Source organism: Peromyscus leucopus, unplaced genomic scaffold (assembly GCF_004664715.2).
Source record: "Peromyscus leucopus breed LL Stock unplaced genomic scaffold, UCI_PerLeu_2.1 scaffold_1008, whole genome shotgun sequence".
In the NCBI taxonomy this organism is placed as follows: Eukaryota; Metazoa; Chordata; class Mammalia; order Rodentia; family Cricetidae; genus Peromyscus; species Peromyscus leucopus.
The window spans coordinates 14,819-75,821 of record NW_023504125.1 but is presented as its reverse complement, the minus strand read 5'-3'; the positions used below and the strand labels follow the sequence as shown (position 1 = coordinate 75,821).

General features: G+C 39.3%; 1 protein-coding gene and 4 pseudogenes across 1 annotated transcript; 1 reads left to right on the top strand and 4 right to left on the bottom strand.

Moving 5' to 3' along the window:
- Nucleotides 1–3,855: 3,855 nt before the first annotated feature.
- LOC114683824 lies at nucleotides 3,856–4,802 on the bottom strand (annotated as a pseudogene).
- Nucleotides 4,803–14,203: 9,401 nt separating this feature from the next.
- On the top strand, nucleotides 14,204–26,774 carry LOC114683819 (annotated as a pseudogene).
- Nucleotides 26,775–34,354: 7,580 nt separating this feature from the next.
- Nucleotides 34,355–35,300, bottom strand: LOC114683846 (annotated as a pseudogene).
- A 14,153-nt stretch (nucleotides 35,301–49,453) lies between these two features.
- LOC114683835 (olfactory receptor 52E5) lies at nucleotides 49,454–50,401 on the bottom strand. Its single transcript, XM_028858190.1, has one exon. The coding sequence runs from the start codon at nucleotides 50,393–50,395 to the stop codon at nucleotides 49,454–49,456; it is 942 nt and encodes a 313-aa protein (XP_028714023.1). The 5' UTR covers nucleotides 50,396–50,401.
- Nucleotides 50,402–59,015: 8,614 nt separating this feature from the next.
- On the bottom strand, nucleotides 59,016–59,962 carry LOC114683818 (annotated as a pseudogene).
- Nucleotides 59,963–61,003: the final 1,041 nt, after the last annotated feature.

Genomic DNA, 61,003 nt, shown 5'->3' with positions numbered 1-61,003 from the left:
ATATATATATATATATATATATATATATATATATTATACACAAATAACATTAATGAAAAATAGGTTATGAATTTGAAGAAGAGCATGCAAAGGTATAGGAGTATTTGGAGGGAAGAGAGGAAGAATCTCAAAAAGAAAAAGAAAAAGGTGATTAATGCCTAGTGTGTTGGAATTGCTAATTTCTCTGAGTTGATTATTGCTTAATATATACATTAAGTAAAACATCACATTGTTCTTCACAAATGTGTACAAATATTGTGTGTCAATTAAAATATAAAATTGGTTAATTAAAATATGTGTAAATACTGGAGAAGAGTAGAGAATAAAACCTTTGTTTTCTAATTTAAGATGATTTGACTTAGGATATCTTGACTTTGTGAGAGTGTGATGGTATATATATGTTGTAGAAACTGTATTTCAGATTTTGAATAATGATATTTTCTGGTAAGTTGTGGCATGATACTCTCTTATGATATTAGGTGGTGGCAGTATTTAGACACAACACTGGCTACCTGATGACCCAGCTGTGGCGATATTTTAATTGTGCTGAAATGTGATTTTATTTGTATGTTAATAAATAAAGTTTGCCTGGAGATTAGAGGTCATAGCGAACCAGGGACAGCAGTCAGGTGGTGGTAGTCTACACCCTTAATCTGATCACATGGCAAGCAGAGTCTCTGTGTGGTCAAGGACACAGTCAAGCATGGTAACAGGAATCTTTATTCCCAGTACCAACCAAAGAGACCAGGAGATCTGTATAGACAGGCAGTGATGAGGAAGTCATGTGGCTGGGTTTAGAGCCAATGAGAAAGCAGAACAGGAAAACAATAAAAACACAAGTCAGACATTAGAAGGTCTCTCTAGGGGGAAGCGACTGCTGGTGGTAAGGTAAAGCTAGGTGGCTCTTGCTCTCTTTGGCTTTAACTCTGTATTTGCTCTGTGTTTCTTATTTAATAAGACTGTTTAGAAATTTGTCTACACCAGCAAACAATGGACACTACAGGATATTGAGTGACTAAGTAGTGCTGTTCAATAGTTTAGTTGCATGACATATATAAGTGTGTGTGTGTGTGTGTGTATGTGTGTGTGTGTGTGTGTGTGTGTGTGTGTGTGGTGTATGTGTGTTTGTGTGTTTATGGTTGAGGGGAGGTGCACAGGTTTCATTGCATCTGGAAAATCAGAGGTTGGTGTCAGATGTCTGCATCTCACTCTCTCCCTTTACCTTAATTTTTGAAATAGCACCTCTGGCTGAATTTGGAACTCACCATTTTGGCTACAATGGCTGACCAGCAAATCCCTAGGATTCACCTGTCTCATCCCATTAGCACTGGAGTTTCAGATGCATGATGGAACCCATGGCTTTTATATGGGTTCCAGGGATCTGAACTCCTATCTTCAGGCTTGAAGTGTTACTTTTCAATGGCTGTGAAGAGACACCATGACCAAGGAAACTTATAGAAGAAAGAATTTATTCTGGCTTCAATTTTAGAGTGTGAGTCTAGAACCATCATAGTGGGAACCATAAAAGCATGCAGTCAGGAATGGCACTAGAGCAGAACTTGAAAGCTTACATCTGATCCATAAGCAGAAGGCAGGTAGACAGATATCAGGAATGGCACTAGAGCAGAACTTGAAAGCTTACATCTGATCCATAAGCAGGAGGCAGGTAGACAGATATATCTATATCATCTATATCTCTATCTATATAAAGAGAGAGAGAAAGAGAAAAAGAGAGAGAGAGAGAGAGGGAGAGAGAGAGAGAGAGAGAGAGAGAGAGAGAGAGAGAGAGAGAGAGAGAGAGAATGTTAACTAGAAATGGCTTGGGCTTTTGAAACCTTTTGAACTTCAAAGCCCACCCTCAGTGACATCCATCTTCTAACATGGCGACACCCAACCCTTTCCAAAACAGTTCCACTAACTAGGGACCAAATATTCAAATATATAAGTCTATGGGGGCCTTTTCATTTGAACTGCCACACAAACACTTCACCTACTGATCATCTCCCTAGCTTCTATAGCATATATTTTAAATTTTGAATGGCATTCAGTTTAAAATATGTTGATTGTCTTGCAACCCTTTGGAAGTCAAGAAATGCCTGCCTTACATCATAATTTAAACAGATTTTCCTAGGAGTATAATTCATCTTGAAATAGTTACATTTTCAAGACTAGAAATACTCGCTTTCAAATGTATGTGTTCTCTGTTTAGAATGCCCAAACTCTTTTTGACTTTCTTTAATTATCTTTCCTTCCCTAGTATTATTCCCATACTGCACATTGTCTTCTGTGTTTTTTCACCCAACTCCATGAAGAATAAGCCACATGCTCTCAGTTTAGATACCTAAGATGGCCTTACCCTCTGAGAGAGTGAAGAAGGAAGTGATTGAATGGAGTTTGGGGCATGACAATTCCCTCCAGTGGCTCTGAGAGACTGGTTTAATAGGTGCAACCAATTATCATAAATAGAATTGTGGTGCAGGCTCTAGGACAGTGGTTCTCACCCTGTGGGTCAGAACCTTTTGGGTTTAAACAACCCTCTTGGGGTTCAAACAGCCCTTTTACAAGGGTCACTTAAGACTATCAAAAATAGCTGTTTACACTATAATTCATAACAGTAGCAAAATTATAGTTATGAAGTAGCAAAAGAAATAATTTTTATGGTTGGGGGTCACCACAGCAAGAGGAACTGATATTAAAGAGTCACAGCATTAGGAAGGTTGAGAACTACTGCTGTAGGAGCTTCTAGTACTGGCTTAGAACCAAGACTATTTGAGAAAGAGATGGTGAAGTGTGTAGTGACCTAGGCGTTGAGTACAGGCAAGAGGAGGAATCATTCAAGTAAGATTATTGCAAACCTGGCATTCCAACCTTAGACCCCAGGAGCTTCTCAGAATCAGGAACACCTGTAATTTATTATGAGGCTAAGGGTTTAAAAATAATAATTTTTATTTTTAAAATTAGATATTTTATTTATTTTTATATTAATATATTATTTATTTTAAATTAAAATGTAATTATGTTATTTCTACTTGTTTCCTTCAAATTCATGGTCCCTATTTACTTTTCTGGTTTCTGCAGTTACTTTAGAATATATTCTCATGTCTAAGATTTGTAGCTAGAACTACAGAAGAGAGAAAACATGTGATATTTGTTTTATTAAATTAATATTTATAAAACAGATGTATTCAATTCTTTGTCTTGTTATCTCATTATACTAAGTAAAAATGCAAACATTTTAAAACACAAAACAACTTAAAAAGAAATTCACCATATAAAAACATAACTCTTACTTTAAAATATCTTGTTATTCCAAGGATAAGTTATATACATACCTACTTCATTTGCATGTGTTTTAAATAGATAAATAACATCTATGTTACAGTAAGTGGTGGTATTTCACATTGTGAATATTTGGCTGCTTTAAGGGACCATTTGTCACATAGAAGCCATTGATCTGCATTTTCTTTCATTAACTTACAGGTCTTGAAGATACTCTGAACAGTAAGGCAGGCTGAGACTCACCTTTCTCATTCCAGACAATGTTGTGTGATCAGTTATTGGTTGAAAGAGGAAAGATGGCATACCCAGAGCTGCCATGTACTTCCTCTATTCCCCAATCCCTCTGTCATAAGTGGAATTGTTGGGTTGGAAAGGACATAAGGTAAAGGGAAATATCTATAAATGCAGTTACCCAGATACATCTCAATAGACTGTTGAGCCACGTGCCTGGAGTATTCTTTGCATACACAACTAGGAGCAGGAGTATTCACTGTAGAATGGCTTCTCTCCATACACTCCATGCCAGCCCCGAGCTTTTGGCTGAGTCCTTGGCAGGAGCAGCTGTAGCCAATGAGCTCAGCTTGATGCTTTTGTGTAGAACACCCTGAGCACTCGCTGGCGGATCTGTCGAGTCTTCACCCCATAAACAAGAGGATTAGGGCAGGTGGCACAAGAAGATAGAGAGTGGCCAGCAGACATGGACATGATGGGGAACATGGTGCCCAAAGCGGTGAGTGAGGAAAGAGAACATTCCAGGAATGTAGAAGATGAGAATGACACAAACATGAGACCCACATGTACTGAAAGCCTTGAGTCTGGCTTTACCCCTGGGACCTTCAGCACTGCCTGGAGGATGAGGGCATAGGAAATGCCAATGGCCAGGACATCTAGCCCAACTACCAGCAGTGCCACTGACAGCCCATAGCTCGATTCACTATGGTTTCAGAACAGGCAAGTTTTACCACAGCCATATGCTCACAGTAGCATGGCTTATGACAGTGGCTCTGCAGAAGACAAGATTCTGCAATAGGATGGGGAAAGGGATGAGGAGGACCAATCCCCTCACTAGCACCACCATCCCAATGCGCCCTATGATCCCTGGATGCAAGATGGTAGAATGGCGCAGAGGGTGCAGATGGCTACATAGCGTCCAGAGCCATGGCCACAAGTATGCCTGACTCCATAGGATGAGAAGGCATGAATGAAGAGAACATCTGAGTCAGGCAGACAATGTACCCAATCTCATGAGCATAAGCCAGGAGCACTGTGAGGGCTTTGGGTGCAGTGGAGGAGGCCAGGACCAGGTCAATAGCAGCAAGCATGGCCAGGAAGAGGTACATGGGTTGGTGCAAGGAGGAGTCAGTCCAGATGATGAAGATAATAGTCACATTGCCCACTAGAGCAAGCAAGTAAAGGACACCCAGGGGCAACGCTATCCAGTGCTGACTTTCCTCCAAGCCTGGAATGCCTACCAGGAAGAAAGAGGGCTGGGGTTGCCTCCAGCTGGAATTGCTGAGGGCCATGATCAACAGCACAGAGAAGAAGAGTGAAAAGACACCCAGGTCACGACTTCTCCATTCTTGATATGCTAAGACACTGTGCAGATCCAGCTACCTTGTTCATCAGAGCAACAGGTGACTTAAGCTGCAACACAAGGGAATAAAGTTAGACTCAGGGAAGAAAACCCTTTCTGGATACATTTTTCAGATGAGCCTTCCACACATCTGAACTGGATTGAGTCTAGCTGTGATGTGAGATAAGAGCAAACCCTGAACACAGCTACTTGAGAGAGATGTTAACTCTTCTGCTCAGTGACTTAAATTTTGAAACTGTCAACTTGGAAAGCATTGTCTTTTACTAACTGTGTAGGTAGTGCTGAAGGCTAAGTCTCCTGTCACTTTGACACTCATCCCCTGCATCCTCAGGACACAGTACTCAGTAGTTATTCCTGAGTTAGGCTGCATCCCACAATCTTCTTCATCTCATTGCAGTTGCTCCAGGGTTTCAGGATCCCTTCGCCTTCCTGTTCTGCATGTTAACTAATCCACTGCATGGTTTAACTAGTTAATGTGCTTCAGTTCATTCCAAGCTTATCTTTGATGGAAAAATATTCCTGTGATGCACAAATTTATTTTTTTGTTTGCTTACCTAAGCCCATACACTTAACATTCAAAGCTGGGTGGTTTACCAGCCTTCCCAAATATGCTCTACCTATTTTATATCAGTATTTCTGTGAAGAAATCCCTATGTAATGTATCCAGTTTGAAACTGATACAACTGTAGTTTATTCTACAACTGATGCCTTTTGTCCGCTTCTATATTCCTCATTTATCTTAACTTCAACATCTCACAGTCACCTCTTTTCCCTCTTAGCTCCAGTGTTATTGCCTGAGTATACATTCCATATTTATCTTACCTGAATTTTCCATATATGCATTTATATTTGTTATGTTATCATCTTAATCAACTCTCAACCTCAAAGTCATAGGATCTTCCTATAATTCAAACTATTACTAGGTGACTCCTGTAGTAGAATGTTTTGGTGAATGTAATGCATGGGATAAATCACAGACGGGTTAGCCAGGTTTTGGAGACTATCTTCATTGAGTTTCTTTTCCAGTGGTTGTGGTGTTTCTAGTTATACATGTTTGCTGTCACCATTGCAACACTGTTGTAATTATACAATCACATAGGCTTACTTTACATGGGATTCTTGTGGTTCTGTCTCCTCCCTCCTTTATCTGAATTGAATTCCTTTCATCCATTGAAATCCAAATTCCAGGGCCCTTTCCTTCACAGAACTCACAGTACTTTGTCAACCCTGTAATACTGTCCATATCTTATGATTCTCCTTTATTTATCTATACCATTTGATTCTGTATCATTAGAAAAACTCTTTCAGTGTCTTACAATCTTAGAATCAGATTTCATTAAACTTCGTAGTTTCAAGCTTGCCTACTGACCTTCACAACAAATAAATTCAAGTTCCAAAAAATATAAACCATGTCTATTTCATATTCTAGTAATAAAATTTTGTCAGGCTACTTAAATTTTCTAAACCTTGATTTCTCATATAATATATATGATATATATATATAATAGTAAAATAAATAATGTCATCCATGCAAATTGTTATTAATATCCATCAAGTTATACATTTAAAGTCTAGATGCATATTCTATGAATTATGATTACTATTATTAACGTTATTAATAAAAGATTATTAAGAACAAAATCTCAAGAACCTTTTCATTTTTATTGGCAGTCAATACTCCCTGTGTTTCAAACTTTTCATAATGCCAGTGTCTTGATATTATAATAATTCATTGTTATTGCCTCTGTTTATGCTAACAACAAGACAGAAAAGTCATTGTTTAACCTGTTTCATGTTATTCACACTTCAAAGGTTTACAACAAAAAGTTGGATGATATGTCTGTGACTTTCTATCTGTATTAAGAGACACATGCACAATGAAATAGTATTAATCTATACAGAGGCTTAGACATATATCCATAAAGAGTCAGGCATTACTCAGCTCTTGGAGATTACACAGCAATAGATCAGTCTGAGTGACTTCTTCATAAATCAACAATGATCACAATAGGGCCCTGAGACTCTGTATATAACAACTACACAAGCCAATTGCCTATGAGCACACGTGTCCCAGCCTTTGCTTTTCTTCCCATCTGAACTTAAAGAGTGATAGCTCTGTTTGAGAGCTCCATGGTAATTTATTCAACTACAAAAATTCATCCATCAGTGCTCAGTATTCTACACAAAGAGAAGATTAATTTTCTTTGCTATCCCCTTCAGAGACAAGCTTCAGCCTGTTTTTTCCATTTTTAAGCTGAGAAACAAAAGTACCACCAAGCATTTCGGAAGTATGTCCAAAGCTTTTACAGAGGACTATCAGGGAACTGAAGAGTAATGATGCTATTCCTTGGCATCAGCTGCCTCTTTGTGTTCTGTGACTTGTGTGTACAAAGTAAAAACCTGGGCTGCTTTAAGTAAGTGGTCCTCTGTGAGCCTTACTGAAAAGAAGAAAAGCCTTTGTCTTCAGGAATCTGAACAGAAACATGCATTTAGCTCTCTCACCAGGAAGTGGAAGACAGTTAGAAAAGGACCAAGGCTGTACTTCACTTACACCCTTGCAGATCCAGCCCAAGCCATCTGTCATTTGTCAAGTCGTGCTTGAGTGCTGCAGGGCAGTCTGACATGTCTCTCTTTGTCCTCAATTATAATTCTCTCACTGCTGTGTGACTGCACTGATTACCTTGTACCATAGATCATCCAATCCTGAAGAAGTGGGGATGAAGTCTTACTTATGAGAGACTTCCCAGAGCAGATGCAGCATACTGGAATCCGATTTGTCCTGCATATGACTGGCTAAGGAAACACATATCCAAATTTTAAATTGCACAGCAAGTAAGTATGCAAAGGTCTTAAAAGACCTGAAACTGTGGGAACTTGATGAAGCAGAGGCTGGACTTCAGGGATAAGCACATAATAAGCAGAAGAGTGTCTGCTGAAGAGGTGACATTGAGGCTGACCTCTTGGAGCAAGTCTGCTGTTGGACTATGACAGGACTTTCTCTCCTTAGTCTCCTTAAACAGTGACCCTGACTCTATGAAGTAGGAAAGAGAAAGACGAGAACACAGGCAGAGGTGTAGAAGCAGTGGATCGATGATAATGCCCTGACATAAGAGGAAGACAGCACAGTCAAGTACTCAGAGACACGGCTCCAACTAACACATCCCAGAACCTAACATGACAGGCAGGACAGTCGTCCTTGTCTCTGGGCTGTCCTCAAGGATGTGTCTGTTGAAGCTCTGTGTCAGCTGAGGGAGAAAAGGGGAAAGTTGCCACACTCAGAAGGTTCTACTGAGCTTTCTCCCTCAGTCCCAGAGCTTCCACCTCCCGCTCCAGCTCCAGAGCTTCCAGGCACCAGTGCAGCCTCATAGTGACACCCTGCTCTAGCTTTGGAGTGATAATAAGGGAGACTTTGTGCTCAGAAGGGCTGCATAGCAGTTTCTGAATGTTGGAGGAAAATTAAACACATCACTCAAGACCTGGGAAGCTAATCTTTTCCGATGTTGTAAACACAATTAGTAGCTCTGGAAAGACTCAGAGAAAGGGCCTGCATCCTCTGTGCTAGTGTGCTGTGAGGACGAGAAAATGAGACTGTGTGGAATGGCCTGTGAGTGTCTCCAGCTGACCATGAGCTCAAGAGATCAGTAGGTGTCTGTGCACTAACAGTTAGCTTGCAGGAATGTGTCCTCTTGTGATCTCTGTGTCCTGTGCTTTACTCCCCCTGACAGTGCCTAGGCCAGACCTGGAGAAGAAACAAACATTCTGACTCAGGAGAAACAAATCTAAAACAACTAAGAGGTGCTGGGCTGGAGAGAAAGCTCAGTCGGTCAAACCCCTGCAGTGCAGGCACTGTGGGCAGATGCTCCATCTCACTGGCCAGCCTGAGCCAGTGAACTCCAAAAACATGAGGTGGAGAGAGACTGAGGAAGACACCTGCCATCTTCCTCTAGCTTTCTCCATGCAGGTTCATCCACCCACACTGATGCACACACCTACAAAGCCATATACATACACACACATACACAGAGACTACCAAGATGTGTTAAACCAGTGTATTCGCAGAGTTGCAGCCCACTAACCAAGCTAAGAATCATTGCCACAGGACTGTGAAAAAAAATTAGCTGTCAGTAGGTTTCTTCCACCACCAAGTTCCAAATCTGACCTCATTCTCCACAGCCCAAGTCCTGTGCCTCATCGTGTCACTGGTTGTGAAAGTTATGGAAGTCCCTTCTTAACGTTTCCTCAAAGGAGGGACTATGACTGTGAACAGGCTCTGGGAAAAGGGTATTAATACCCACTGGCAGGTCTCAGAGGACTGGCAGACACCTTTGGTCAAAGCCTAAGTTAGCCTTCAGACTGGCAGGAGAGTCACAGGGTGAATGAACTTCCCAGAGGTTGGGTGGGGGTGGGCAGGGAGACAAGGCTAGTGGTGGCACCCACTCAGAACTGTGTGGCTAGGCTCTGTGCAGTGCTGACAATGACTCCTAAGCCTGAAACACCCTGAGAGCTGCACTAGGAAATGCGTACTCAATCTTACAAACTAGTCTTAGGACCCAGTAAAACAATCTTTGCATTTAACTGGTGCTGTGATTCTATGTACTAGAAGTATTAGTTATTGGAAGCTTATTATAGTCATTTTCCTGTGGTTAAAAAAAAAAGGCCACTCATGCCAGATCAAGGAGTCCTAATGGGTTTGCCAAAGCATCTGAGAAAACAGTATAACTTCTTTGTCCACCATGCCTTTTTTTATGCCTGATATTTATTTGCTCCCATATCTACTTAACAATAAAATTCCTCTGAATTTGCACTATAAAGTCGGTTCCTGAAGATTTAGGACCCAAATAAATGCTGACTTGCCTCAGACTGTGGATCTTCCATCATCATCCCCAGTGTTTACAGCTCTCCTGAGAGCAATGTTTCTGCTCATTGTCCTTTCATTCCTCTCATCAAGAACTATTTAATTCATGCTTCATGGGAGACTATCTCTATTCATTCCTCACATAAATGCACACAGTTCTCAACTTCCTATTTTCCAACTTTTATAGTGGTACAAAAGTGATAAGCATTCTTCCCAAGCCATTATAGTTTTGAATTTTGATCTTTTCCAAGTTAATTGTATGTAATAACATCTCTTGTAAGTGCTAAGATAATGTCACTTAACTCTGGTTTCCAGGTAGCCAGACACTCATTGGAAGTAATAAGCTGATATCCACAGCACACTTTGCTAGTAAGCTAGTGTGTTCAATAGCATAGGTGTATGAAGTACATTTGTGACTTACAATGTCTTTAATTTATAGTAGGTTTATTGACTGTACACACCACCATAAATTGATGAACATCTGTTTTATCTACTACTCCAGGTACTCTTCTAAGTGTTATAAAAGAAATCATATGATACACCCCCTGGGTAATATATATTAAATGTAAACATAAATATTAATAACAATTAAAGTGTTATAGTTTAAAGTTAAGGCATGTTAGGCACATAATGGGAAGACCTTCCAGGTGTAGGGGACACAAGTATACCTTAGTGATGCAAATCAGTAACCAGAAGAATTGGTTAAAAGTGAAAGTACATGTGAGTAGGCTAATGGTACCAGTTTGAAGAAAGAGATTCTGGTGCTTCTGTTAAAGATAAGAAAGAATTATCTTCCTCTGTTTTTCTTTACCTTAATTTTGGGGACATGGTCTCTCAGTAAACCTGGAGCTCACCATTTTGGCTATACTGACTGAGCAGCAAACCCCTGTCTACATCCCGCTAGAGCTGGGGTTACAGATGTACCCCTCCATACTTGGCTCTTATATGGGTGTTGGGGACCTGAATTCAGGCCCTGCTACTTTTATCGCAAGCACTTTGCCCACTGAACCTCCTTCTCAGCTTCAACTGCATATATTTTAAATTCTGAACAATTTCCAGTTTAAAAATCATTCACTGTTAGGCAACCCCATAAAATGTCAAGAAATACCTGCATCACACAACTGCTTAAGCACATTTTTCTAATTAACATTTTCCTTTATTTTACATCCCGCCCACAGTTTCCTCTCCCCCCCCACTACTATCTACCCCCTCCTCATCCACCCACTCCTCCTCCATCTTATTCAGAAAGGGGCAGGCCTCCCATGTTCTTGAACATAGCATGGCCCATCAAGTTGAGGTAGGACCGAGCCCTACCCCCCCTATATAAAGGCCAGGCAAGGTAATCCAGCATGAGGAATAGGTTCCCAAAAGCCTTAAGCACATTTTTCTAAGAGTACACTTCATCTTGAAATATTTAAGTTCTTAGTCAAAAATATTTACTTTCAAGCGTATGTACTCTCAGTTTAGTGTCCTTTGTCATTTTTACTTTACTTAACTTTCTTTCCCTTCCTAGCATTGCTTCCATATTGTGTTTGTCTTCTGTTTTTTCATCAACTCCATAAGGAATAAGCTGTATGCTGCCAGTTCAGATACTAAAGTGGCCCTAGCCCCTGTGGGCAATGAGGAGAGAAGAGATAGACTGGAGCTTAGGGCATGAAAATTCCCTTCAGCCTCTCTGAGAGGCTGGTCTAAATAGTGCGATCAACTGTCATAAATAGCAGTTGTAGTGTAGCCTCTGGGAGCTGCTGATCTTGGCTTAGAACCAGGAATATATGAAGAAGAGATGGTGGGGTATGTGGTGACATGGGTGTCTAATACAGGCAGGAAGAAGCACTCCTTCCAGGAGGATTATTGCAAGCCTGATATCCAAAATTTAAATTCTGCCAGATTCTTGAAGTCAGGAACACCCCTACTTTCTTATGGATCCCCCATTTTTCAGTGTTACCTGTACACTACACATTTAGAAAACAGATATTTTCAGGCTAAAGATTCTTGAATTATATCTATACTTTTATCACTGTCTATATGAGCCAGAAACCAAGAGAGTCTCAGTAGGTTTGTGTTATCAAGTACAATTCAGCCTCCCTACAAAAGTTTGCTGTCCAGGCTTTAGATGACTGAGGGGCAGTTGTTCTAGTTCTCATGTTTACCCTTCTGGGTTCCCATCCTATCTTATGTGTTAGTGTTGAGCTGGATCCCATTATCTTTTCCATTGCTCACGACACCATATTCCTTTGAAGACTCTAGATAGGACATAGATTTAATTCTTGTTTTAATGTTCCAGGACAAAGAATTTCATAGTCAATTGGAAAATATGAAGATGACTTTATATAGGGATACTTATTCCTTTAAGATGACTATCATCTAGTCAAGGTAAGTTTGGGTAGTCTGACTTATAGGAGAGGATAAATATGGTTTTATTTGGATTTATATATGAAGTTGCATTTTTTTTCTAACTCAATTTTCACCTTTTGGATTATCCCTGTTTTGCCTTTCATTGTTAACATTAATTGGTACTAGTTTCCAAGTATTTCTTATACAAAAAAATGATGTATCTAGTGCCATATTTGATGATATCTAAAAGGGTTTTTTCTGTGTAGAGCTGGCTGTCTTGGATCTCACTCTGTATACCAGGATGGCTTAGAACTCACAGAGATCTGTGTGTCTCTGCCTCCTAAGGATCAAAGGCATGCACCACCACCTCCCAATTGATATCTGAAAATTTTGACATTCCACAGTAAATAATAATTATGTTTCTTAATAAAAAGTAGATATAAATTCCATGCTTGAAAGAAGGTATGAAGGAAGAACAGGATGTGGGATGGATGGGGGTAATTGAGTTACTGTTTGGTAGAGAGCAATTTGCTTGAAAATGCTGATTTTCCTGTCTTTCATGGGTTTCCATTCTGAAGCAAAGAAGACCAATTCACAAAGAAATACATAAAGAGAAGCTATTTTGAAACAGAAAGTAAAACTGTAATTTTGAATGGACCCAGAAATGGAAAAAAAAAATAAGTTCCCATCTACCACCTAAAAGTAAGAGATGCCATTAAATTAACAGCAAGATTACCTTCACATATAATCAAAGTGAAAGGTTAAGTGCCTAGCAGTTCTGTCCCATACTATGCTCAATAGCCATTGGGTACACACATGGTTGCTGTTATGGTTTTGCTCTAGACTTTATAGTGCTAGAAAACCTGGATAGAGTGATATCGTAGTGGAAAAACAGATGAGTAAATTAGTTTCTTTCTACCTCCAAAATGCCTTTGGCTACTCACACTTAGTTCTTGCCCTTGAGAAAGACACTTCTGTTCTCTCAGGCAAGAGAGGAAAGCTGGTCATAAGAGACCTCATCCTCCACAGGACCACTATAATTGCTGAGTTAAAAACTGCCAAGTGTGGGCTTCTTGGAGCATTAAAAATATAGTGTCACTGGGACATGTCAAGCAATGCTCAGAGAATAGCCCTGGTGTGGAAAACAAGTAAAACTTTGGTCCAATAAATATTTCATGAGTTGTTATCACTCACCAGGCCAGTAACTACTGGGAAGCTGCTTAATGACTCATGGAAAAATCATGAGAGTAGGTAGACAATATCAAAAAAAATTTCTGGCTCCTAAAATCTCTTCTTCTTATCTCACACACTGTTTGGGACATTAGGGTTTTTTTGTTGTTGTTGTTATATCTTAACACAGAGTCTATTTTTTATGTTATTGAGGTCATTTTTCCTGTCCATGTGAAGGCTCTATCTCCAATGAAGTCACCAGATACAATATAGTGAATTCACTGAGCCTGGCTTCTGATTTGCCTGTGGTACCTTCTCTTGGAAGAAGGAAAAAGATAGTTGAGTGAAGACTTCATGGCTGGTCAACTTTGAGGCCTGAGTATTTTGTTTCAGTGACAGGAAACGTAATAGTGACAGTTATAGATTTCATGTTTTGACCACTGTGATTTAGAAAAGTATCTTTACTTACCTATGCCTTTGATTTTTCCTCTGTGAAATTAAACAACAATGACACTCCATTTTCAGAAGGATGGTAATATAATTTTTAATCAAATTGAGTATAAAGAAATGAAAAGGAGCATAAATAGGAAATACAGCTTTTCTGTCAATTCATAGAGGGCACCTAGGACAATGCCAGGTTCACTCTTATGGTTTTAAAATTATTTATTTATTAAATGTGTGGGGATGAGATGTGTCCCATGACTGCATGACATGTATGTGGAGGACAAAGGATAACCTGTGGGAATCAGTTTCTCTTCTTCCACCATGTAGGTCCAGGGATTGAATTCAGGTTATTAGGATTGTCAGCAAGTGTCTTTACCTACTGAGCCAGCTCATTGGTCCTCATACAACTTTTTAGTGATTATTTGGGAAATGAACCAAACTCCTTGTGGGTATTCATAGTGTGTAGATGATTTATCTCTGTTCTAGCCAAGGTTTTTCTGGTGTCAGTCACGATCAGAAGGCAACACATGGAAGCACAAAAAAACACTTCCTCTATTCTGGTCTCTGAATTCCTTCTCATCTGCTTCCCTAACTTCAGACCTGGCAGCATTGGCTGTCCCTGACCCTCAGCCTCCTCTTCCTCCTGGCCATGGGGGCCAATGCTACCCTTCTCATCACCATCAGGATGGAGGCCTCTCTTCAATGAGCCCATGTACTACCTGCTCAGCCTTCTCTCCCTTCTGGACATTGTGCTCGCCTCACTGTCATACCTAAGGTCCTAGCCATCTTCTGGTTTGACAACAAATCCATCAGCTTCTCTGCTGCTTCCTCCAGATGTTTATCATGAAACAGTTCCTGACGATGGAGTCCTGCACCTTCATGGTCATGGCTATGATCGCTATGTGGCCATCTGCAAGCCTCTGCAGTACCCATCGATCATCACAGACCAGTTTGTGGCTAGAGCTGCCATCTTTGTGGCAGCTCGAAATGGGATACTTACTATGCCTATCCCCATACTTTCTTCCCAACTGAGATACTGTGCAAAAATTATCAAGAACTGCATCTGCACTAATATGTCTGTATCCAAACTCTCTTGTGATGACATCACTTTAATCAACTCTACCAGTTTGTCATAGGTTGGACCCTGCTGGGCTCTGACCTCATCCTTATTATTCTTTCTTATTCTTTCATTCTGAAGGCTGTGCTCAGGATCAAAGCTGAGGGAGCTGTGGCAAAGCTTTAGGCAATTTGGTTCCCACTTCATCCTCATTCTCTCTTCAGCACAGTCCTGCTGGTGCTGGTCATCACTAACCTGGCCAGGGAGAGGATTCCCCAGATGTTCCATTCTTCTCAACATCCGCATCACCTCATCCCCCCAGCTCTGAACCCCATTGTTTATGGTAAGGACCAGGGAAATCAAGCAGGGAATATGGAACCTGCTTAGGAGGTTGAAAGAAGTAAGATGAGACCTGGCCTAGGGGATAGATATTGGTAATCAGGAACAATATTAGCATTGCATAAAACATTTAAGTGCTGCATAGTAAGTATGGATTTTTTTCCTTGAAGTTCATCATGGTTATGTTGAGTCTTACCTCCCTAAACCTTCACTGATACAATGTGAATGTAAAGAAAATATGATTTTGTAAATGACAATATTTCTCTACAGACACACCTGAAGATCTGCAGCAGTCACATATGGGTAAGAATCATGTCCTGGACATAAAGCTTACTTAATTTGACTGATTCTTAGATTTCATTCAAGTTTCATATATGTATGCAATTTGCTTTGATTATATACCCAACTCCTTCCAACTCAGGTCTCCCTCCTCACCATCCTGCTCCCAACTTCATGTCTTCTTTTCATAGCCATAAAAATCCAATCAGAAAGAGAAATTTGGGGAGTAGGCTGTCTTAAAATATTGTTTAGTTGATAAGATTGGTGCGGGGCTGGGGACTGAACTTTGTACATGGAGGCAAGTGCTCTATCAGTTATCTACATATAAAGCTTTCAATTGTTAAGCAATCATATTGAAACAAGACCTGACAAGGCTCTTCCTGAATAGTGAAGCTTAGCTCTATGTGACAGTATAAGTTAGCCACAATATAAAGTGAGTAAGATCTGGGAGGTGAGCGGACTGGATTCAGCTTGGTTCCTGTTTTCTTGTTGTACCCACGCCCTGAAGGTTTTTGGCATTCTGGAATTATTGTATGTTTATGGCCTCATCTATGTGAGAGGGACTTGTTAAATAATAACTACATTTGTCATATAATGAGTAAACATAATTTCAATAGTTTCTAGTTTCTCAAGTGGCTTGTGTCTATTACATGTCAAATATCTTAATTCTCCCTAATGCTGCTCATCCTGTTTCCTGCTGTGAATGATGCCTTGAAAGATCTCACTAATTTTTATTATTTATTTTGAATTGAATTAAAATTTAATTTGAAGTGACATTATATGCAAGTAAATAGTGAATAAACATTATAAAACTCATTTGATTTTATTATTTTATATCAAACTTTACTTTATTTTTATTGAAAAAATATTTTTCATACAATATATTCTGATTACAGTTTCCCCTCCTAACTACTCTCAGCTCTTCTTCACTTCCCTCCCATCCAGGTCCACTCCCTTTCTGTCTCTGGTTAGAGAACAGTCATCTAAGAAATAATAAGATAAAATAAGATAAAATAAAAGCCAGTCAAAACAGGAGAAAAAACACATAGAAGAAAGAGAGCCAAAGGAAAAAGTACAAGAAACATGTAGAGACACACATGATCACACACACAGGAGCCCATAAAACACAAGATGGAAGCCATAATATATAACCAAAGGACCTGTAAGAGTAAAAAAATGCCATGACACAACTGCTGTGGGATGGTCTGTATTCAAATTGCTCTGATTGGTCAATAAATAAAACACTAATTGGCCAGTGGGGCAGCAGGAAGTAGGTGGGACAAAGGAGAGAGAAGAATTCTGGGAAGTGGAAGGCTGAGGCAGAGAGACACTGCCAGCCGCTGCCATGACAAGCAGCATGTGAAGACTCGGTAAGCCCACAAGCCACGTGGCAAGGTATAGATTTATTAGAAAATGGATTATTTAATATAAGAACAGTTTAGCAAGAAGCTGCCATGGCCATACAGTTTGTAGAAGCAATATAAAGTCTCTGTGTTTACTTGGTTAGTTCCTTCTCTGTGTTGGACTGGTGGGTGACAAAGATTTGTCCTGACTGTGGGCAAAGCAGGAAAACTCTAGCTACACACAACATTAGAGACAATGAACTTTCAAAGATGCCGTTGAGTTCATGTTGTGTTGGCTATCCATCTACTGCTGGGCATGCAGCCTACCTTTAAGAATGTTTTTTTTTTTTTCCGCAGGGTGGTAGCGCACGCTTTAATCCCAGCACTCGGGAGGCAGAGCCAGCAGATCTCCTGTGAGTTCGAGGCCAGCCTGGGCCACAGAGTGAGTTCCAGGAAAAGGGCGCAAAGCTACACAAAGAAACCTTGTCTCGAAAAACCAAAAAAAAAAAAAAAAAAAAAAAAAAAGAACTTTTTTTCCTAGTGAGACTCCTTGGAGAAAACTAATTTTTTCATTTGCAAGTAGTATTGTCAAATTGGAGATAGCTTCTGGGTTAGCATTGTTCACTTCTTCTCTCAACTCTAGGATTCCATCTGGTGCAGACCCATGCAGGCCCCTGTGCACGCTGCCACAGTTCTGGTGAGTTGTACGTGTATCAACAGTGCTGTTTTAGAAAGTCTTTTTCTTGTTGTCCTCCATCCTCTCTTACTCTCTCTTCCATCTCTTCTTTCACAGGGTCTCTGAACCCTAAGGGGAGGGATTTGATGGACACATCCTGTTTAGGGCTGAGTGTTCCAAGCTTTCTCACTCTCTGCTCATTGTCTGGCTGTGGTCTCTGTATTTGCTCCACCTGCTACAGGAGGAAGCCTCTCTGATGATGGCCGAGCAGCTCCAGCAGAGGCCACATGCAGCCTAGCCTAGAGATCAGATGCATAATCATTCCTCACTCTCTATCATTTTTTAAAATACCACTTCTATTCTTATCAATGCCTGACTTCATGTGTCCTGACTGTTCCATTGGATTTGAGCCACCACCTGTACCCCTCCTTTGCTACTTTTGTCTTAAATCCGTACATTTTTTTCCTTTGTGTTTAGCCCAGCTGGTCATTCGCCACAACTGAAGGTGAGGCAGGCATCTGAGTTGGTGGGTTTTGCTGAATTGGATAGATGCATTCTACAATTTGCAGTTTCTGGTCATATGCAAATGGTAGAGAGAGAATAGATATGCTCTCGCATTGTATTTCCAAGGATTAAAATAGCAGCAGCCAGCCCTTGATGTCGTGACTATCCTAGTGTATATTTGCACTTCAAGCACTTGAGAATGGCTTTTGACACAGCTGAATCTAGGATAACCTAAACTGTTTCTCAGGAGATTTCTCTAAAGTAATTTAACCTTTTTTATAGCATCTTGTCTCACCCCAAATAGCTTTCAATCTTTTTTTCTCTGTTTCATAACATCGAAGTATGATTCTAACCAAAATATTGAAATTCTACCATCATCCACTTCACCATAGTCAGTTGCTAGTTATTTTTTCCTGAGATTGTCATTCCCCACCTGTTTATATTGTTGCCTTATATATATATGCGGTTATTCTCTTACAAAAACACAACACTGTTCACTTACAAATATGCCTATCTTTTAATTAAGCCTTCTGTTACACTCTATCCAGTGCATGATACCTTTCTTTATTTCCTGATGGAATTAATTTGGCCATCTTAGAGTCAATGGGTGTGCCCATATAAGCTCCTCCATGCCGAGTGAAGTGCTTTAACCATCTTCTCAACTTTATATAAAATGTTTTGTGTGTTGTGAGTCTTTTGTTGAATAAAAGTAAATAAAACGTCACATCTTATTTCTTGTTTCCTTTGACTGTTTCTTAGGAAAAAGATTTATATAATAATGTTTATATATTACATTCCCAAGAAGCACCTTAAAAAAATTTCCTGTAACTTTTAGTTCAGTGCAGCCTTATTTACCATAGAACCCAAGACTTCTTCCATTGGAAGAAGGCTGAGTTTTGTGTAAACCCTGACATATCAATTTGGGCACCTTTGATCTCAATATAAGTTCTGGTTTTCTCATCTAAAAAGGATAATATTTGCCTTCTTATTCTGTGATTGAAAGTCCTAGAATACTTAATTCATGACATGTTTCTCAATGAGAACTCACATATGCAATTAATTTCTAAATCCAAAGTCCTCAGTTCACTTTCCTTTGCTTATTACTTCTCCGGATTCTTTCAAGAGCAGCTGGTCTTTTGTATCTAATACACCATTCACATCACAGGTAACAGGCCTGCCTGCTGTGCCATTCTCAACCTCTAGTACAGTCTCTCTCTTACTGGGACCTGTTTGTTATAAGCAAATCCTTTGCTTATTTGAAAGCTTATAGTATTATGCCTTGGAACTCTATTAAAAATCTTCCATTAAAATCTTAATCCCCTTGCCTCATTTTAGACAGTTGGTTCCCAGTATGATTGAGATAGACTCAGTACAAATGCAATGTTTTTCACAATGAAGGATAAATGTCTATCCACAGGGCTGTGAATGTAGCTCAGTGGTAGAGCACTTGTCTATCTAATCTGGAATGCTCTGGGTCCTTGCATTGAGCCTGGTACTACTACACAAGTAAGAAAAGACAGCATTGGATTTGAAGCTAGGGAAACAATCAGGTGGGTAAAATATTAGCTGAGCCAGCACAAGGTGTGGTCAGATCCCCAGAACCATATAAAAACCTGACATGCTCGTAACCCATATAAAAAGCTGTATGTGCTCGTAATTCCAGTACTGGGGCAGAGGTCGGAGTGTCCAGAGCTCTTTAGTCAGTCTTTACTCTAGTAGGAATGGGTGAACTTAAAGTTCAGTGTGAGAGACTCTGCCTCAAAAAAGGAAGATGAAGAAGTGATTGAGCAAAGACATCCTGATGCCAACCTCTAGCTTTCACATACTCATTCATGGACAAGCATACCTGTACAACATGTGAACACACCACACCACACCAACACCACCACACACACCACACACACACACACACACACACACACACACACATCACACACACACACACACACACACACACACACCTGTTCATGAACAGCAACAACCTCAGATTAGTCACTTAGAAGAGAAATCTCCATTTTTTTCTTCCCTTTCTACCTTTTATCTCCCTTTCTCCCTTCCTCTTCATTTTGTTCTTCCCCTTCTCTCCCTTCCTCTCCCCTCCCTTCTTTTTCTATCCCCCTCCTTCTTTCCCCACAGCATTACATATGCTAGGCAGCACTCTACCACTGAGTTACACCCAGGGCTCTATGAAAAAAAATTGATTCCTCTCATTTGCTTACAACATTTACTTGTGCTATGCAGAAACCCTTTCTGCTAAGGTAAAAGTCAGCAATTTCAATAATGTTCCCAAAGGTCTGGAGGCTCGGTTCCTCTAGAACAGGCACGTTGCTTACTCATCTTCCAAACTGTTCTCTGTTCATGTTTGATGTGCTTCCTTCAGTGTCTTTTTAGCTCCATCAGGTCAGTATCAATTTCATCCACTTTTTTATTTCTTCCTGGGTAAAGTAGATTAATAAAACATAAAAGACATATAGCAAATGCTTCCAGGATATATTAAGAAAGTGTGGAATGCAATAGAATGGGAGAGTGAAATTATATGAGGGGTGATGTGTGTGTGTGTGTGTGTGTGTATGCATATGTATAATAGAATGGGAGTCCATATTGTAATATAGTGTAGTAGAATATTATTTTAAGGTGTGTTACTTTTACTTATGTTGCATTTGTTTAACTCTGTGAAGCTGTGTTACTGTGGCCTGTGTAACACACCTGATGGCCTAATAAAGAACTGGCCAATAGCAAGGCAGGAGAAAGGATAGGCAGAGCTATCAGGCAGAGAGAATATATAGAGGGAGAAAACTGGGAGGAGAGATCTAAGATCTAGCACCCAGAGGAGGAGGATTCCAGGGGCCAGCCACCAGCTACACAGCAAGCCACGGAGAAAGAGTAAGATTTACAGAAGAGAAAAGGAAAGGCCCAGAGGCAAAAGGTAGACAGGATAAGTTAAGTTAAGGGAAGCTGACTAGAAACTAAGTCAAGCTAAAGCTGGGCATTCATAAGTAAGAAAAGCTTCTGTGTGTGATTTTATTTGGGAATGTATGATTTATTTGCCATTTGTGTGGACCAGACAACTCTGTGGAGCCACTTATCTCCTTCCATGTTTATGTGGGTTATAGGAACATAATTCATATCACTAAGCTCTCATGGAAAGCACCTTTACCTACTGAGCCATCTCACTGGCTTCTCCTATTCCATGAAATTTAGGGTGCCTCAACCCTCTGTTTCTCTTTGTATTTAAATGTACAGCCTCTCCTATACCATTGGTGTAGAGGGCACAAAGTCCTTGTCCTCACAGACAAGCACTAGGGAAACCAGGAATGTTAAACACTCAGGGTTGTCTCTTCAAAGAAAGAAGAGATATATAACCCGTTTTTCATCCAGAAGGCTGGGAATGTATGAGGTTAATAGCCTGGTAACCTCTGTGCTATCTGTATGATCAATCCGCCTGACTGACTGACAAAGGGCTAGAGGTGGTTGATAGCCTAGTAGCCTGATGATCTCTCTGTTATCTGTAGAGTCAGGCCACACCTGTGCTGTCCTGCCCCCACCCCCCAAAAAAAACCTTACAAACAGGACCAGAGATGGTTGATATGCTATCTGTATGATTGAGACACACCCAGATCCTTCCCCAGTCCCTTAAAATGACATGTAGTTTATCTATAGAACATATTCTTACCCTCAACCAAAAGCTATGTTTCATTCTCCTAAACATTTTCCTCCTATTTTGACTCTTGTATGTTCCATGAAATCACAGTCCTAGATGAAATCACATTTTCTTCTCCTCAATTACTGTCACTCCACACCCATTAAATGCCCAGGACACAGACTGCTAACTCTCTTGCATCCTCTGTCACTTCTGTCTTCTACAGACCAAGCATCTGCTACACTTCACATAGTAGACTCTGTAGTGTGCTTTCTCAGAGGCAGCACGGAGCAGCAGGAAAGCAGCCATAGTAAGGCTCTCTTCAGATCTCTTCATTTGCTTTTCTGGCAGCTACTCCCCATGCTCAGCATCCCTGTATGGAAGGCACAGGACCAGTGAGTGAGCTTCCTGAGGCAGCAGCGCAAGTAGACAGTTGGCTGCAAAAGGACACCTGCTGCAATGGTGAGGGACCACATAAGCATCAGTTGAAGTTTTCATTCTCTGTGGTTAGTCCTTTACCATCTAGCAGCCTGAATCACTAATTCTGCCAGGTTTCCCCTAAATATAAGCCACGTGTCACTGTTTATAGATGATCATTTCCATGTGAGATTCAGTTCCCACCACAGCTATGAGTAGAGAGGAGGACTCCTAATTAACTCATTAGGGGAAGTAAATTACTGTCTCCTCTCAAATGTCTGCATGCTATCAATAACATCAGACTTATCCTAATCCTGCCTCAACTATTTTAGCTCCCAACAAGGCTTTTCTCATTTTACATACCGGGAAAAACCACTGTTCTCATTCCTGAATCATGCCTTCTCCTAAGCACATAGACTAGGAAGTGATAGAGGTAGATATACGGTAGTTGTATTTTTAATTCTTTTAAGAACCATTGTGCCAATTTCCATAATGGCAGGAGGAGTTTATATTCCCAACAACAAAGTATAAGAGTCCCTGCTACCTGGCATCATTACCATCATTTCCTACTTTTTCCTTGGTGATGGTTATTCTAAAAGGAGTGAGAAAGATTCCCAATGTAGTTTTTCCTTAGATTTTCCTGGTCACTGAGGCTGGAGAGATGGCTCAGCTGTTGAAGGCACACACTGCTCTTGCTCAGGACATGAGTTTGGCTCCATCACTCATGTCAGATGGCTTTTAGCCCCCTGTAACTCACCTCTGGCCTCTGTGGGCATAGAACTCTTGTGCAAATACTCCCACATACACATAATTAAAAATAAAATAATTTTAAAAATCATCCATGCACCTTCTCTGTCCCTGAGTGATACTCTCTCCCACTGGGAGCAATACACAGCAGCTTATGTAGTACCTGGTCATCTCCAGAGAGAACATACATGAGTTTTAAAGCAGAAATCTATTATTATTATTTTTTTTTATTATTATTATTATTTACATTGGATGTGTCTGTGTATCTTCAGAGAAGCAGGACCCCATGGGAGCAACATTCCCAAACCTGTGTCTTTCCACCCACTGGAGAATGACTGTTGCATTTATTTATTTATTTATTTATTTATTTATTTATTTATTTATTTATATAAAAGCATCCAGATCCCAAAGTCACAATCACAGGGCTAGTGAGAAGTTGAGGAGCCACACATTGTCCCCAGACCACGGAGTAGTCAAATTTGTTCTGCAGAGAAAACTTAGTAAGTACTTCAGGACTGTGCATCAGAAAACCAAGTTAAGTGATCCTTGAAGTTTGTCCTTTGACTCTGTTATTTATTTCAAGATGTTATTACATTCTGTGTATGTTAGTATGTGAAGACCCTAAGGATGATTGGTGTCAGAAGAACCTGAGCAGGCCAGGGTGTGGGTCAACTGAGTTCATAGGGCATGTCTGTATTCTTGCTCACTGACAGAAACAAAGAAAGATAGAAACCCATCTTGTCTTCTGTCTTTATGTACATTGATCCTCTTAAGAAAGGTGGCTAAGAATATAAATCCAAGACAGAAATAAGAGTATGAAAAAGGAATCTAGAATTCCCCAAAAGCCAGGGTGGGTGCTTTCATATTGGAAGCTAGAGACCAGTCAAAACTGTGACTTAAGATAATCAGAGAAACAGCCAATTGATATGAGACTGATCAGAAAACTGCTGTTGGAATCCTGTTGTATGTATTTAAAAAAAATGGAATATCTCTAAATCTTGACTGGAATATTTTTAGATTATATATCATAAGCACCCCAAAGAGCATTCCCAAAATCCAGATATGAGATGAGTTTGCCTCTCCAGAGGAGAGTGCAACCCAGCTTAACAACTTCACCTCTCAGAAAAAATGAAGAAACTAGTGATTCCTTTAGTCATCTCTTATATTAAGAATCTTATTTCCTATATATTCACCTATATTTTTCATAGAGATTGTTTTTGGTCCTACTCAAATACACAAAAGTGTTGGTAAGTGTGTTTTTATATGGATTTTTCACTCTTCAGTCATTTTATTTTTTCTCACCACTAGTCACTATTATTTTTATTAAGTTAGTTCTTTGATAATTATATATATATAATATATTATATAAATATGCATATATATTGCATTATGGTTGTTCTTTCCATCTTCTTTTATCTATCTTCCCACATATCAAGCCCCCTTCCTCCCTGCTTGCCCATTTCCCAGATTTATGACTTTTGGTTTTGCTGTGTGGCACATTTAATTAGGGCCATCTATATGACTGTTGGGTTGGGACTGTCCATCAGAACTCAGTAGAGTCATCAGTGGGTCCACAACTGAAGGCAACGACTCTCCTTTTCTTGCTATCTATCCAGAGTAAACAGTTCAGCAGTTAGGATAAAGTCCCTTAGGTCTCTGCTCCATCCCTGCCTAGTTGTTAATGGGCCCCTTCTTATGCAGATTTAGTATGTCATCTGTAGTTGTTGACAGTCTGTGTTTGCAGTGACTTTTTATTGCCCAGAAGATGTCCTTTAGCAGCCCTTCTCTCTATATTCTGACTCATACCTGTACCTTTCTGAACCTTCTTTTAGAATGTTCCCTGAGCCTTGGAGGAGATGGTATCAATGTCTTGTTTAGGGTTGAGCACTAACCTACTACATTTATTCTCTGGACCATTGCAAGGCAGCAAACCTACTACCATATTCATTCTCTGGACCCAGCTGCAGCTGTCCTCTTCTTCCATCACAGTTCATTATAAAGAAGGGCTTCTCTGATTAAGGTTGAGAGTGGTGTCTATGTATGGTGTAACATATTGTATTTTAAAAGGTAACTCAGTGCTATGCCAGTTTATTCAAACAACAGAATTAAGTCCCTCCTAGTGGGTTTATAATGGCAGGTATGGATCTCTACTGTGGAGTGGAGTCTCAAATGCAGAGGACGGTGAGTTATCCCCACAGCATTAACGCCCACTATTGTACAAGTGGTCACATCTTGTTTGTCAGGTTGGTATCATAGTTTTAGAGTTCACAATGGTCTCCTTTCTCCCCAGCAGTCTGCATACCACATTCTGGTACTATGAAAGGTAGCAGGCAGGGAAGAGGCTTCCATCTCAGTCCCAACTTGTGTCTCTGTATCATGGAGCTAAGTATGTTTCATCATTAAATGATGTTTTCTACTCTGTTCTTTCACATTTTGTTCCTGAGTGTTAAGCAGCAGTTAACAGTAGTCTTTATAGAGAAAATAGTGAGATAGTAAATACACAATATATTTGTCAAAGACATGGTTCAATATATCTCTAACAGACCTCTACATCTGCAGGGGGTTATTGAATGCCCATCTTCCACCAGTTGGCTAGTGTTTCTCTTTGTGCTATAATAAAAAGATAAGATTCTATCTATAACATTTCAAAACAAATTAAAAATGTAAGTCTGACTATGGAAGTTTGATTAATATTTTATTGACAACATACTTGGCCATTTTAGGATTCATAAGGGTGCAAAAAAGAAAGGAGAGATGTTTAAAATGCTTAAACAAGAAATGTCTTTTCCAAGAATGGAGATTTTGGTACAAGTAAGAATGGGTCAAGAAGGAGGTCATTATTCGGGGAAAAAGGATGTATTCTAAGGGAAAGAAATGACATATGTGAAGCTCAGTGTGTTTTATACAAAGCAAAACATATCCTCTAAGTGTGGCTGCATCTGAGTGTAAACTATGGAGCTTATCTGGGCTTAGAACTTACATGAAGGAAGTTATTATTGTTCTATGAAATCATGATGTTAATGGAAATTGTTTCAACAGAAAGCTTGAGGTCCAATTAGAATAAAAATGGACATACATTAATCTTGTGATAAAAACAGTGGAACCCTTGATCTTGCCTGTTTCTTTTCAGCTATTTTCAGCCTTACCTGCCATCATATGGTACCATCTCCCAACAACACAGGGACTCAGGTGACAGAATTTCTGATGATTCTGCTTTCCAGGAATGCAGGACACAAGCATTGGTTATCTGTTATCTTGGCTCCTCTACTGCTTTTGGCTCTTGGGCCAACTTTGTTTATTATTCACCATCCATCAGGGACATCTCTGCACGAGCCCATGTTACTATCTGCTTGCCATCCTCTCTGTGCTTCTGTCATCCTCTGCCTCACAGTCACCCCAAGGTCAGAGTCTCCCAGGCCACTCATTTTTCATCTTTAGCTAGAATTCTTTGTTTTGGTTGTGTGTGTCTCTCTCATTTCTGAAGAAAAATGCTCAATGTGTCAATGTGTGTCACACCAGATCCCCCTCAATTGCAAACTGTGTCTCCTCTTATTCTTAATGCCCGATTTTTGAATCTTTAATTGTCTTCCAAATGATGACTCCTCTCCTAATGTCTGTAGTGATTTCACATATATTCAAGATTTCTCCTTCGATTAGAAAGATACTCTCCTTGACTCTAAATTTCTCGATTGACGTCCTTTGTGGCGCCCAAGGGATCTCAGTGTAAATCGCTTATGGAACGCCCACATGTTGTTGCTCACAATATTTAGGCCACCTCACATCCTATTCAATATGGCACAACACATATCGTTGGAGGAAGATTAGCTGAAGGTCGCCTCTGCGAAGGGCCTACCTTATGAGAGAGAGGATGCGAGGATAGAGTTGCGCTTCCTATGATAAGCCCATTCGCGACTGCCATCTGTACTCTCATCCTCCAGTGGACCTGAAGCAAGTCGCCGCATCCTTAGATGATGGAGACCAGCTTAGAATCCACTGGAAATATTCCGTTAAAGGAGACCGACCAAGTGCAGGGGCAGATCAACCGAAAGCCAACAGCTCAGCAGAATCCACAACCAGCTCCGCAGTACCTATTTAATAAAATAAATCGGATGCTTTGCGGTACTCAGACTTAGCTTCCTATGACCCCTGTGCAAACTGGGCCTGAGGGCACATATCACACTCCCACAGAAAAGGTGTCATAGTCTTAAAACTAGAGTATCCAGCATCACACCAGAATCACGATGCAGTTCTCAACCTCGTCTCGGTCTCAATTTCTGGGATCAAACATGACACACCTTTCACAAGGGTCATTTATTAATATAAAGACAACGTTGGCACAACGGTACTCAAGAGCTAGTCACACCATGATATTGCCGGAACACTACCCTGAAATTGCCTACGAACAGCACAAGATGGCTGAAGCCACGCCCCCACTGGATCAGGCCTCTGAATGGCGGTAGACCCAGTAACTGGACATCATTTACATGCGCTCCTCTGTGCCATCCTGAGCGAGGCAAGAGCCCCAGGCATGGACGATCGGAGTGCCACACCTAGTGCCCTCAATATCTTGTCGATTGGGTCTACGATATGGGGCTTGTCGTATTATCCAACCTGCGGGTAGCATTTCTTTCAGCAGCCCTTGCGTGGATGCTTCTTGGCTCCAGTCTGGGACGAGGGGACTGGACCTGCCCTGAACCTGGTAGTCTTCAACAGGGAGTTCAGATCCTACAGACTTCACAACTCAGACCACTGAGCGCTGACTGGGCTTTGTCCCCTGGTTTTTTTATATTGACCTCTGCGGCCGTGAATATGCGACCGGGTGTGAGACACTGGCGCGGGGAAGGGGAGGGGCCGTAGGCAGCAGGAAAGGACCCAGGGGGGCGGTGACAAGCACCATGAGAACAAAGGAATCCGTTGCGTGCTAGCATGCAGCCACACAGGATTGGCCATGGCCCCGCGTACAGTATGGTCCTCAGACCATCCAACGATAATGCCACAGATTGTGACCGGTAGACCCTGGGCATCTTTTGGCCCCTCTGGTTGTAGAACTGAAGCGCCGCACCACAGGCCACAGACATTCAACACATGGCACTATCCTGCCTAATGCTGAAATAAATAAAGCCGTAATTAAGTAGGGTAATCATACTGAATCGCTTTATAAGATATTTACAATATGATCTTGACTCTCATAACCTCAGTATCAGACCCAACGCTGAGCATCTTACACGAAGTTATTAGTCATCAATCCGCAGTCACTAGTCAATTAAAAGGTGGCCAAAGTGCTACGAGACAACTCAGTTTTAATGTGACATTGGGGCTCCTCACGCCACACATGAGGAAGCCTGGCTGTAGTATTTGTAATCCTTAACAGAGCCAGTAGCACACTTCAGCGATGATTAGTGACCGATGCTTAGCTAGAGTTTTCTCCAGTCGCCCTGCAGCAGTCCCGGGAATGGCGGTCTTAGCGAACAAATCTCTATACCTCACTCTCGCCAGCTCTCACAGTAGATCAACCTCGGCTCAATAGGCCACAATAGAAATAATATCCTGATGACTAAAACAACACATCATATCTTATATTGCGATTATGTTACAAAATTGTTATGGCCGCTGCAGCCCTCCTCAGTGTTCTTCCTATCTTAGGATTGGATGTTTTTAACGTACAAGTTCCTCTGAGAATTTCTAAAGCCATATATCGTATAATATTCTAGGATAGATAACCCAATACACAGCAAATTTTATGATATCAAATTGATAATTTAGTATCATATATATGGTGCCAAGTCGTGCTCCCTCTTCAGGACTTACCTCTTCTGGTTCAACATGAGAGCCATATAGCGCCTTTTGTGGGCTAGGCATCTTCCTGCTCTGAGCCTTTACATCATGAAAATACCTTCTTCCATATGGAAATCGTCTACCTTCTGGTCATGGAACGATGCTATGTGGCGCCATCTGTCATCCCCTGCGCTACCATCCATCCATCACACCGACCAGGGCTTTAGCCCCCCGGCATTCCAATCCAGCCATTTTTTATGTTTTACCCATCTGGCAGTCCTGCTCTACTGCTCCATGCACCATCAGCTGCCCTCCACTCCAGTTCTCCAGGCTTTCTGCCCCAGAATTCACTTTCAGATTACTCTTCTGCTGCCTTGGTCCCCTTGCCAAATGTAGTGTGAGAACGTATATGGCCATATTCTGTAGCAAAATAGCTCTCCTGTCGGGACATTCACCTTAAAATAAGCTCATATCAGTTTGTGAGTGTTTTGGTGCCTACTAGTTTCTGATCTGGTGCTCATCTTGCTATGCTTTACTGCTTCATCTTGAGGTTGTTATTTATGTGTCAGCAGTGCGGGAGGATGCAGTTACCAAGGCCTTGTTGTATATATATATATCTCATCTGTTATTACGTTCTTCAATACATAATGAGTCTATAATTTCTTCACAATAAAGGCAGGAAAGAAGAATACTTTCAGGATAATTTTCCCCATTCTTCTCAATGTTCTTGCATCATCTCATCCCACCTGCCCTTAACCCATTTGTGTATGGAGTACGACTCAGGAAATTCAAGCAGAGGATTATCAAACTATCAAGCACTAGTTCTGAGAAATACATTAGCTAAAGAAGGACTTTGTGGAAGTGATGTGAAGTCTGCGGGCACTATTTTATTGTTGGTCTGATCGTGGGATCTACTACAATGGACAAAATATGACATGTTATACGTCGTGCTGCTCAATTTCCTCTTGACTTACAAACTTCAGAATTAGCATTATGTTTATTATCCCGCATCCCCTCATGAATATATTGCTAAAGATCCCATATTACCTTTTGGAATGTTACCACTATTTTGATTCCTGATCATTCCTAGCACTGTCTAGCAATTGAACTCATGAAAATATGTAACTACCTCCAGACTAAACTCAGCCGATTAAATAATGAGTGATTCCCTCAACCTACTCTCTGGCAGTGCGTTTACAATATTCGCTCTTACATTCTAAGTGGTTTCTTCAACGAACTTATATTTCTATGAGGAGCCCACTGATGAAGTGATTTAGCGCAAACCCCAAGCTTTCCTGATTTTGGCAAGGCAATTGATTTTTTAGGTGCCCAATATTAAGGGAGGCGTTAAGGAAACCACGCGAGATACATGGGCACTCCTATCTCTAAATATTTGAGCGTTAAACAATTTGTGATAAACAGCTTAGACCCTCACTCGACTCTCAGAGCTTGCAGCCTGGGTATCGTTTGCGACAATGATCTCTTGCAGATACATTGGCACATCACTATAAATTGAGTAGATAGTGTGCATCACAGGGTCTCTATGTGTATTCAGTAGTAGTAGGCCGCCCTCTAACCCTAAGGCATAGTCTGGCGTGCTCAGCAATGGACACACCTAAGTATTATCTTGTCTCTGAAACGGCATATTCTCCTCCACGCGGTGCGCGCGTATTAGGTGATCAGGTACCTCCAATGTTGTTAGAACCCTACTGACCTAAAAATGAATGTCAAGATTTATGTGGTCACTTAAAAAGAATATTATAATGAACTCTGATCAACGGACCCACAATTCTATGTTCTTGCTTGTTTATTCTTAGTAGGCTACAAAAAGTTATCACCACGAGCACCCCTCCTTGGGACGTGAGTGATTCGGTTTAGAGTGAATGAATACTATTAAAGTCTTTGTGTCTGACTTGACTTCCGTAAATTCCAGGCAAAGCCTTTTGCTATGTTTGGTTTAGTATACAGGCTGAGAAGGAAATGTGGTCCAGCGTGGAGGACCCCAGATCATTAAGTGAGGACCCCCTTAGCACAGCGCAAAATAGCTTAGTTTTCTGATCCTGCGAATATTTCTGGCCACCACTCTGTGCCTATTCAGCATGCAAGGCCCAGCTTGCCCAATGCCCAGGTGCACTTAAGGGCGGCCATTAATGTCTCTTCCTAAGAGGCTCTTTACTTTTGATTATGGGCTTGCCAATAGTCAAAAGAGCGACACTAAGCAAGTGTGGCCCCTTTTTTGTCGTTGCTGCTCTCAATGACCAACATTGGGGGTAAGCCTACACAGAGTTTGCAATAGGTCTGCTACCCGAGTTTGGTAACCTGGAACCTTTCTCATAAGCCACTCCACTGAGGCTATACTCAACGCTTTTTTGATATGCTTGGATTTATGCAGTAATGCGAGTGGTTACTGCCTGGCGATAGTCCAGTCCTCTCTTCTGAGAAGGCTGAATCCTTGTCCTTGGAAAATAGCATACGCGGCATAAAGCCATGCGATCTTGTTGAGCTTCTTGCTCGTGCTACTCCAGTACGTCTGACCAACATCAAACACACCTTCCCTTCTACCTCACTACAATACAATATATCATGAGTAGAGTCTACAAATAGTGAAATAATATATTCCTCTAACTCGTGTTAGTTCGCAGTCTCTCTGTTCACATTCTGTATACGGGCCAGCTAGATCGGCACAGCCAAGCTCTCATGGCACCTTGAACTTCTCTTTTGCTTTAGTTGTTCCTTTCACGTATCATCACACTAGATTCACTAACTGTTTTCGTGACTTAGAGCAGTAATTAAAATGGATGTTGCAGGCATGTACTTGTAAAAAGTTAATCTCGGAATGAGTAGAGCTGCTATCGCAACTACACGTGATTTCTAGCGGCTATCTCGGAGTATTTTATTTTTTGTAGACAAGTCTTCGGGCGAGACTGATTTCCAAGGCAGCTGCTCTAGTTTATTCCTCTTATGCACGCGGAAGTAACTGTCTTAAGGGGATTCCCTTCACTCACATCCATGCCAGAAATTTGCAGGTTACAATGGTCCACTCTCTGATAATGTGTCTTGCTGCATATAAATGTATATGATGTCCCCCACAAACAGATCTGAGGGTCACAATCTATGCACTCGACATGCCCAAGGATCAATCACCCATTAATTGTTGCTTTCTGTATAAAGAAACAGCCTTATGTATTTGGGTCATTTTTGTTCATATCTGATAGTAACAAACAAATCAATAAATTAAAATTTCCTGTGGTCTTCAGGATTACTGCTGCTGTACAGTGTGGTGATATTGTGTTCCCCAAAATATTGTGCTTCCCTAATAAACTTATCTGGGGTCAGAGAACAGAGCTTAACAGCGCACCTAGACTAATAGAGGCTCGACGGTTCGAAAATAGGTGAGGTACCACTTCCAACACATTTAATCGCTAATCACTTGGGCCGATGCAGAATCCACCCATCTCGGCGTGAGAGTCTGAAACCACTGCGAGCACAACAGGCCAGGAGACATTTGGTCGCATATGCCTTTAATTCACCAGGACAGTAGAGCTCTCTATGGCACATCCCTCAAGTGAAATTCGATGCATGTAAGAGCAGAAAGGTATATAATGCGTCGAGACCAGGAACCTAGGTGTGGGTCTAACGCTTTAGGCTTTTAGCAGCAGTCGAATTTGACGCCCATAGCCAGGCCGATTCCATTACTGGGCCACTCGAGAGAGGACCTCAGAAGTCCTAACCCACGTGTGAGAAATAATCAGGGAGGAATTTGGATGACAGGCGGCGACAAGCTGTGGCTTGTTCGTTCTCTCGATTTCTCTGGTCCAGCTCCATTCACCCCAATACTTGCTCCAAGTCTGATTTTATTAGTAAGACCTTATTTTAAGATTCATGCTACAGTACAGTTAGCACCTCTGATGGAGACATAACTGCATTTATGTCTCTTCTTGTATAAGTCACAATTGTACCTAAAATTGGTTGTCTTCATAACAATCCATACAATACTCTTTGTTTATTACAAAGGCAACTATAGCTAACAAAACTATCACTTCTTAAAAATTTACTATATAGAATGTCTTAATTGAGCGCCTATATTATAACTCCCAATACAATAAAGATTCTCAAAATGAAAGTAACATCATCTTATCACCTCCCAGCAAAACTAGATTTTTTTTTCAGATTCCTTCTCACTTCAGTCAGGATGACCATCATAAAAAAGGATAACACCAAAGCCTTTAGCAAACAGAAACTGAAATTTTCACTAATATCTGCTTGATTTTTCTGTTAAGCAGGAAACATATGCTTGCTTTCAGTAGTTGGAGATAAGGGGGTTCATGAATGATGGTGGATATAAGCACTCCTTTAAGCACACTTAAATCTGATCTGTATCTGGAAATGTTCCCACTTCCTTTTTCAGTTGTCATTGAGGAAACAACACAGGAAGTGCCCATGCCTCTGCTCGAAGGGAAATGTGGAGTAGGCTCTTCGTGTGAACGATGCCTGTTTCAGGAGGGTCAATCATTTTGTAGACTCTTAGGAACTACAAATGCATTTTTGAAACAACTAATTTGGTGCCTCTTACATCAAACAAAGATCCTGAAACTGACTGATGCTCCTTATTTGTTCCAAAGCTCCACATGTCATTCATAGTTGCTCAAAACCTAGAACGAAGAGCTCAAAGCTCAGTCATCTTAGATTCTGTTTCCTTTTTCAAGTTACTTCTTGCATGCATAGTATGAGTAACTCATTTTTTCTAGTTGTTTATATGTAGAAGGAAGGAAAGTGAACCTCTAAAGATTCCCTTTGATCCAGATTTTAATTTCCAATATTCCTGGGATCTAGATTAGTTGTATTTGCCTATATATCATCTACGTTTCTCAATAACTTCTAATCTCTATAAGGACTTATGAATAAAAAGCTGATTGGAAAGTTCCACCCAACTAGTAATGGACCGTTGTATATTTTAAGTGTCATTATAGAGTGTCTTCTAATATATTGGTCCACATATAACAGAACCCTGTACACAGATCACAGGCATTTATGAATCCCAGAGATGAAGTTCCAAGCATAGCAATAGTGTGCGAGAAACTAAGAGAAGAAGCTTCATGCGATGTTCCTCCTCCTAAACCCAGTAGGATGAACTGCTTCACATCAGTTCTTTCAAGGAGCTCCTAGCTTTTGGAGCATGAGCAACTAACAAAGAAGCTTTGCATGAAAACACGGGAGGAAGATGGAGAAAGATGTTGGTTGTGGACATAAATAGCAGACATTCTTCTAAAGCACACATTGCATCATTAAAGCTGACATCCATTAAAAGTGAGTAAAGTACTGTATACTGTTCATAATCTCACTGTACAATTGGATTAATATTATCTATGATAATGAGCTTCAGTTGAGGCCACTAATGTCTACAGTCCCAATAAAATACTTGTGCAGAGATTGCCAATGTAGAAGTAGCTACAGATTATTTTTTCTAGTATAGCATTCACCCTTTTGGACTCTCCTATTTTAGACAAAATAGACTAGTAAATATTGGAAAAAATCAAAAGTCACAGAAATATGGGATGTTTTTTTTGTTTGATTTTTATTTTATTTTTTGAGAAAGGATTTCACTGTGTAATTCTGCCTGTCCTGGAATTCACTATGTAGACTAGGCTGGCCAACATTCAAAAAGGTCTACCTGCCTCTACACTCCTAAATGCTGGGATTAAAGGCAGGCACCACTATACACTGGCTGAGATATGGAATTTTTGTAGAGGGAGTATTGTGTTTTCTAAAGGAAGAGTATAGTCAGGAACATTTTTTAGACTTACTTTCTTCATGAGAATTTTCTGAGTTAGTGTTTCAGCCAATTTTCTATCAACATAATAAGTCATCGTGCCTAGGAATGCAGGGGTGCAGTTGGTCTCTTTACCACCCCTTCTTCAGTAGTCTCTTGATTCCTTGCTGATTTCCTGGGTTCTCACCCCATAAACAATGGGATTAAGGGCTGCAGGGATGACATGGTGGAGGACATTGAGCAAGATGGCACATCGTACCTTCTAGCTACATGTGTGAGGATAAAGACCAAAAGAATGGTGCTAAAGAATAAGATAAGGATGAAGTGGGAACCACATGTGCTCAGGGCTTTGGCAATAGCACCTCTGCCTTGAGTCTCAGCACAGCTCTTAGTATGAGGGTATAGGAGAGGAAGATGAGGATGAGGTCAGATCCCAGCAGAGTCCAGCCTCTCAGCGCAACTGGATAAGGCGATTGACAGTTGACATCATCATCAAGAGAGTCGAGAGACAGACATGTTGGCACAGATGCAGTTCTCAATGACATTTCTCCAACAGTAATGAAGTCGTGCGAAAGAATGGGGATGGGCAAAAGAATAAGGGCATTCCTGACCAAAAATAAATGTGGCAGCCTTGACTACAAATTGGTCAGTGATGATAGATGGGTATCTCAGTGGGTGACAGATGGCTATATAGCGATCAAAGGCCATGATCATAAATGTGCAAGATTCCATAGCAAGAAAGCTGTTCATGATATACATCTGGAGGAAAACAGGCAGGAAAGCTAATGGGTCTGAGATCAAACCAGAAAAATGGCTAGCACTTGGGGATGGATGACCGTGAGGCAGAGTACGATGTCCAGCATGGAGAGAAGACTGAGCAAGTAGTACATAGGCTCATGCAGAGAGGGCCTCATGCGGATGGTAATCAAAAGAATAGCATTAGCCCCCATGGCTAGGAGGAAGAGAAGGCTGAGTGGCAGGGAGAGCCAGAACTGCCAGCTGGGAGACCTGACAAAAACAATTTAGGAGGAAGTCTGAAACTCCAGTAGAGATGGTATCATTCTTGTGTGCTGTCATATTTTGTCACACAGTCCTACCAGCTTTTCTCTTAGTGAGCTGTAAAATTAGGATGTAAAGAATTAGTTCTGTATAGCTATATAGGTAGAGCAAGTTGCTTTAGTTAGACACAATTGTAGCAGGTTATCCAGGTCAATTGAGTTTATCTGTTTATGTCTGATGCCTTGTTACGGGGATATACTACTATCACTTTAACTGTGCAGAGGACCAAAGAAAGAGGATTTAACTATACATTTGATTTTATTTTCAAAAGAGTTGGTATATCTTTACAGAAACTAAAACTGAGAAAAAACACTTAGGATATTATTTTCACATGCAGGTTAAACTGCATATCTTTTACATATGTTTTTTTCTCCTTATTTCTTTTTAATGCTCACATAAACTATCATTCAGTTTAACTATTATAGTGCACAAAAAGCTTCGCACAAAAAAAGGACTCAGATATTGTCCTTAGTTCTCATAGCATTTTAGCCTTTTGATTGTATTTATTTTGCTTTAATTATATATTTTATCTACTCTACAGTGAAAGTAATCAATTCTTTTTGTCTCAAAAGTAATTTTCATTTGCTGAGAGAATGTGTACCTTATAAAATAATTGGTCCCTCTCTTTCTTAGATCATCATGCTTTTAGGAGTCCCTTCTAGACTAAAGGAGAACAGTTGATTGCAGTGATGTGAAAATGATGGCTGGCGTTCACTTGATAAAGCCTTCCATCTCTGTTCACGTTCACTCCACCTTGAGTGATTCAGAGACATATTTTTACTCCCCATATTGCTATATGTCTCTTCTCATTCAGAGTTTCCCCTTAGAATTTTCTTAGGCTGTAAGGTCACAAAATGGAAAACAAAGCTATCTATACTTGTAAGGTAGTAAAACTCTATTTACCTTGTGGGATCATGGTGATAACAAATGAGTGAGCCGTGATAAGAATGAGCAGATAGAGTGAGGTGGTGGTACAGTGGTGCCTTCCAAGAATGAACACAGATTATTTGGAGAGGGCTAACTCTCCAGTGGGGAGAAGCAGGAGAAAAAATTGTAAAAATGTAATGTGAAGCAGCACTGTCACAGACAGCAAAGATTCTAAAGTGCATCCTCCTTCCCCAGACTGTGAACGACCTCAAGTGCCCTGGAGTTTGGCAAGTTGTGTATTTTCAGGATCTCTCAAATCAGCCCAGTTGCACCTTAGTCTTTCTAGGATCTAGCAGTCTCTCTAACAAGTGTAGGTGATTCTGTGATCATAGTACTTGGTTCTGACCTTAGAAACTTACACAGTGTCAGGTACAGTGGCACACACAACTGCCCTCCCAGCACTAGGAGGCTGGAGTAGGAAGGATTCCCTGTTTCCAGGCCAGCCTGGGCTACAGAGAGAGACACTTACAAACAAAACCAACAGGCTTAACTTATTATAAAAGTGGAATATGCTAGAAAATAAGTAGTTCTGGGGTTGGAGTACAGTAGAAAGGAATCAAAGTGGTCGTGAAACTGGAGACCCAGAACTCTGTGATAGTTTCAACACTGATAAAATCAATACTTTTTTTTCAAGAGGTTCATATTGAAAATTGTGTCTAGTGATGCCTCTTCTGTTCTCCAGATGTAATTCCAGTTCTTACTGGCTCCTTCCAGACCATCCCCATCAGTAATGATAGCATCTCTATGGAGGGAGGATGGGCCTCCTTTCCCAGGGACCCTCTCTGACATTTATTTCTTCAGGCAGACCTGCTAGAAAGAGATTCTCTAACAAAGTATGTAGGGGAAATAGAGGAAATTAAAAAAAAAAATCCCATTTTTAAAGCTTGATAATAATAATAATAATCTTAGTAACATATGTTTTATAATACCTATTAGTAACAATTGGCGAATTCAAAATAATTTTAAACACATCACTTCATTCATGGCTTACAATATTTTGAAGTAGGTTGGGTAAGTTTAATAATTTATCTTTTACCTAGGGAAGATTCTGTGTTTTTCCTATAGTTTCAGTGGTAGGGTCAATGTAGAAGAAATAAAAGTCTAAATTATTTTAGATACAAGGGTAGTGGAAATATATTCCAGTCTCCTGTGGTGCCAGGGTAACAAATATACACATGCATACACACATACATGCATATACATATATAAATGCATATCTATCTATCTATCTATCTATCTATCTACTCTACTACCTACCCTACCTATCTATCTATCATCTATCTTCTAACTAACTCCTCTCTACCCATCTATCTGGGTTTTTTTTTGATGCTACTGCCTCAATCCTAAGGATAGTTTTCTAGCATCTTGATTTCCCCTGTCCTTCTTACTATTCATAAGTCTCATTTCTCCTTCATTCATTTTTTTTTTTGGTTTTATTTTCATTGTTTTTCCTTGCTTTCAAGTGCTAAACCTAAAAGTTTGATTTAAAATGACAGTTAATTCCATAGCTATTTCCCCCCTACTCTTATCTTTCCATTTCATAATTCCATACTCCCAACACCAAATTTAGCTTCTTCTTTTCTAGTTTTAAATTGTGTGAAATGGAGTGGGATGATGGAGAGCAATGGGGGTGGCCTTAAAGTATACCTTCTAGTTGGAGTTTGTAACTAAGAGACTTTTATTTGTGATACACAACAGGCATTAAAAACTCCACCTGTTCTTTTCTATTTCAATACGTCTGCTTGTGAATCTGAGGCATAAATCAAGTAACTGTATTGGAGGTCTTGGAAGAACTGACTCCAAGGCCACATCCAGGGTATGCAAAAAAAAAATCCATGAAGGCAGCAAGGGCTAGACTTTTCTATCTGAGGGGAAAAATAAGGAAACATATATGCTTTCTGAAGCTAACTTTTTTTTTTACTGCATCTTCAAAAATCTCCTTCTCTGAAAATCTCTGTCTCCACATTGTTACAGTCTCCATACATTCTCCACACAGTCACATACCTCTTTTGCACAGTTACATCTCTATTCTATACAGCTTCATTTTCTTTGACATCTCTTTTTTACATAGTTCCACATCTCTCTTCTATACATATTTCTTCTCTTACTCTGCTACATTCTGTCACACACTACTACATCCATTCATTTATTCTTTACTCATTCACTCTCTGAACTCATTCACTCTCTCATCTTACTCTCACATTTCTCTTCTCTGCCCAACTTTAGACAATTACATGTTACATTTTCTTTCTGCCCATTCAGCTATACCTACATACATTCAACACACTCACTACTTTCTGCTCTTTACATAGTTCCTACATATCCTTCCTCAGCACATACCCACACATATTATTCTTACCCTTTGTACAGCTTTTTTTCACAGCAGTTCTCTCTCTGCTTTTCATAGCTCCCTTCCACACACCACACACATACTCACATACTCTCTCATTCCTCCTTCTTTCACTCTTACAGTCAAAAACCTGGACAATAATCTGTTACATTTTCAGGATCCAACACATTCTCATAACATATGATGAGTCACACAGTTTCTCTCAGGCTAGGAAGGTCAGCTGACCGGCCAGTGAATAACACTTGGCCAAGCACATAGCCTGAGTGGTAAACATCCCCAGACAGAAAAATGACATTGAAATTCAGGAATAGCAATAAACAATTATTTGGCTGAACCTCAGCCTAGGAGTACGTGCTGTCAATTACTGTAGGGGGTTATGTCCAATGTAAACAGCCTGACCTTTATTCAGCAATAAACAGTCTTTGTATATATTCCACAGGGGCAGCTTAGTCTATTTTGAATTTGTTCTGAAGTCTAAAATTAGGTATCTTTGAGATTGAGAACACTGTTACTTTCCTGTGTCAATAAGAAAAATGTTTTGATATTATTTTTGTTTATCAGAATTATACAAATTAAACAGAATCATCTTCCTGACCATCCACAACTATAAGTGTGCCCAAAGATGGAAAACACACTACCAATGGGCTGAGGAAAGAACCCATAGCTGTTCTTTTTTTAGGGAGGTAAGTGTGGTACACGAGAAAGTTACAGACAGATAACAACCAGGTTCCACAGCTAGTGATCCTATAGACTTTGCCTACTGGGGCTCCTGAACAGAGAGTTATTCATCTGGTGAGTCAACCTGTCAAATACTAGTTGTCACCTGCTGTATAGTCCCATGGCTCCTGAATACTGCTAAGCCCATAATTTGTGACAATTGACCTAATCCCTGTTAGCTTTTCTTGTATCCATGGCACATACATCTTCAATCTAATTACAAATATCCTTATTATCACCATACTCATCTTTAAGCTTTTATTATTTATTGCTTCCTCATCCTCTGACTAATTCCTTGAAAAAAATTACATTTATCCCTTACAAAGCCCTACATCTCACTGTGACCAAGAAACTTCCCTTGTGGATCATAAAGAATTCTTGAAAAGAATGAAGTACTTTCATATTGGGAACAGGAAGAATTTTGAGTTTACGATCTGGAGGCTATCATCAAATAAAAAAATCTGGTGACTGAAGAATGAAGGTTAATGGAAGAGCCTAGAGGAAGAAATACTGCTTTGTGTCTTAAAGAGATTTAATGTGATTTTTTTCATCATTAGACAAAATGTTGGGCGATGATATGATCATTTTATCTAGTCCCTCTCATTCATGCTTCTATTTTCCATCTCTCTTCACTGCACTTTCTTCAGTTATAATCTCCACTCAACAAGCATGGAACTGCCTAGTCAGCTCAAAAAGTTAAGCACATGAGAACACATTTTTTTGTTATTTCAGTCTTGGTTTGTGACTAGAGTTTGAAAATGACAACATTGGGGCTGACACTGAGGTCTAATGTCTCTGGTTCTAGCCAGGGACATGATGAGTAATCCTAGAAAGCTTAAGTCAAAAATAAACGAAGGCCTTACAGCCAGAGCCATTCTCTAGGTGGACAAGGCCACAGACCAGGACTAGAGAAGCACTGTTATGTTTTCCCCTGACTTCCTAAAGTTCAGAGAGGAATAAGGAGTCTGTTCTCATGTTAGTTTGGACATTATGAGTGCACAGAATAGGAAGGTAGCTCATGGCTTCTTCATGCATAAGTTTTTAGTTCTGGAGCTGTCATTTTTAGCAATCCATTAATTTTGGCTAAAACTTGCTGAATTATCTTTCCCCCAACACTCAGCTATAGCTTTTGCCCCTGCCTCTGATGTTACACACACCTACCAAAAATTGTTTACTACTCAATAATCCACTTAAAAATATATTCTGTCCCCTGGACCTCTGAATTTCTATATTCAGCAGAAAATTACAAAATCATTCTACCTGGGCTCTACATGATGTGTATAACTCTCTAGGTTTTCCATTTCTGACTCCATTGAGGTCTTGAAGAAGAAAAGGCGGAGTGAGTAAGGGAGGGAGAGAAAGAGAGAAGGAGATCAGAAGCCAGTTTCTCACATTGGCTTCCTAATTACAGACAGATGGTCTTGACACTTCCAGTTGTACTGATCAGGAAAAGAGAGCACAAGTTCAGGTTTAAGAGTTAGGTCTCTGATCTGCTGTAGGTACCCTTTGGCACCCCGTACTTAGTCACTTACAAGAACTTGAAACATGGTTTCTTGATCCATGGACACTAGAGTTCTGGCTAGTTCCAGATGTGGGCCAGGGGTTGTACATCTGGACCCTCAGGGATCTTAACACTGTGATCTCAATTTATCTTCTCTGTAGCTCAAAAGATCCTCTGGGAGATACAGGCAGGCAGGCAGAAGAAAATTATTTTCTTTCTTTTTGAAAGGAATCTTCCCTGGTAATCTAGCCCTATATTGGCTGTCTGTCCTGTAGGGAATAAGTCAACCTCCTGGGTACAGGGCTTCTACACACACATCTGTATGTGCCCAGGCTTAGCTGCACATGTTCACTCAGTGCCTTCCATGGAGTCCACAAACTCAGTGTCAGCTTCCTGAATATACCTATCAGATAGATACTGTCCCTAAAACTTAATGAACCAAAATTAGTCTATCACAACTCTTGTCATGGAACTGTTATCATAAAAATGCAAGTGGAAATAAAAAAAATCTCACTGAGAAGGTTTTAGTGAAAGCTGCTAGTTATTCAGTGGAACTATTTAATTTAATGAAGTAAAAGGCCATGCTTTTCTTTATGATGTTTAATGTACCCTGAATTCTATTTTTTTCATTTCAAACACACTTTTAGCTATGGAAGATAAGCTTAAGTCTTCTAAATATTGTCTATATCTTAATTCTTTTGAATATATGGAATGACATTCCAGTAATTATCTCAACTTCTTATCCTCTAATTCTAACAACGTTGCTAATTTAAACTAACCAATTACTTTCCTTATTCTATTTTGGGTTATATTTTCTAATTATTTTCAGTATCTGGTAATTTTTGTTAGCTATCATATCAGACATTTTGAGACTTTGCTTTTGGGGGTACAGATCTTATAAATGTTAACTTTTAGAAGTGTTCTTAAGATTCATTATGAAATACAATAAGTTATTTGAAGATAATTTGCTTTATGGGACAGGGCTTTGTTCTTAAAGACTTGTTATGAAAAACCTAGAACAATTCTTTATGACTAATTTTGATTTATTACCGCGGAAAAACTCTTGACTACCTCCCAAGTGCTCTGAGAACTGTGTTCCATTCTGACTGCAGTGAATAGCTATCAGAACTGGGTACTCTTATCCATAATCCTGGGCATCACCTCTTTCCCTTAGCTCATGCAGTTTCCTGACATACATACATTCACTGGAAGTAGGTTCTCTGCAGAGTTTCAAAATTCTCTCACCTTGCCTTCCTTTCTCTTCCAAGGCTCTGATCTGTCCAAATGTAACACTTTTAAATCTTTCAAACTTTTAAGTTACCCTCCTCAATTCAGAGACTCTACTGATAAGCTCCTCGTGGAATCCATTCTTCCTCTCTGTCTATCAGATTGAAAACTCATTCAAGGCAGCCCACATATCTCTAGGGCTTCTCTCATTTGTTATTCCATATTTCATATTGCCTTTACTTGGCTAATGTCTGGCATTTTCAAATTCATTGCTTAATATATTCCATGGAGATAGATTGTCACGTTTGCACAGCAGACTTTAGTCCCTTCTGTTTCTTCTAGAATAGCCCCTGAAGTTCATGGGGGAGATTAGGCTTTAATTTTATCCTCCTTCAGAATCTGATGTAGTTGTTCTGGAAGAATGACCACCAAAGTAGCATGATATTTAGGATTCAATATCTTCTATTTATCTCCTTATCTCAAATCTAAGATTTCTCTGGTTGTACTTGATGACAACTTGATGTACAGATTATTCATGCAAAAATAAAATTGCTTGAATCCATAGCCATTAACTAGTAATAAATGGTGTGTAGAGACAATTCAAATGGTGGGCTGTGATAAGAATGATTTTATTGTTTGTGAAGTAAAGTAGTTGGATATCATTCTAAATATTGTTATGAAGAGAGACCCACTGGACAAAGAAAGTACTACATGCCAGAGGGAACAATGAATGACAAGTCCTAGAAGAAAAAAAAAAAGTGAAGTTGTTTTTGTCAAATGAATGAATGAAGTGGTTTAGATAGTAGTTTGGGGGGAGGAGCTCAGAGGGGTCACTGAGGGTCAGACTGTGTTTTGATCCTGTCAGCCCTGTTAGCATTTTCTTTCTATTATGAGTGAATCATGAAGATATGCATAGTAGAGATATAACTGGCCTGATATGATTTGAAATAATTATGCTGGTGACTATATTGAACTACACTTGAGGGAAAAAAGGAACTAAAGCAAAAAGTTTCCTACCGCTCCCACTAGGTCATTGCAATAATCCAAATATAGGTGATGAGGTGTCCTGGACTTGTACAGAGGTGACAGAGAAAACAAACAGAATGCAACTTCAGTGGAATACCAATGCTTAGAGGATATGATGGGAGGCAGGTGTTGTGGTGACATATTGTGTATCAAATTAAGCTTGCCTGAGGATCAGAGAACAGGACCAGTCTCTAGATTAAATACAGAGGCCAGGCAGTGGTGGCACATACCTTTAATCCTAGCACTCGGGAGGTAGAGATGTGTCTGAATTTCTGTGAGTTCAAAGCCAGTACATGAGATTGATTCAGTCTAGGAAAGAAAACAGAGCCAGGCAGTGGTGGCACACACCTTTAATCCCACACTTGGGATCTCATGCTTTGCTACCAGTATTTGGGAAGCACACACAAGCCATTAATCCCAGCACTAGGAAGTGTTGGACCCCAAAGTTTTTAAGTCACAAGTGGGCACCCCAAGAACCCAGACTCCAGTCCACTTGATGCAAAAGCACGAGGATTTATTTTTGAAGCTTCTGTACAGAAGGGCAAACTCTTGTCCTGAGAGCAAGAGCCTCCTCTTACTGCAGCCCCATAAAGGCTTATAAAGGCAAAACCCACAAGATTACAATTCCCATACAGTTTCGTTTCACAAGATCATGGTCTGGTTACAGAGTGATCACAAAGGGGTACAGTCATGTCAACAGGCACATTCTTTTCTGAAACCTCAAGGGGGTATCAGGGCCGGAGTGGAGTTTACACAAAGGTCACAGTGGTCCTTCTGGAACACCTGCAACTATCCCAGTCACAGTCAAGCACATGTCTTAACAAAAATCTTTTTACATTGTTACATTGTGGCAGGGGTGATTGAGTAGTGCTGAGTCAGGTTGCCCTTGGAACTAGATTTTAGTTTCTCATTTCCTGGTGCTTGAAGTTTCTCTTTTCCTGAGGCTTGGGGGTGTAAGCCTGAAGGGCTAGGGTCTTTCAGAAGGAAGTGAAATGGCTGGGAGGAGAAAGGCATATAAGGCATGAGGAGACAGAAAACTAGAGGCTTTTCCACCGAGGTCTAAGACACTTTCAGTCAAAGAATGTGTGGAGATAGGATCTTGCCTTCCATTCGGCCTGAGGATTATTAGTGGTGAGAAGTCTCTCTAGTGCTTGTTCCTTTGTCTCTCTGATCTTTCAGCATTTTACCCCAATATCTGGCTTCTAGTTTTTTATTAATATGACAATTAGAATTCATATTACAAGGTGCCATTATGAGAGAAAGTGGGAGACATTAGTAACTTCAAAATTTATGGTTATGGGGTTGCAAGCGTGGAGTTTCATCAGCTAGGACAATGAAGCCTTTGGGAATCAAACTTCCTTGTCCACAAATGAGCAAAATTGCTTTCATGTTTCTATGCTCTGGTTCATGGCCATATAGCTTTCTAGTATATTCTCCTGCATTTTCCATGTCTAACCTATCATGCCACTCTCTGTGGTTAGCGTCCTATACGTATTTTCTAGAGAAACAATATACCTTCGCCTTTAGGTCTTCCAAAGTGTCTTATTTCTGTGTTTTAATCTAATTTGTATTGCATTGGAATATACATGATTTTTTCAGGTTTCTGCTTTAGCCACTAGACTGCTCTCCTTGAATAAGGGGACCAAAATGGTTTATCTTAGAGTTTCATTTTCTAGCAATATGCTGATCACAAAAATGACTTTTCAATAGAAGTTTGAATACTTGAAGGGAAGTGTTAGGTTTTTTTTTTTTTTGTTTTTTGTTTTTTTTGTTTTTGTTTTTGTTTTTTGTTTTTCGAGACAGGGTTTCTCTGTGTAGCTTTGCGCCTTTCCTGGAACTCGCTTTGGAGACCAGGCTGGCCTCGAACTCACAGAGATCCGCCTGCCTCTGCCTCCGAGTGCTGGGATTAAAGGCGTGCGCCACCACTGCCCAGCTGGAAGTGTTAGTTTTAATGAGAATTAAATTCAAAAGTTATTTTAATATTACATTTATTCTTCCAAAGCCTGTGTACTATTCCCATCACCCACTTTCCTGGGCAGACTGGATATAAGATTTATTACTGAGCATGGCTTGAGGGTATATAAGAGAGCACAGTGGAAGCCCTTAGGAATGCAGGGCTGGTCATTTGTCCATGAGACCATGATCAGGCATATATTTGACCCCACAGCCATCAGGGATAAGCCATGTCTTACCTGCCATGTGTCTTTGAGATGTGTATCCTCTGAGCCAGGAAACTTGAATTCTGTTCTACACAGGGATTCAATCACGTTTCTTATTCTATAGCTTGGTGCAGGGTGGACATGGTAACTTGGCCACTGTGAAGGCTGACTGCCGTGCCCAGGGATTTCCAAAGGCACCAACACATACCCATCTGTACCCAGTCATCCTCAGTATAAGACAACATCTTGTTGATGCAGATGAAGTGGAGCCTCACCCAAATATGAAAGTTATCCTTGTCATAATACTCTTTATCATGTATTTTTTGAGTAAAAATATAGTCAGCTTCTAGGGCTTTTGAGGAGACTGCTCATATTAATCTGGCATCATGTGGCCATAAAGTGGGAATCCATCAAGTTTTGCCTTCTTCCATTCCAAGTCAGATGCGAATCTTGGCATCAGGGATGCCTTAGCAGCAGTTAGACACTGGGTATGACTTGTAAAGCTGTTAACACCAGGTGGGGCAGCCATGATGACAAGAGAATCTTCAGTGGCATGCTGAAGAATAGAACTCTCATCCACATTTTTTATGTGAATATTGATTGTTTTCTACTGCCACTAGTTTTACTTGTGATTTAATCAGGTATAATTGGGTTTTGATGTTTGACTTATAAAAAAGTTCACAGTCCCTAATTTAGGGAGGAGGTTGAGAATATTATCCATCTATTTCTTTAGTGTTTTCTAGAAATGTGTGCCATAGAAACCATTGGAAGGAAAGTATGTAGCTCACATTGTCAGCCATGTTCAGAGAGGACACCAGGACTGTATTTCTGTCTTTTCAGTCTCTGCCTTTTAATTATAATTTTGAACACTCTGCATGGGGCAATCAATAAAGGGGCTGATCCTTGGGAGAGGCTAATTCTCCAAAAAGTCATTAGTTTCCCACAGTTCTTTGTCTAGGGGTGGGACCCTGTGAAAATTTCCCCCTTCCATATTAACATGTCCATTGACATTGTTGTTGAGGTGTTTTTATTTGTGCACACAAAGCCATTTGAACTGGTATTTCAAGCTAAGAGCTGTGTATTGGTCACAGGATCCTTCAACTCTGTTTTGAAGAATATTCTAAAAAAAATCCCCTCATGTTTTTTTTCTTCCAACCCTGAATTCATGCCGCTTTTTCATTCTTTTCTCCAATTGCTATCTTTCCTCCCCATGTCAATAAGCTCTCTCTGCCTGTCTCCTCCCATGAACATGCAGACCACTTTCTCAGAGCATCACAGGGATCTTTTAAAGAACCTTCACACAGGTGACCTTTCAGAGTGATCCAAAGGTCATTGCTCTCGGTGTGTAGAGTAGATGCACCAGACACAGAGGCTTGATCGTAATCTTTATGATGTCAAATTAGAATATAAAGACGGTGATAGGAATTTCTCTCAATTTAACATATTCAATCTAACATGAAACCTGGTTAGCAGGAACTGGAAACAGGGATGAGGGATGATGGGTGATGAGGAGAAGAGAGAAAGTCATCCAGTGGAAAATGGTGCTATAGTTTTCCTTCCTGCTGGGAGCTTCTGGCTAGGGTTTAACATTATACATTGGAATGGCTCTGAGCTGAATGATATGGAGTAGACAGAACATAGAACTAATGAGGAGAACAGAAGCATGTGTATTCCCAGACAGTAAGAAGATGGAAAAAGAAATGTCTGAAAATAGAGGAAAAATAAACTGAAATGATAGTAGAAAGAACAAGGGGCATGTGTGTGAGAGAACTGAAGAACAGAAAGAAGAGTTGAAACTATTAGAAAATGAGAAAGGAAGTAAGAGGTAGACTAGTAATGTTTTTAATTAATGATGACCACCTGGACAATAGTGGGATGGAGGCAATTCTTTCTCCTCCAAATCTACATTCTGCTTCATACTCTTATGAGCACTTGAGGAAGGCTGCTCAAGATATCCTCCATCAAGTTTGTTCAGATCATTGAGTCCTTTTGTATGATCCAGGTCCTCCCAAAGAGTATGTGAGTCTAGCTTAGGTTGGTACCATCTACACCTTGCCTTTTACTAGTTCTCCATCCTGTGACTCTCTTTAATTTCCCTTCCAGATCTAGTCCCATATGCCATTGTCACAACTTTTCTAATCCCACTAGTACCGCTGAGATGGCTTGATACCTTCATTTTTCTACAAGGTCAAACTTACTGTATGGACATAGTGCCTTCTAACAGACAGGGATAGCTCCATATTCTGTTTCTTAGAAAGGAAAATTTATATTAGTTATATTAGAGTTCAGATACATTTTCTTCCCTGGAGAAATACAGCTTTGGTAGCCCTGAAGAAGTTGGAAAAACCAGGAGCACAACAAGTTTTTTAAATTCTTGAGTGTTTCTCTTAGGTATTTATATCCTGTGATTCCCAAATTAGAGTATCTATTGCCCTTGAAGTTAGTGCACATTTTGCTTTTGACATTTGTATTCATCATTCTCTCTTATTCTCTACCCATTCCCTTTCCTATTTCTCTTACCTTACAGCCAGCTACAATCTTTTATGTCATATATATTTATTTATATATAAATCTAGACTGCATATGAAATAAAAAAACAGGATATTTATTTTTATTAGTCTGGTTTATTTCACTTGAACTAATGATCTCCAGGGCTGAGGTATAGCTAAGTTGGTAGAGCTTTTTATTGCAATGGGCAATGACTAAGGTCACAGATCCCCATAACTATTCAAAATGCTGAAAATAAGTGATTATGAGTACTAAGTAAGGGTTGGACATCTGTGTTAACTTGCAGTTCTCCCTGGCCCCAAAATATCACCAAAACTTCAGAATAGGGAGCAGAAAGAGTGTGAGAGCCAAGGGACAGGGAGAATGCTGTGAGATGTCTTCTGGATGTGACAAAGCTCTTGCAAATATGAACTCACAGCAGCTCTGGTTGCCTGCATAAGACTTGCCCAAGATCAAGCCCTTTAAAAATTCCAGCAAGGATGTAGAAGGGGGCTACTGAAATTCTACTTCTAGCTGAAGTGCTATTGTCAATTCATGATTGCTAGGGGAGGAGAGTCATTTTTCTTTGGGGTGAAGCCACTGGTAGGCTGTCCACATCCTAGAGGATGACTCTTCATCAATGTGCATTTGAGCAGGATTAACTGGTCTCAGTGGGTTAAAAGTTTTTTTAAGAAGAGAACATGAAGTTAGAAAGGAGATATGTTGGGGGAAGGGTAAAAGATGAATATGATCAAGGTACATTGTACATATGCATGACATTTTCAAAGAATAAATAAGAATATGATTAAAAGAATAAATCTACATACATCAAGAAAAAAATACACACCATGTTAAGTATGCAAGATTCCAAATCTTTTAAAGTTCTATAATTTGCAAAAATTTTCCACTTTTTTTAGTTAACTGTGTCAAATTATTTTTTTTTAACATTTTGTAGGCAGGAATATTGAAGTCCAAAAAGATTTTTCTAGGTTGCTTTTTGTTTGCTTATAGTTGCTTTCCTTCCTTCCTTCCTTCCTTCCTTCCTTCCTTCCTTCCTTCCTTCCTTCCTTCCTTCCTTCCTTCCTTCTCCTTAGATTTTGTGAACCATGACTTCATTATGTGGCCTGGAGCAAAATCATCTTGTGTAGCTCAAGATGGGCCCAGATGTGTCCCAATCCTCTTGTTTCAGCTTCACAGGAACTGGGATTTTAAGTAGTCATACCTACCTTCAAAGAATTTTATTGTAGATTTCAGGTCAAACTTCCAGAAAAGGCCTGAACCTGAGATTAAATGTATATTTTATGATGCTTGTTTATCTTTTACCACTATTCTTGGTTTTGATAATACTCTGTGCTATTTTTATGACTATAACTTTAGCTCTGGCAAGTGACTGGATAGAATCTCTATGCGGAAATATATCACTCAAGGGCACTGGGTACCAACTTTTTCCAACCTTCTTTTCTCCTTCTTGGAATTTTAAGCTATCATGGGCTTAAATAAAAGGGTTTTGTTGTACCTCCCATAGGTTAGAGTAGAGAATTTGGAACCTTTATGTAATATCTTTTGATGGTGTGTACTAACTTTTGATCCATGGAGGGTCATGTAATGGAACTGACTTTTGAGGGACAGTGAAAGGAGGTGAGCAATTTTTTTCTAGAATCTATTGTTGTGATCACTTACTGTCTTGTGGAAATTTAACAGAAAGAGTTTCTAATGTTTATTTCTGACTGCCATTGTGTTCTTATTGAACTGTTATGGAAGATCATGGAGGTAAACATCAGTGGATTTTAGGGTTAATCATTCTTAGTACTCTCTCCCTTATCTGTTTTGTTCTGACTCCATAGATAACAGGATTCAGGGCAGGGGGAACAACCACATACAGATTGGCTAGAAGTATATGGATGTAATGAGGGATATTGTGGCCAAAGCGGTGTGTCATGAAGGAGAAGAGAGCTGGCAAGTAAAAGGCCAACATGACACAGACATGGGAGCCACATGTACTAAGAGCCTTGAGCCGAGCATCCCAAGACGGAAGGCGGAAGACTGCTTGGAGAATCCGGATGTAGGAAAATCCAATCACAGATAGGTCAATGTATCCCACTGAGAAAGCAACTAATCCATAAATGATATTGACCCTGATATTGGCACATGCTAGCTTTGCCAAACCCATGTGTTCACAGTAGGTATGAGGAACAATCCGGACACCGCAGAAAGGCAACCGCAGGATAAGAAATATAAACGGAGTCACAAACACCAAAGTCCTGACTATGATGACGATACCCAGAATAGCTATCACCTTGTTGGTGAGGATCATGCTATACCTCAGTGGATTACATATAGCGATATAGCGATCTATGGCCATAACTGTCAGCACCACAGATTCCAGGCCGGTGCATATGTGAATGGTATACATCTGTGTGATACAGGCTCCAAACACAATCTCCCTGAGATTGAACCAGAAAATGCCCAGCATCTTGGGGATGGTGGCTGTGGATAAGCCCAAATCAGTACATGCCAACATGGCCAGGAAATAGAACATGGGCTGGTGGAGGCTGCGTTCAGTTTGGATCACAAATAAGATGATGACGTTCCCCAGGACAGCTATTAGATACACTGCAAAGAATGGGAAGCCAATCCACAGGTGCACATCTTCCAGCCCTGGGATCCCTATGAGGAGGAAGGAGGAAGGGTGGAACTGTGTCTTGTTGGAATGAAGCATGCTAGTGTGAACTGATCACAAACACATTTCTTGTAGCTTTCTGGCTTCCATTGAGAGACCCTAGCTTCTTCCATAGTATGTTGTGTAATTCTTGTGGAAGTGGAAAACCCATTCTTCAATTCCATAATATAGCACATGAGACCTACAGAGGGTAATGGAAGATATTTTAACTTTGAAAAAAATTGCTCCACATTTATAGAAAACCATGTAGAAAACTTTCAAACTTAAAACAAACACATACTTCTGTCATTTATTCTCTCAGTCTTTAAGAACATATATATATATATACATATATATGTAATTAATTTAGCAACTATTTGTTGATAATCACACTGGCTAATTAAGACATTAAATATATAATCAATATGGAGCCCCCCTCTCTCTCTCTGTGTGTGTATGTGTGTGTGTGTTTACAGTGTATAATATATCACTGGACTGGGTTTAGGAGATGATGATTCAACAGGTTGTTGAGGGGAATAATACATTTCTTGCAAAGAAGAAGAGAAATTGATATATGTGGCAGTGGAGAAGCCAGTAAAGATGAGGGATGGAATAGATAGATAGTGGTTTGGATTTAGACTATGGAATGGAATTAAAAAATTTTAGAGACAATTGAAAACTATTACACAATTCCCTAAAACAATGATCCCTCTTGGAAATGTAAAATCCCGTCATGCACCATATTACAATCATTACACAAACAGCACTACACACTCACCAATTTATTTCAGACTTATTGTGATTCATGATCTTTTAAGCTTTATGATGCATTTTGTAAATAGGCAATTGCTTTATGCTATTGTAAAGTGGTGACCAATGTCAGAATATTTTTAAGGGTGGAGTGATATGAAGAGCAGTCATTTTCCTCCATTGTGTTAGTGCTCTATCTAGTTTTTTTCTGACATAGCATGCGAGGACATTTCCAAGTTAGTTACTGGCTAGCTGACTACAAAACTGAATTCATCTGTTGCCTTGTTTTCTGGTCTGAGTCATCAGTGGCATGGATGCAATTTATAAACGTGATGAGGTAATGGGCGTGAGCAAATTATCCTATTACTTAACTATAAACCACAGAGGGTGAATTCTGTGGTAGACTCTGGGCCACAAGTGGTAGTCAGACATCGACTGGGCTTGTTGGGTAGGCAGTGGCTTATCTACAGCAGTGCTGTGGGTTGTGTTACCTTGATGTTCCTTTGAATACAATGGATTCTACTATGGTGTCATGGAGTTTAAATACAAAATATACCTAGGGCTATAAGATAGGCATTAAAAAACTGCTTTGTAAGTATGACAATATATTCCATTTAGATTGGCATGTGCCATATGATATCCCAGTTTCTTTACCAATGTACTATGGAATTAGTTCCAAATATGTGTTATAAAATAGCATTTTGCTATTTGTTTACTCCCTGGGTTGGGTTATCTCAGTCTTTCTCTACCTTTGGTTCTGATCATATGAAACTCAGTATCAGTAGCTTTCACACCCAGCGACCCTTTCTTAGATCTATCTTTGTATTTATTCCTAGTCCTTGCCTCAGAACATAATAGACCAAATAGTTATTTTAGCTGAAAAGAATAATACTTCAGATTGTTTTGGAGAAAAGACATCTAGGTGACATTTAAGGACCTTTCTTAGTGTTTATAAGTATTAAAGCAGGTCTGAGATTTGCACCTCTGCTCCCATTTACAAAGATGGTAAATGAAAGTCAAGTAAAGACTATTTACCTATCTATCTATATTATATGATACTGTGTACATGCTACATATTAATCAATAGTTTCAATAATTTTTAAAATATATAGCTTAGTGATGACAATACTGATTCCATGGTTGGTGTAACACACAGGGATAGTCTGAAAACTATAACATAAATTTGTAGTTTGCTTATTCAGCCCTGAATGTAGAATTTACTAACTGTAATCATCATTATTTACTGAGATGATGAGGAAATGGAGAGATATATCCCAAGAATATATCTTTTTTCCACTGTCCATTTTCTGATTTTAAATTCTCATTATTTCTCATTTAATACATTTCGATCTTTATTAATATGTAGTACATTTCCAGTATCTAAGACATGAAAATACTGAATGAATTTTCCTTCATTTAAATTATTTTATCTTGTTTAACTACCATGGCATGTTTAATCTGTTTTTTAAATGTTCTACATACTTATATTTTATCTATATCTCGATGTATATTTTTCCTTATCTCTACACTTTGATGTTTTACATTTTATTGTTAATGGAATTTACTGATCAACATTATTAGTCTGAACTCTTATAGAATTGTCCTACTTGGACTTTCATTTTTATGTTTCCAACAATCTTTCATGCTTCCATCAAAGGCTTCTAGAAGGAACAAACACAAAACCAATGTACTAATTGGTTCCTAGTGGTAGGATGCAATTGTTAGTATCTTGAAATGTCTAAATTCTGCTAAGCATTTTCAAAGCTTAAAAAATAAAGATTATATATTATGATAATATTAATTGTATTAATGAGAGAGCTACAGAAAGAATATTGTTGATAGAAAAATTAAAGAACAGAGATAACTCATTTATAATGTCAGAAAAAAAATAAAAATAAGGAGTGTCCAAAGTTGATGAGATAAAAAATTCAATGGGATTAGAAGTCTGGTAATATACAAACCTCAACACTTAGGAGGTTTATGCAAGAGGGTCATGAATTTGAGATGCTTTTTACTTTACAGTAAGATACTGGTAGATCAATAGAGGCAGCTTAGAATCTCATATCAGATGTACAACTAAAGAAGTTCACATGTACAGGTCATATCACAAAAAAATGCAAACAATATGAAAGGCTATGACAGTATTTCTCCTCCTAAATCTGTTAGTCCTTTAGAAATGGTCTCCAAGGAGAATTACCTGTATGAACACTAGTACATAGAGATTAAAACAGCAACGATAAACATCATCAAAAATTTAAAGCATTTAAAGAAGACAGAAACAGCTCAATGAACATAGAGAAAAGCAGTAAATATCTGATTGATGTACAAGAAAACAAAAATAAACATTGAACAAACTAATGAAGACAACTGAGGATTTGAAAACTAAATTCAGTAAATGGAAATACTGAAGAAAACTCTCGTTGAAATGAAGATGGTATTGAAATACTCAATAAACCAATTAGAAAACTCAGAGGAAAGTCTTTTAAATAAATGGATCAAGGAGAAGATGGAATATCAGAACTTGAAGATAACATAGAGAAATTGAACTGCCACAGGAAAGAATGTGAAAAATTTGAAAAACAAAGCACACAAAAGAAACGCGCAAGAACTGCGGGGCATTGTGAAAAGACCAAAGCTTTGAATCATAACAAAGATGAAGGAGAATAATTCCAGGTAAACAACATAGACCAGATCTTCAACAGGATCATAGAAAACTTCCCCAAATTAAGGAAACACAAATCTGTACAGATACAAGAAGCACACAGAGCCCCAAATAGACAAGACCAGAAAAGAAACTTCTCATGCATGTCATACTTAAAACACCAAGTATACAAAACAAAGAAAGAATATTGAATGCAGCAAAAGAAACACACACACATGCGCGCTTGTCACAAATAGAGGAAAATCCACCAGAATAATAGCTGATTTTTTAGTGGAAAATTTAAAACGTTAAAAGAGCCTGGAGCAAGGTACTTCAAATTCTAAAAGACTACTGGTGTTAACCTAGTTTACCGTACCAGCAAAAACTTTCTGTGATATAAGCAGCCTATCAAAACCACAAAAGCAAAATGAATAAACCAAAAAACCTAACAAGTAGATAAAGAATAAAATATAAAAGTGCATTTTGGAAAAATAAAAGAAGTAAAAGTTCATGTTTAAGCTTAGCTTTATATCATTGTGGTTTCTTGTGACTTTAAATCCCAACTTTCATTGCAATGCAATTTTCAATTCAATGACTATTCTTTTTAAACTTCGGGGTGTTTTTCTTGGTATATGAATTGTATTTTCTAAAATATTAGCTCTGGAGAGTTGTGCATTTTAGTTAAAGTTTTAAAGTAATTTGTATGTTTAAAGTAACTTTGAATTTGCCACTAACATCACTTATCCTCCTATTTTGTCCATGAAATTACTTTCTCCTGCACACCATGACTAACTGGTCATTTGGCCTCATCTAAACAGACAAACAGAAATGCATAAGAAGGAAAAGACACCAATCTATGCCAGCTGACCTGTTTCCATGGATACTTCCCTTATGTATATAAATATACCATTCTTTATTCATGTGCTCCTGATTGCACACACACTCCTGCACGTGTTGAAAACTGGTTTGTTTTCTTGTCACTGTGGGTGCTGATGTCTGACTTTTAGCAATGGATCTGAGTTATTTTCAAACTGATCCCTCACTATATACTTGGTATCTATTTACAGAGTCCTGACCCACCCAATGGAGCTCAGTTACTCTTTGGAGGCCCTTCCATCAGAATTACTGGAACTTACCCACCTCTGTCCAACATCTGAGAAATCATTTGTGAAGAACTGGATGCCATAGACTGTAACCTGTGTGGGACCAAGTTCTCAATAGCCAGAGCCAAGGAATTAAACAAGACCTCTAGTCCTTTGGGGACAGCCTCCTCCCAATGAGCTATATTTGAGGACCTGGACACGGAACAGAAAATTCCCACATTTCTCAGAGTAGAAGTCTGTTTTTCTGCTTGTGGTTACCAATGACCAGTTATCTGTACATCACCTAGAGAATACTCCCCCTTGAACATGCCCCAGGAGGCGAGCTACTCAGAGGCATAATGGCTTCACACTAACACTTCAAATCTCTATGGTGGCAGGTGAAGTCACTTTTGGTAAGAGAGAAGTAAAGGCAGGAAAAGAGCAGTACTGTAGGAAACCCCAGTATTTCCTCAGTCTTCTCTGAAACGTACGTAAATTAATAAGTAGTAGAGAAAGATGATGCTAATTCATTTCCAAACCTTGATAAACACACATACATACATATACTGTATATACAGTATATATATACATATACTATATATAGTATATATGTATATACGGTATATGTATATATATATATACACCTATATATATACATACTTTTTGTGAGCATTTGGTGCCCTTAATTCTATATATTAATTAATAAAAATCAAAAATAAATATGACTAGACATTATGTAAAGGAAGAAGTATAGTTTAAGGACATGATTTTTATTATCATTTTATCATATTTGCTCTTTGAAAATTTCACACATGTATGTAGTGCATTCTGTTGGCCCTCATCGCCTACCCTTTCTTATCTTTCTCCCACCCCTGTCAAATCCCTCTTTTTCCCTACAGGGAGGGAGAGACAGATAGATCTTTGAGTTTGAGACTAGCTTGGTGTATAAAGTGAGTTCCAGAACAGCCAGGACTACACAGAGAAACCCTGTCTTGAAAAATCATAACCAAAACCAAACCAAAACAAAAACAAAAAACAAACAAACAAACAAAAAGGAAAAGAAAAAAATCAACAGCAAAATCTTATTCCAAGCATTCCAGTAATGTTTGTGTGTGTGTGTGTATCTAGCTGTGCTATAATTACTTGGTTTGTATGAGATGCTTAAAAGGCCAAAGCTAGTGAGGGTTCTTTTTTTCTTGACTATGAAACTACTATTATTTATTTATATATTTATTTATTTATTGTCCTGTTTGACGAATGTATGAAACAAAGCCCAGCAGAAAACTGAAGTTTTGTTTCGATTAGCTATGTTTTAACAAAAAAAGTTCATTGGCAAATAAATAATAGCCATAATTATTAATTTTGAACACCTTTGGTTTGTTTGTTTGTTTGTTTGTTTTTGAGACAGGGTTTCTCTGTGTAGCTTTGTGCCTTTCCTGGAACTCACTTGGTAGCCCAGGCTGGCCTCAAAACTCACAGATATCCGCCTGGCTCTGCCTCCCGAGTGCTGGGATTAAAGGCATGCACCACCACTGCCCGGCTTGAACACCTTGTTTGGAGTTAATAATTTGGAGTCAGACAATTTAACTTTAAATATACTTCCTATAATTCAATAACCAAAAGCCCTTCTCACATCTCTGAGCCTTTTCATTTTCTTATAATTTTTCATGGCTGACAAAAATGACAATATAGTCCACATGGCTTTTCTCAGCATGAAGTGAGTTAATGCATACAGATAGAGTAATAGTCTTTCATGGGCGATCCAAACCATTATTAAAATGTAAATTACTCTCCTTACTTATTTGAAATAGAATTTGCTCATATTCAATAACTAATGGAGCAGAAATTACATAAGTAATTGAGTAGAAAAAAAAAAAACCACAGTTATATTTCTTCACTGGTAGTAGCTCATGAAATGGTTACTAGTTCATTTTATCAAGATATGTACTTCCTTTGACCAGTAGATGTCAGCAGTATGAATATGCCAAGGCAAAGATCCTAGATGCAATCTCTCTTTACAGAGCTCATGTTATAGGTTAGATAGTACAATAATTTGGTTCTCTGTAAATATAAGTTAAATCAACGAAAAATTGCTTGCCATTTGAACTGTATGGATATTTAATGATCAAATCAACTATACTTTTGCAGAAGTAGCAAAAGATCTTAAGCTATCATCTTACCCCTGATATTACAGTATATTTTAGATACATATTTATTTGCATAGCTGCAAGTTTGAGAACATCTGTTCAGAGATCCTTGATTTTTTTATTATTTATTTATTTATTTATTTATTTTTTGGTTTTTCGAGACAGGGTTTCTCTGTGTAGCTTTGCGCCTTTTCCTGGAACTCACTTGTAGCCCAGGCTGGCCTCGAACTCACAGAGATCCGCCTGGCTCTGCCTCCCGAGTGCTGGGATTAAAGGCGTGCGCCACCACCGCCCGGCTGATCCTTGATTTTTTTTAAGACAAAAGGTATAGGTCAGAAGGTTGGTGAGTTTTTTAAAATGGCAGACACAGTTTAATAACAAATTGTCAAATTACAGAGATAAGGTGTTTATTTTTATGCATCTGACTAGAGCATGCTAATTGACCATAGTAGTAGGTTTCATTTCATAAATGCATATAACACATTGCTAACATTTATCCCTGAATTACCCTCATATAGCTCCTTTTGTCTTACCCCCTTTCCCCTTATAATCCTCCTTCTATCTTCATGATGACCACCCTCCATATTTTACATGTGAGAAAATACTAATGCTTGTCTTTCTGAAACTCACATTATGCAAGTTAATTATTTCTGATAAAAAATAATGTGTCTGAGTGATCTTCCTTCTCTTGCTACATGAAAATCATACTAAAGATGGGTCCATTGATACACTTTGTGGACACAAGTATCTGTGTTTATTTAGACCTCATTCATTTTATTTGTCAGACTAAGCTGATATACCAGGTTTCAGTGCATTTATATTTTCCACTGTTAATTTGTAGTAAATAACTTCCAGGTGCATAAGGCAGAGGCTGTTAAAATTCAAACACGATTCATGCACATGAACCAGGAAATTCTGCAGGTCACTACACCAGGCAGGAATGGAGCTAAGCTGTGTTTATTCAATACAAGAGCTGCCCAGGCTCACAGAGATGAGTAGGTGCTGTTCCTTTCATGTCTTCTTGCTTTATCTACCCATATTTCCCAATCATCTAATAATTTGAATAGTTTTTGTATTGACATGTAGACAAGACGCTATTCTTTCATTAAACATTTCTGAAACACAAGACATACAGGCACATCTGCTGATTTTAAGCAAGAATCTATGACCAGTCATGAACTTCACTTCAATGGCCATTTGACCTATTTTAAACAAAACTTCATTCTTCACCCATATCAGGAATTTCACAATATGAAAAATTATTTGAAGCCCATAGCATTAAGAAATTTTGCTGAGTTTTTTTTTTTTTTTTTTTTGCTTATGCCATAGAATTGACCTTATTTCCTCTTCTAAATTTTATGAGCCCTATATACATGAAGGCAAATGATGTATAGAATCAGTTTGGATTTGGACACAAAACACAATTACTCACATCAAAATTGAAAAAGAGCATCACATTAATGTTCATAAGGTAGTCTGTCAGATCCTTTAAGAAACTAAAACCCAATTTATTAGAGAAAAATAGGGAGCAAGGAGAAGGAATGAGAACAGAACAGGAGTAGTAATGACTGTAAGGATAAGACATAGAAAAACTTACCCAAAGTGAGTCAATAATTTTAGAGATGAAGGAAAAGTCTGGGCTTATTGTAAAGAATAGAATGATATGAGGCAGTTCAAACACCAGTAAGTACTAAGTCAAGAACTAAACTTTGCATCTATAAAACATTGTTAGGTTACACTGTCCTTCATTTTTTCAAAACTACCTAAAAGAGATGTATGGAGAAATGGAAAGGCTTATCATTCTTGAAAGTGATTCTATTCAAAGGTGATTGTCACCTTCAATTTCATCTCTATGACTTTCTAAACTTTGTCCAGATATGTGGAGGAGGTGGGGAGACTGGACAGAATTGTAGATTTTCTTAGCTATCAATACTAAAGCATTTCTAATCAAAATGCAAGGCATGGCAATCACATCTAAAATTTTAAAGACTTTCAAGAGAACTCAGATTATTATACTTTGAAGCCATATGTGGATATGTTTATCCAAACTTTACATAGAATTATTCTTTTTGTAAAAATATTTTTATTATTTTCTCTCGAATCTGCTTAGTCCTGACTCCATAAATTACAGGGTTAAGAGCAGGTGGGACAATTACATACAGATTAGCTAAAAGAATATGAATGTAGTGGGAATATTTTGGCCAAAGCGGTGTGTCAGAAAAGAAAATAAGGCTGGTGTGTAGATAACACAGCATGACACAGGACAATGGGAACCACAAGTGTTGAGAAGCCTTTAATCGGGCATCTTGAGATGGAAACTGGAAAACAGCTCTAAGGATAAGCACATAGGAAACAGGCAATCAGAATCATGTCCACAAGGATATGAGATATCACCACAAGCCCATAAATGATGTTGATCTTGATTGGTGAACAGGCTAATCGGGCAAGACCATGTGCTCACAGTATGTATGAGGCATAACGTGGTGCCCACAGAAGGGCAGTCTCAAAATGAGAAACACAAAATGCGAGTCACAAGAATTAAATTTCTTCCAATAACAACTGAAAAGAGAAAGCTGATGGTTTTGTTGTGTGAGGATCACGGTGTACTGAAGAGGATTGCAGATGGCAACAAAGCGGTCATAAGCCATGACCACCAGCAAAACGGTTTCCATGCCTGTAAACATGTGGATAAAGAACATCTGAGCAAGGCAGCCTCCAAAACTGATCTCCTGGAGATTGAACCAGAAGATACCCAGCATTTTGGGATGGTGGATGTGGATAGACATAGATCAATCATAGACAATGTGGCCAGAAAGGTAGAACATGGGCTGATGGAGGCTGTGTTCAGTCTTGATCACAAAGAGGAATGGTGATGTTTCCCACAAGGGAAGTCAAGATACACAAGACAGAAAGGGAAAGCAATCCATATATGAAAAACTTCCAGACCTGGAATCCCCAGAAGGATAAAGAAGGAAGGATGGAACTGGGTGCTGTTGACAGAAGGCATTCTCCTAGCAAGTGTCTGAGAATCTTGTCAAGGGACGCTATTCTTTCATTAAGCACTTCCATTACCAAAGTCCTGGAGATGGGAAAACATCCATTAGTATGTTGAATAAAATGGTATAAGTACTTACAAAGATAAGACATTCTTGTCAAGAGTAATTGAGCAATTTTCTCAACATACATATTACTTCTGAGACCTATTGCAGCCAATACTGCTTGCTTTTTTCTAACTTATGAGGTCTCTGAAAAAACTGGAATATTCCATCTTGTGGTATATACTCACTTTTGTGTGTGTGTGTTCGTTTTCACTCATCACTTTGTGTACATTACCATGCCATGTCCAATGTTCCTCAAAGTGTGGTCTGCTATTAAAAAGCCATAAATTCTATGAGATGCATTATACTTTCATTAGTGTTTTGATTTCTTATAAATCTAGAGATTTGTTCATTGGTTAAGTATAGTCAATAAAGCATAATTTGCCCAATGTGATATTCTGTCTTAGAATTTTCCTCATTCTAAACTCTGTTGCTCTGAGTAGCCTGTTTACTCTATGACAATATCACTACTTTTTTAGTACATTTGGGGGGGCTTATGTTATTTTCAAAAACATTTCCAGCCTCCGTAGTTACTTGACAATACTCACATATCTGTCTTAAATAGAGTTTCAAATGCTGTGATAAAACACATGACTAAAAGCAACCAAAGGAGAAGGTTTTATTGGAATTTAAAACTCCCAGTTCATACGCTGTCACTGAAAGAAGTTAGGGAAGGAAACTCAAGGCAGGAATCTGGAGGCAGGAACTGAAATAAAGACCATGGGGGAATGACTGCTTACTGGCTTGTGCCTCATGGTTTGCTCTGCCTCCTTTCTTATATAGTCCAGGGCTACCTGCCAGGAGTGGCATCACCTACAGTGAGCTGGGTCCTACCATATTAGTCATTAATCAGCAGACAAGTACCCCACAAGACTGCCTACAGGCCAATTCCATGTAGACATTTTCTCAATATGAATTTGAAAAAGAGCAAGGGATGATCAAAGGAAGGC

What these genes read in the sequence shown, in the direction of transcription:
- LOC114683835 (XM_028858190.1), bottom strand. Translation starts at nt 50,395, where the DNA reads ATGCTTCATTCCAACAAGACACAGTTCCACCCTTCCTCCTTCCTCCTC.